Source organism: Glycine soja, chromosome 7 (assembly GCF_004193775.1).
Source record: "Glycine soja cultivar W05 chromosome 7, ASM419377v2, whole genome shotgun sequence".
Classification (NCBI taxonomy): Eukaryota; Viridiplantae; Streptophyta; class Magnoliopsida; order Fabales; family Fabaceae; genus Glycine; species Glycine soja.
This window is the reverse complement of record NC_041008.1, coordinates 1,119,604-1,177,185: the sequence shown is the minus strand read 5'-3', so window position 1 is coordinate 1,177,185 and position 57,582 is coordinate 1,119,604. Positions and strand designations below refer to the sequence as shown.

Below are 57,582 nucleotides of genomic sequence, written 5' to 3'. Positions count from 1 at the left end.
ATAATTAATTTTAGATGTGTGTCGTGTAGAGTTTAAGGCGTGGCCTTGAATCAATAGCAAAGATCTTTTGATAGAAAGAAAAAAAAACTCTAATTCAAGAAGGATAAGAGCATTTGAATTTCTCTTATTTTAGTGATCAGTAATGATATTTTTTAGCCATTGAGTGAAATAATAATTTTTTATTATTATTTAAAACTACAATGTGATTAGTTGATAACTTTAAACGTTGTATTTTTAAATATAAATATTTTTAAAAAAAATTATCCATTATTCTTTAGTGTTTACTGTAGAATTTTTTCTTTCCATTCTCAACTAAACTATATTTTCAAGAAATGAGACTTTCAGGGATTAAAAAAATTTACAAAATTTGTTTGATTACTTTTCAGCTTTTTTAAGAATAATACATTTACCATCAATTTTCATGAAAAAAATAGTAACTTTATACTCTTGTTTTTTACACAAGTAACTTTATACTTAATTCTATATGTTTTATTCTCACTTGTCTATAAATTATTCTCTTCTACCAAATATATAAAAATACATATTGCTATGTACTACTTCTTAAAAATGTTAAAATATTTCTTCGACTAAACTTCATCTTAGCTAAGCCAATAAATAGTTAATAATTTTTTTTAATTTCTAGAAAACATATCACAAAATTCATTATAATCTTCACTTTTTCCTCTTTTTATACCCCTCTAAGTATTTCTGCATACTTTTTCTCAACATCAATTGTTTTTTTTTCTTTACGGATCCGCGAAAGCATTTTAAAATTCTAATCCTTGGCTTACCAAGCCAGTTTTCGTCTATACTGTGCCATTATAACCCTTTACCCCCTTCCACGATACATAATTATGTATTAGATAAGATTATATATTTCGGTTATAGTAATCATAAGTTTTTTTTTTATCCGTTCATAAGTTTTTTTTAAATTCAGATACAATCATATCAACATTTTGAATAGCATTTTTGAAAATACAAGTTCATAAAGTAAAAATACAGTTTACGCAAACCCAATTTCCAATACCAATCAAACGAAATCATCCCTTCATTGTTAACTTCAAGAACTCATCCCATATATTGTATCTTTAGCAAGAAATAAATAAATAAGGGTAGACTTTTTTTTTTTGCTGGAATAAAGAAAAGGGATAGACTAAGCTAGCTCAAATCTAATTTATGTTTGAACAATGTTAGAAAATTATTAAAGGGGAAAAATAATGAAAAATGAAAAAAAAATTGACCACGTGGTCCCACGCGTTGAAGAAGTGCGTGTGGGGGTTGAATGGATATGGGGTCTAATCCGAAGGCACTGTTTGAATCTTAAATTTCATATGAGCAATGATTTAAGGTTTCATTTGACTGATGGGTTTTGAGAACATTTTTGTTGTTGAATTTCGAGTCGGGCTTTCTATTTCGTGCATCGCATCTTATGATGGCTCACGTGCTTCCGAGTGAAAAGTGAAAAAAAAACTGTTATTTAAGGGGTAATATAGGTAATCCACACTTTCTCCCAGAATAATTATGCCCTCATCCATACATCATCGTCAATATTTTCGTGCAGAGTGTCGATATGGACCTTCTCCCTTCATAGTTTACGATGCTCCTTCAACCTATTTAAATAATGATAAATAAATCATGCCTACATAAAATTTTTGAGCAGGCTAGCAAGTAGTCATACATTTTTTTTAATGAACTTTTTAAATATATTTTTTTATCAATTAATTTTATTAAAATTATAAAATTACAAGTAAAATATACTTATTAAATAAGAGTGGAACATTGATATTCACAATTGGCTTAAATATGTTTTTTCCATCAAATTTAAATTAATTTCTCAGTCCATCAATTAAAAAAATAATTTTTTGAGTTTTTCTTGACTAATTTTGGCACAAGTCATAACAGTATTTAATCACATGAAGAATTAAAAAATGAGAAGTTTTAAAATAAATTTAAATTAGGAAAAAAAATAAAATAAAAAATTAAATTTAAAGAACCAAAAACATATTTAATCCTTCACAAATTTATTATTTTTAATAATTTTTTATAAATAATAAAAAAGCACTATAAAAATATGTTAAAAAAGTGTATTGCTAATAATCTTGGCAATTTTGTCAAGAATACCCAATCTTTTACTTTAATACATTCCTAGATTCATCCTTGCTCTTATACTTCATTTTGCAGTGTAGGGAAAGAAGAAAAAAACAGACAAAAAGAAAAATAAAGAGAGAAAGGTAGAAAAGAAGATAGAGTAGAGGCAAAATAAAAGAGAAATTTATTGGATTTATATTTAAAATTTTCCCTGTTATAATTGGATGTGCAAAGATTAGTTTTAAAAAAAATGGATGGGCAAAACAATAGTTTTGTCTATTAAAAACATTAGCTAATGTAATTTTGATATTTTTATTTTCCTCTATTTATAATTTTGATTCATCTATTTTTAAAATTAAAATATTTGATCTCCTTATTTTTAAAAATTTATAATTTTGGTCATCCTATTTCAAAATATAAATATTTGGTTCCGATATGAAAAAATTTACAATTTTAATGTTCCTATTTTAAAAAATCTATAATTTTGGTGTAAACTTTAATTTTACTTATGTTTTTTTTCTTATTTTATAATTAATTAAATTATTTATTAATGATACCTTAAATGAATATATGTTAGATTTATTATTCAATTAGATTAAAGAAAAGAAATAAAATATAGAAAAAAATTAAGAATTTGATAAAAATTAAAATTTTTATAAAATAAGAGGACTAAATATTTTTATTTTAGAATGAGAGAAACAAAAACTGAGTATTTTTAAAAATAAAAATCAAATATTTTAAATATAAAATAGAGACAATAAAATTACACAGAATAAAATAAAAAAATCATTATTACATTTAAGCCAAAATATTATTAATACACCTCATTATAATTTTAAACACATCTCAAGCATGTTTTACTGGAAAAAATGTTATTATTTCTTTAATTAATGCTCTTATAACGCTGATTATAAAGAATCTTTGAAATAACTTCAACCTGTATTTTAATTGACTGCCCCTATTGTTTGAACAGACAGAAAAGAAAGAGACGTTGAGAAGTGGCCATTAGGGATTAAACTAATAAGTACATCCTTAATCAAACATTATATACCCGTTGTGAATTTGTGATTCCAACATTACAAAAGATTATTTTATACCGTAGTCTGCAACAACACATAGTTCAAGAAATTGGAGATTCAATTTGTTTGGTCGATGATCTTAATTATGTTGCGCTTTCGTCACTTGATGCTGACTATGGACATTGTTGCTCCATTTGTTTATACGCACACACAAATTCTATCCAGCTGTTTCATGTTTAGAGTTTAATAAGTATTTCAATTAAGTATGTATTTAATACATTTATGAAAGGTGTTTTATACTTTTAGTACGTATAACTACTTTTTAGTATTTGATTTAGCGTCTAATGGTGTCTTTTAATTATAGCTCGAGGAAACACGCCTCTCATGTTTATATTTTGGTCGGTTCATCTGAAAAAAAAATCTAATTAATCTAAAATTTAACCAAAACATAAGTAAAGTATGTTTAATGATTATTTTTACCAACCATTAAACTTGAAATATTATTCAAATGATTTAACCAAACTTAAACACATTAATCACTTTTGATAATAATTGATATTAATTGTTCTACTTTAATTTTAATCAATTTGAAACATCAACTTTTTAAAAAAATAATGATTTTTGTCTCTGGTCGCATACTATTTTAACTATTGGCAGGGACGAAAATCATTAATTTTTGTAAGGTTCAAATTCTTTAAAAAAAAAATATAAGTATTGAAAACATATTTTATTATATTATTTTTATCCAAATGGGCCTTTTGCTGGCCTTTTGTCCGTAGTGATGTGCTGTACATATCTCCCTGTCTCTGAATTGGATTTCTTCCACGATGACCCCATTTCCAGAAATTGGTTCGGACCCATAAAAAGGGTTTAATCCTTGCACCAAAGAATTTTACTTTAACTACTTCATTTGTATGCTTGGTGTGGACCCAGACAATTCGGGTTTGGACCAGCAATTGATGAGTTGTTTCTTAAATTATAGCTTGAAATTTGAGTTTAATTTTTATGCATCATAAAATTAAACACTTTTTTTATATAGTCACCCAATAAGAAATTATTATTTTTAAATAATTATTAGTAAAATTAATAAATTTATTATATGTAATTAGTGATTGAATGATAATGTAATGTCGTTGTTAAGAAAGCTTTTAATTTTTCCAGCACTTGGAAAATGGAGAATTCCGCAGTGTCTTTAACTTTAATGCCGATACATTCTGATGATTATCTATAACCATTTTTAAGATGAATCTAACCCACCATACGATATGAAAAGCAACAGACTATAGTTTTTAGCCACAAGTTATTAACAGTTAATCGGGTTAAACTAATCATATATATATAAGGAACGGCTGATAAGTGGAAAACTACAAAATTAGAAATGAGTTTTACTCAAGTTGAGTGTGAAGTGTGAACCCTGTGGCTCAGAAATGTAAATATGTGATGTACCTCAAAGTTGCTATCTCTTTGTACCACTACGTACTCGTACTCTATTTAGCATTTTGTGCTTGTAAGTTTCGAAAACAATTCGATGGTGTCGTTGTCTTTTGGAAACAAACAGCATGTTAGTGCAGTAATTTGTTAAAAACAAAGAAAAAAAAGATTCCATATATGCCATTTAGTGGAGTAATTAGTCCATGTTTGGCAGCTGGGAAACAAAAGAGATTTGTTCCGTCAGAAAATTATTCAACTCGAGGCAGCATGTATTGGCCAAAAAGTTTTGAAAATCATCTCTCTTCCCGCCATTTCACCGTGTAATCAACTTCATTTTTTTTTATAGGTACGTGAATTCGATTCCAATAAGTGGTGTACATTTCCAAAAAACTTCTTGTTATTAGATTTATATATAAATAAGTGTAGTAGTATATAAATCTCTCTCCATCTCTCTCTCTGTAATATTAAGTCATGTAATAATTAGGTTGATAAAAGTTAACAATTATTATTAAAAAATTACTAATGTGAGTTTATGAAGTGATGTTCTTGTTTCAAAAGATTAAAAGAAAAAGGTATCATATGTTAAACTTATCATTTTAAATTTTATGAAATCAACTATTAAACTTTTTGAATTAAGTAGATGTAGAATATATAATTTTGTATAATTTTTTTAAAGACTACATAATACTACAGCACATTTGTTTAAATAAAATATTAATTAAAAGGTAAGTATATGTACATTTACTCTTATATTTCATATTTATACATATTTTTCCTTTTTATCACAAATTCAAACATTAAATAATTTTTTTTGAAAGTATACTCTTTTATTAGTTTAAAAGATCTAGATCCATGGATTATAGTCCACTGGTAGTGGTAGCAACGTTATATAGCCCATACGTATCATACCATTATTTATATATATGGGCTTTCGTTATGCATTAGGTTGAACGCGAACACGGGCCTTTCCTTGTACACTTCAGTGGTGGGTTACTTTGGGCACCGTAGGTTTTGCTGGGACACACAGCAGCAGGTGAAAGGCCTAAAATGCCCTTCACCTTTTCTTTAAATACGGATTGACCAATCCATATGAGTTTTTTTATTATAGTTTTTAATTATTTTTTAAAAAAATAACTAAAATTTATTTTAAAAAAACTCGTACAGATTGATGATCCGTATTTTAAAAAAATAATTAAAAAAAAATTATAAAGATTAATGATCTATATGAGTCATATGGATTGATGATTTGTATAAATCATATGGATTGACAATCCATATGAATCATACGGATTAATAGTCCGTATGAGTTTTTTTTTTTAATTTTTAATTATTTCAAAAAACAATTAAAAAATTAAAATTAATTTTAAAAAAAAAACTCATACGAATCAACAATCCGTATGAGTTATATGGATTGACAATCCATATGATATATATGGATCATCAATCCGTATGAGTTTTATTTATTTATTTATTTGATTTTTAATTATTTAAAAAAAATTAAAAAATTAAAAATTAATTTTACAAAAAAAAATTCATACGAATCATCAATCCGTATGAATGATATGGAGTAAATAAAATAACACTTTTTGTCGAATAAAGAAGTTTAGAATTATTATAAAGGGAGTTAATTAAGTGGATTCCCTACACAAAACATTTTATAATTATAAAAAACAAAAAGAAACTCACTTGGTAATCAACTTTTCCCATGTGTGAAATCCAGCAGTCTTTAGGTTCTTAGCTGTTACATCCTGTTGAGCCAGTGGTCTTCCTGTTATGAATACAATCTTGATGCCAAGGAACACCGGTTTGTTCTAAATTTTAAGACTCTCCGGTAGTGCTGGTGCCTTGCCAAGGTAAACCCATTCACCAAACTTCGTCGCATTATATGGTTCCACCCTATCATATGTATGACAAATTAAAATTAAACCATGCATCATGTTAAGGAGTAGAAAGTAATTAAATGAAACATGAGTAAATCTTAACTAAATAGAAAATTAAACCGAAAAATTAAAGAGCATATACCCAAATCCAGTATCGGCATAATATTGGATATTAGACAGTGTAGTTTCGTCTATGTCAAAAATCCATGTCTTTGGCAGTGATATTGAGGGTTTTAGCATAAAAATAAGCTTGACGGCAAACAGTTTTGGAGTCAGATCTGTATTGGTCACCTAGCATGTAGTTCCCTCTGCAGGAATAGAGAACCACTCAATGATGTTATGTGCCTCCAACTTTGGCATGACACCTCAGGAATATAGTGGCCACCCTGGCCCGTGTTCATTCTCAGAGGGTCTGAGCCATGGCATTGCCATGCTACTAGAATTATAGCAACAAAGAAAACAAGGACCTTCATTCTCCTCACTGGCTCTGCCTATTACAACTAATTGTTGCAGCTTAATTCCGGGCATGCATGGGGTTTTCTTCTTTAAACAAAGGAAAAATGATTGATCTCTTTCCTATATCATTGACTAAATTTTACTTTTTACTCTTTACACTTAAAAATCATATCTCTTTTTAATTAGTCCTTTTACAACTACTTTCAAATCTTTTTTTAATCGTTATCATTCTTCAAACATGTTTGAATAGAAATTAAAAAATAATAATTTTTAAATGTAGAAATTGAAAGGTAAAATTTGTGTAATTATAAAAATAAAATAAGCTAAATTATAATAAGTATTATTGTAACAGTTATGTAAGCTGGCCTCTTGGCCAAAAGATTAGGTAATAAATCACTTTTTTTTAGTTAGTTTGATAAACACTGTATTATCAGTTAAAAATTATTAATTTTTTTAATTATAAAAATTTGTAAATTAAAAAATATTTAATAATACATGTAAAATAATATCTATAATATTAACTAAAAAAAGTATTTTAAGAGTTTATCAAAATTATTTATTTAAAAAATAAGAGAACTAAATATAAAAAAAAATCAAAACCATAAATTTAAAATTATAGTTTAGTCAATAAAATAAAAAGTTTTGCTCCATCGCTAGAGGATAAAATATCTGTGAACGGTTCAGTATTGAGGTACATACATTCATTGTGGAATCTCAAACAGAGATTGAACGAAAAGTAAATACGTGTAAAATTAAATATTAAACACATATTAAATAATTTATTTTAATTTATAAATTTTTATAATTAAAAAAATAATAATTATTAACTAATAATACATATAAAATAGTGTTTATAAAATAAAATAAATAAAACAAGTTTCATAAAAATTTATTAAAATTAATTATTCTAAGAAATAGAAGAAATAATTTTTTTGATTTGAAAATAAAATAATAAGTCTTGCTTCATCGCTAGAGGATAAAATATCTGTTAACAGTAGGCTGTACGTACACCTTTTTCCTTTGTAAATGAACAAGTGATATAATTTTGTGTTCAATAAAATAACATCATTTTATTTCCATAATCGATTATCTAAAATTGACTACTCAATACTCCATCGGCTCTCTTCCATTCAGCAGTCATTTTAGTTTGTGGTGCCTATCACTCGCTCTTGAAAACAATGCGCAATTAATTTCATCACATTTTATTCTTTTCCGCGGACAATGCTCATAACTACATTACAAAGTTCCGGAAATTAAACTAGGAAGCTATATTTTACATTTTTTTGAAATTTAATTTCTAGAACCGTGCATAGTATTGTTTTTCGAATTTAGTTTTTGAACCTATGTTAAGTATGATTTTAGAAAATAAATTTTTACATCATGTAAAAAATATTTTTTGGAATTCAAGTTTAATTTGAAAGGTAACATTTTTTATATATATTTTAAGAATTGAAGAGAAAAATAAAATAGATAGCAAAAAAAGGTGGTACAAAGAATAATCCCCTTCATGTTAAATTAATACCTCCAAGGTTTAACTTTTTATGCATCGTACATGTTTGGTAATGGATCATCAACGTGCTTCAGACTTTTCACTCTTCGGGTATTGTTAACGACACCTCCATTATGCTAAGTGCAACCCAATTTTAGAATAAAGTATAAATTTTGCTTCTTTTTTTTTTTCCCTCCCCACTATTACTCACACCCCATTTCCTCCCTTTAATTCCCTTGTTAGTGTCCCATGGAGTTTATTAAACAACCTTGTTTCACTTCGATTTTTTTGTTCTATCGTGCATGATGGATTGTAGTAAGAAAACATTTATTTGTTTTGGATATTTTTCTTAATGCATGCGGCTGATACATTTCATTCTTCGTTTGCTTTCAAGTTTTCGGGTTCATTATTTTCAAAGTTTAATACAAAAAATTATGACAATTAAAAATCACCACTTCGTTTAGATTAATTATTTTATCATGATAAGTAACTGAAATAATTAATTTTAACATAGTGATGATTAAAATACCACTATATTAGAATTAGCTATTTTAAAACACTAACATTGTTAATGCCAAACAATTGAAAAGATCGTATTGGCTCACATTTAAAACATAAGGACCACAATAAAAATTTAATAGATAAATAATTAATTAAAACATGACATACTATAAAAAATGGAGGACAAAAAAGTATTTTAGCCTAAGTTAAATTAATTTATATATAAATTAAATCAAGTTTTTGGTCAAAAATAAACAAGAGAAATTCTATAAAGTTGAAGTGCTTAAACTGATTTTAACTAATGATTTTTTAAAAATAATTTTATTTTCTTATTTTTAATTTTTTACAAGTGTTTTTTTTTTAAAGTTTACCTAAACAAGACATTAAAAATTGTTTTTGGTATAGTTAGTTAAATGGAAATAAAATGATGTACTTTCTTTTGTTTTGTTAAAGAAAATTTTACTTCTATAAACAAAACTCAATTTATTTCTTCCACCTTGTTTAATTCAAATGTGAAACTTTTTTTTCCTCTCCTCATTTCTGTCTATTGTTCCAAAACACATCATAAAGGAGAAACATGCCCTCTGCCATACCACACTCGTTGCCAGTTTTATAATGTTATACATGCAATTATATATTGGTGGTTCCACCGTATCCATGGATGGAGCTACTAGCTAGCTAGCATGTGTCTTCAGCAAATTCAAGACATCAGCAATTGGTGTGTTAATAATTTACAGAATTCTATTCATTATTTTTAAATTTTCTATAAGAAAATAAAACTAAAAGAATAGGGTGTGGTAAAATATACTGTGTATAAAATTATCAGTGATTTATGTATCACTATTCATTTGTTTTATAATATATTTTGGCTGATTTAAAAAAAGGAAGAAAGACGTAATTTATTAAGTGTATATTTTGATGAGCATTAAAAAATTAATTTTGATTAATATCAATTAAGTAATGTAATTTATATTTGAATATTTTAATTATAAAATCGAGTATAATTTAATATAAATTTCTTGATTTAACACAAAAACTACTTAAAATTAATTCTAGAACTAAAATTGATTATAGACTCAAAATCAATTCTGAAAATAAAAATCATACTAAAACCACGAAAGATAAAACAACGTTAAGTTGTGCTTGTGCAGTCTCACGTAACTACTGTCTCACACAAAGTCACATACATATGAAACATAGCAATAACGAGTGCCCCTAGGTTAAGTCTCTCCATTATTAATTACTACATATCTCATTTCATTCATAAGAGCCTAGAGACCTCAACTAATGTAGTACATGGGATCAGGCAACTTAAAGGTCCTATGGCCTGTGTTGGTTCCTAATATATCGCTCCATTGGTCTCCAATGTTTCCAATGATGTTGTATCCATTTTCCTCCAGCTTCTGCCTCTCAGTTGATTTGTATGTAACTGCTGTCTTACCATTGTATTTATCTGTATCCCTGCAACCAAAACCAATTATATTCCGTTTAGTGTATAATAATAGCTATAAAACAAGGAGTTTATACAAAATATATCGAAATTTCTTACCACAAAACCAATTCTAGTGAATTGTAAAGAACTAATTGCTTAGAATTTATAAAAATAAAATAAAATTATGTATCATTCCATTACAACAATTATGTATACTTGGTCATTAATTTGCTTACAACGGTTATCTTAAAAGTATACTAATGACAATGTTTGACTGATTGTGTACAATTGCTTTATACAGTTAGTCATTAAACTCTTAAAATTTATTTGTTGAATGAACATGCAAATTACTTCTTCTGTTCTTTTTTAATTATCGTATTTTGAGAGCATTTTTGTTTCTATTTATTTGTTATTTGTATAATTCAAATTTAAGAACACATTAATTACTCTTTTATTAATTATAACTTAATTTTTTGTTAATCTTTAATTAATTTACATATTTATTTATTGTGAAGTTAAAAGAAAATAAAATAAAATAGGAAAATTCACAATTTGTTTATTAAAACAAAAAATTATCATATTTTTTTTTATATAACAATCTTAAAAGACATATAAAAAGGAACGAAGATAGTATAATCCACTTCAATGTCAACAACATCACACTAAAAATCTAAAACCAAATACCTAAATTTATCCTTTAATGTATTAGACGTTGACAAGTTAGATTTTTGAAAGATAAAAAATTAAAATTTTTTATCTTTAAATTGGTAAGAAGTGTGATAATTAATTTTACCGTTAATTTTTTTGTTAACTCGAACAATTATAAATACATATTTTTAGTGCACGTGCTAGCTAATGATTATTATGTCTCATCCATATGATTCCTATGTGTAAAAAAATAATTTTTTAGTTTGGACTCAAAATTTAATATTGTACCATAATTCTACTTAATTATTTATTGATATTTTAGTCTCTATACTTAAATTAAAAATAATTTTCAAATATAGAAATTAAAGATATCATATTTTATATTTGAAATCACTATTAATTTATTTATTATATTTTATTAAGTTAAAAATCTAACAAATAATATTATAACAATGTCAAACAATAATATAACAGAATTGAAAATAAATAAACATGTGAATATTAATTAATTTTTCATAAGACTCAAATTAAAAATGTATATTTAAGAAAACGTATAGATACTAGCAAATAATTTATTTTTAAAAGCCACTACACTTATTTAATTAAGGAAGAAATTAAAAACAAAGAAATATAAAATTAATTATTTTATTTTATCAGAATTTAAGAGAAAATCAGTTATTTTTTGTATAAAATATACTTGTGTACAGATAACCAATAATTCGACTATTTTATTATGCATTTAAAATATATAATTATTAGCTTTTTATATCTTTAAATTAATAATTCATATCACATCAACCAAAGTTAATTTTATTGATAATTTATTCAATGTCATGAATTTGATGATACTATCGTAATAAAAAAAACAATTGAAACATATATGTTCTAAATTAACAAAACTATGACGTGAAGAAAACAAGAAACTAGCTGAATTGCTGATGTAAAAAAATAGATAGGTTAAATAAGTAAAAAAAAAAGTACTAATTGTAAGAAATATTATATATTGGTGTTGAATATTTGACAACGATTGAATTAATTTTTAATTAAAGTGGAACTTCTATAAAGAGCACTCAAACAACATGAAAATTATGTAATATTATCTTGATCATGATAATTAAATATATATGTCAAATTTTAGAGAAATCAAATATAAAGTATGTAATCTTAATTAGTTCAATATTTACTTATATTTTGAAAATATTTTATATATTAACTGGATTTCTATACAAAATATTTTGGAATTATAAAAAAATATAGAAAAAAAGAGACTTACTTGGTAATTAACTTTTCCCATTTGTAGTATCCAGCAAGCTTTAAGTTGGTAGCAGTTACAGCCTGTTGATACAGTGGTCTTCCTGTTATGAATACAATTTTGATGCCAAGAGACAACAGTTTATTGTACAGTTTGAGACTCTCTGGCAGTGCCGGTGCCTCGCCAAGGTCAACCCATTCATTAAACGCTGTTGCATTATATAGCTCCACCCTATGACCAGGAAATTGATTAATTATTGTTCAATAAAAAAATTCACTATAAATATATAATGAGATATGTGTATGCAAAGAAGAATGTTGAGCCAGATGCAAAATAAAATAAAATTTAACCGTATAATTAATTCGATCCCAAAATCAATGTAATAGTCAGATATGTAGATTGTTTAACACAAAGCACCCAAAAAAAAAATGGTATATGTAGAAATAGTCAGGTTTAAACCTGACTATCTAATCTCAGAATCGATGGAGCCTGCACTTAAGAAAATAAGGTTTATTATTATTTCTTTTAGTTTTAGCCAACACCTTGTTTTATCCAATGTATAGTATATGAAAATTCAACTTCACTTTTAAGTTCTTATTATTTATTCTGTTGTTATTTATTTTTAATTTACAAAATACATGATATGATTATTTTTATTGACTTAATTAGTTCTTGGGTCACACTGAAACTCAATATATACAAAAGTAGTTGAGAAAAAGATGGAAAAAAAAATATTCCTTCTTGTCCTAAGATTATTTTCAGAAATTTATTTGTCTTTTTTCATAAAATTATTTTCTATTTTTTTAGATATATTAATTATTTTTTCAAACATTAACGAAAAGTAATTAAATTGATAGAAAAAAAGATGATACCCAAATCCATGATCAGCAAAGTAAGGGAGATTAGAGAGCGTAGTCTCATCTACATCAAACACCCATGTGGTTTTGGCAGTGATGTTGATGGTTTTAGCATAAAAATAAGCTTCACGGCAAACTGTTTTGGAGTCTGATCTATATTGGTGGCCAAGCATGTAGTTTCCTATATATCCCTCGCAATCTTGAGGAATGGTTCTCCAGTCAATGACGTTGTGTGCTTCCACACCAAGCCTCCAACTTTTGCACGATACCTCCGGAATGTAGTGGCCACCGGGGCCGGTTTTCATTCGCAGAGGGAAAATTTGGTAGCTGTGGCCATGCTCATGCTCATGCTCATGCTCTGACCCATTGCATTGCCATTCTGCACCTAAAATTATTATAGCAACGAAGAAAACAATGACTTTCATTTTCTTCACTACTTCTAACTTTTCCAGCTTCCTGGTGTAGGCTTAATTTTCTTCTTTAAATAGACCATTCCTCTAGCTAGCTAGCTAGCTAGATACAGGAAATTAAGCGCGGCAACCTTTTTTTTTATGGTCCACGTGATATAATTGACTTTTTAAATTTGTAGATAATAACACTGAGCTTACGACTTGTAAGCTTACGTTAATGGTAATTTATTTGCTTGATTACATTAATTGGTGAGCTCATGAGGGTGTCCTTTGACCGGATAAGACCCATTTAAGAGTTTTATTTTTTCTACAAATACTTTTCATTTACACAAACATGAGTATCAACAACATATTTTAAATACAGGAATATATATGCTAATCATAACCAAACCATGTTGGTTGACAATGTTGTTAGGTAGTAATTCTTTACATTTGGTTTTTTTTCGTCAATGCACTTTCTCTTTCCACTTTTTTCCCAATCTACATCACTTTCTTCTTTTATTCATGTAGTGCACTATTTTTGGAATGCTTGTTGGAAGTTGGGTTTGATCATCCCGACTTCCATACTTTGGTATTTTTTTTATAGTTTAAAATATTATAAAATATAAATATTATATTATATAATTTTTTTAATTAGTTTTAAAATTATTTATTTATTAAATTAAATTTTTTAATTTTAATTTTTTAAAAGAAAAATAAAAATTTTAGATAAAATTAGAGTATAATTTTTTAGTTAGGTTGTATGTAATTTTATAGTTAAATTTATGTGTTGTTGATGTTTTTTTTTTTGTTATGCTCATTAATTAAAAAATAAGAAAATTAATTAGTAGTATTAAAATAAATTAAAAAATACAGTGAAAAAATAATTGATACATCTATCATATACAATAGATATAAAATTTTAAAGTGTAGTAACTGAGATGATAATCAACAATAATGAAACATATTAAAAAATATAATTACAACGTAAATATGACAAAACTAATGATGATCTGGAATATGTTGTGCATAATACATGTCTTCTTCTCTTTCGATGACTAGTTTATTAAAAATAACCAATTTCTATTGTGCATGATCAATGTGGGGATACATGTCTTCACTTTACAACACATTTGACACGTTTATGACAATCCTTTTGATTTACTCCCACACGAACCAACGTGGCAAAGATATGAAGGAGTTCAGTGGGGTTCTAATCCAAGGATGAAGAAGACTACAACGGGTCATCTTGTTTCAACTCGCATTCCCACTGAGATGGACGAAGAAGGAAAAGTAGAAAAAATATTTAATTTACCGACAACATGGTTATAACAGAAAGTCTTATCATTCTTAATTGTTTAAGTATTTTATTGATAATGCAGTATAAAGTTCTTTTATAAATAAATTGTTAAACAAATTTTTTTATCATTTTTAATTAAATTTAATGACATAAATAAACTAATTATATTTAGTAATATAATTATATTACAAAAATAATTATTTTTAATAATACAATTTTCTTATTAAAAAAATTAATTAAAAACAAAATTAAAAAATTTAATTTAATAAATAAGTAATTTTAAAACTAATTAAAATAAATTTTATATAATATAATGAAAAAAAATGAAGAGGGAAAAAAACCCACTCCTGAATCCAAGTATATATGTACCGTGTTGTTGCGTTTCCCTCGTGTTCCAGGCCGAGACAAGGACTTGACAATTTGTGTGCCATGCCCTCTGCAATTTGTGTGGCTGAAAGCAAGAGGCAGCAGCGATAACTCTTCCTTGGTAGTCGCGAAACACGAAATTTTTGTACAATTTGTTTTTTACATTTTTTTTTGTTTTGAACGTGAAATTGTTTTACTTTTACCTTTTACTTTCTAATCATGAAACTCGGCTTTGTTTACCACAAAGTGGTAATTAATTAATTTCAAAATTATTGAGATAGTGTAAAAGTTGAATAAATTCTTAACATAAGAACTCACATTCAGGACTTTTAAATGTAGAGTCATAGGTGTGAATAATAACGTACAACTTGTTATTTTAAGTATAAAAATAGTGTAAAAAAATTAAACAAAATAAAATAACTTTACTTTTATATTTTATTTTAAAGAATGAAATATCGTAATAGTTATCTACGATTTTAATTATTTGAAAAAAACTTTTTAAAATCAGCACATGTGATGTATAAATTATATTTTTTTATTAATATTATATCTAACCCGTAACTTTCATGACCACTTCTATTTTTTAATTAATATAAGTATGTTTAGATAAATATCTTCGAAAACACTTCTAGAATTAGAAAAAAATAAAAAAAATTCTTCATCAATTAGTTTATGCATAAATTAAAGATCTTCTATTAAAAAACTTATGTGATACAACTTCTAGAATTGGTCCATACAGAAATTAATTTTAAATTATAAAAAGTTGTTTTTTTATTTATCTTCCAGAAGCGTTTATGGAGAAATTGATCCAAACATACCTCAATATTATTAAAGTTTTGATTTTCAAATTTTGATTTACTTTTTATTAAATATAATATAAAATTGTAACTCATTTTACTATGAAGCTGGTGCGGTGCTGACCATCGTTATTAGGTTTGGATTGTTAGATTGGGGTGGGTACGTATGGGTCAAATGCATGTCTCCATCTTTTTAACGTTTTGTGTAGTTTGTAAGAAACATACTGGCCCTCAGATTCAATTCAATTGCCACATTATTGGTGAATATCCGCATGTTTTGGTTCTTGCTGTGCATTTTTTTTTTTTTTTTTACTTTTGGGTTCAATAGGGAAAGAGACTAATTCAAAGTTTAGACAATAAATAAATAAAAAATTACTTTTATTAAAAATAAAATTCAAATAATATTTAAACAATTCAATTTAACTTTAACATATTAATTATTTATATTCAGTAAATTATTTATGTGTTGTGTATGTCTTCTGCTGTACCTGACACTTATCCATGTGCAGATTCATTATTGTTGCAGACAGTCGCTTTTTGTGTTACCCCTACGGTACCATAGGAAACGCAACCCACAGTAAAACTAGCAGATTTTTTGGGTTATTTATGTGTTCTACTTCTACATTACATTTATTTGGGTCTTCTTTCTTTAAGACTTTAAATAATGATATATTTATTATTGTGGACAAATTTACTTAGATGGTTGGGGTTCTGGTCCTCTATTTTTTTAATTTTTAATTTTTTAATGTGTATAATATTTCATGATTTACTTTTAACTTAATAGTTCAGTATATGTTTCAAATCCATAGATATCTTTTGGGTCCACTCTAGCCACCTAACTTATAAAATAGATAGAGACTAAATAAATGCTCATGATCTCCAATAAAATAGATAGAGATTTTATATTTAAAAACGATTTAAATATGATTTTTTCTCTGTAAATTAGTGTATTTTTATTTTTGTATTCTCTAAATTTTTTAATTTTAATCGTTATAAGTTTATATTTTTTAATTTTAATATTTATAAAATATTTTGTTCATTTTTAGTTAATATAAATTTATGTTTTTCTAATTTTAGTCTCTATAAACATGAATTTAGGGTGACTATAAATAAAAAAGTTATAATATTATGGGATCAAAATTAAAAAAATATAAACATGCAAAAATTAAAAATAAATAAAATATCTTAAAAAATCAAAAATAAAAAGTCACAAATTACAAAAACTAAAATTAAAAAAATAAAATTACATAAAAAACATTAATTTACCTGGGACTAAAAATACAAGCCTTTAAAAAATCGACGGCATATCTCTATAGTTTATATTTTAAAAGTAAAGTATAGTTGGGTTGTTGTGGAGAATGCATGGTTGGGTTTAATATCAAAACAAAATGATTTTTTTATGTTATTTTATGACAAAAAAATGAAAGCAGAAAAAGATAATGTCTCTATTTTAATAATAATAGTAAAACATGAGATATATTGTAAATAATAATATTTTTATCTTTGTATAGAAAATACTCCTTTTCGTTCTAAATTAGACGATATATAAAGTTAATATGGAACCACACACTGATACTTTTATTCCTTTCTTTCTCAATATACTCCAAAGTCCAAACGGTACAGGGACAAAATATGAAGTTATTTTCCATCTCTCTAAATCATTCCGTGCATTGAAACAAACAAAGCATTAGAGATAATTTTTTCCACACCCAAAAGCAGAAAAAGTAATATAAAGTTAATATAAAATCATACACTCCAAAGTCCAAACAGTACACGGACTAAAGCATGAGAGATAATTTTTTCACCCAAAAGCATTATTTCGCTTCCAAAATGGATGAGTTTGACTCCAGAGTACAGACACAATGAGGGAGTGCGCGTGACTAATTGTCAGAAAGTCGCTAACAGTGCTAAAGTTGCAAGAGACTTTTGGTGTCTTGGATAAAGAGAAGAGATATAATATTAAAGGATAAATTTATATATTTTTGTGAGATTTATATTTTAATTCAAAAGCTTCTTAAGCGTCAAACATAGTCCAGCAAATGTTTGCTGCAATACTCTCGCCAACTAATTTATTTTTTTAGGTTAGAGGAAGGTTGTAGACAAACACCTTCAAGTTCTTCAGCAACCCCAAAATACCAAAAAAATAGCATCATCAATAAAAATATATAGTTAAATGAGTGTGATTGTATCTAGTATTTTTTAATAGATTTTTAAGATGTTTATATATAATAAAAGATAAACGTAATTAAATTTAGCATTAGTTACATGTATGTGATGACAACATTTTAATGGGTTAACAATGTTTTTACTTAAAAAGTTTCTAAACTTTGAATTTTGATTCTGAGTTCTGACTTTTAAAATGAATACTTTTCATGGTTGATTTTTTTTTATAAAAAATATCCAAACGTAATATATAAAACTAATGTTTTTCTATCTTATACAGGGACCAAATATGTATATTTCAAAAAATATAGAAATCAAAACTACTCGATTTTGGAATTTTAAAACTAAAATTTCTCTGTATTAGGAGTAATATTTTTAAAATTAGAAATTAAAGGGTATATTAAAAGAGTAATATTTATAAATTAGAAATTAAAACGAAATTTTATAAAATTTTGAAACTCAAAACACCATTCACTAATATTTTTATATGAAAAAAGGATTATACAAAGATAGTATACATTTTTTTATATAATCATTTAATTAATATTTATATTAAATATTTATTATGTATGATAAATTTATTGATTTTTAAAATAATTATTTTAAAATAATTTAAATAATTATTTTTAATTAAATGATAGTATAAAGTTATTATATTTCATATATATATATATATATATATATAGTGTAATTTTCAGGCTTTCTCATCATTTTTTTGTTTTTAGTGAACAGTATATTTGTCAGATAATTATTTCTCGGTCTACTCTATTGGGCCATTGTGTTAATACCAACTGTCGGTTCACAGTGTAATTATATGGTGTAATAGACGACGTCGATTTTGTGCACTTCTTTCACGACGTCGATTTTGTGCACTTCTTTCCCGATCTCGATTTTATAACATCTTTATCTTTTAGATATTTTTTTCCTGCAAATTTCTTTTTTATTTTATTTAAAATATATTCTTTTATTTTTCATCCTTAAAACACTTTATAATATTTTTTATTATTCAAAATAATGTAATGGATGAAAAAAAATACTAAATTATTAAATGGAAAAAATATATTTAATTCACATTTTATATTAGTTTGTAAAACCTAGCTAAGTTCCTCAGATTTTCTTAAGACTATTTTTTAAAGAATCTTTTTAATTAGTGTTTTTAAGACATTTGTTATAAAACTAAAAGACAAAAATATTAATTGTGTAAGTTATATGAAAATAAAAAAAAATTATAAATAACATAATTTTGTGTCTCTTAATAAAAATATTATTATTTTAAATTCTTTAACCAATTCTCTTAGGATATTGGTTAGTATTTTTCATTAGTTTGATAATAATGAATTACTTTGACTTAAAAAGAAAAAGAAAAGAAAAGAAAAGATCAAAGTATGGAACAAGGGCGCATAATTTATTAAAGCCACGAAAGAGAAAACAACATAGTGAAGTCTCTTACATGACTTGTTGACACACATCTGAAACAACATAAAGTGAAGCTAGAGCCCCTATTTGAACGCATCTTATTACATATAGATAGATAGGAGCAAGCTAGATTGTTGAGAGGTGAAGGAACTACTGAATGTAGTACAGGGGATTAGGAAGCTTAAAGGTCCTGCTTTCGCCTCTGTGGCCTCCGAGGAGATCGCTCCATTGGTCTCCAATGATCCCAACAATGTTGTATCCCTGCCTTATCAGTTTCTCTCTCGCTGCTGTTTTGTATGAAACTGCATTTGGAGTGGAAGGATCTTGTGGATCCCTGCACCAACCAAAAATAGATCCAATTAGCTACTAGTATTTCAAACTCATATCGCACCATGTACTTAAAATAATTATATAATTTCTGATTATCTATAAACTGTTCCTTCCTGGCAGATTTGGTGCAACGTTGAGAATTAATTGACTTGAGAATATAGTATAGAGAAAAAAGAAAACTGACTTGAGAATTAATTTTTCCCATGTGTGGTAGCCAGCCTTCTTTAAGTTTGCTTCTGTTACGGCCTGTTTGTCCAGTGTTCTTCCTGACAAGAATATAATCTTGAAGCCAAGAGACACCAGCTTGTTGTAATTCTTAAGAGTCTCGGGCAGTGCCGGTGCATTGCCCTTGTTAACCCATTCATCATACAAGGTCGAGTTAAATTTCTCCACCCTATCACATAAAATATTGCATTAAGAACAATGAACACGATCCTGAAAGCATGTATGTGCCTGTGTCTGTATATATATATATATTTATGCACTCACAATGAAACTTTTTCTTTATATTATATCTAATCATAAAATGTCATATATAATGAAGGTTTCAAATCTACATGCATGTGATGAGAAACCTTAATGTTGTTAGTCGGGCCAAACACCGAAACTCGATCAATACCAAAAATAGTTGAAAATAAATGATGCGCATATAAGGGAGTAACCTAGTAATAGCAAAAACGGAAAAAGAGAGTATTAGAAGAAAATTAACTAAGAGCATAATACCCATATCCATGTTTTTGGTAGTATGGAATATTAGAGAGTACGGTGCCATCTATACTGAACACAAATGTGTCCTTGGGATGGACTTCGAGGTCTCTGGCATAAAAGTAAGCTTGCTGGTTAACTGTTTTGGAGTCTGATCTATATTGTTCGCCATGGATGTATTCCTTTGTTGCTTCAACGCACTCTTCAGGAATGGTCTCAAAGCCAAAGATGTTGTGTGCTTCCACAGCAAGCCTCCAACTTGCGCATCTCACCTCCGGAGTACGGGCACCATAGCCAGTGTTCATTCGGAGAGGGAACATATCGTACGCATGGCATTGCCATGCTACCAAAATTGTAGCAACGAAGAAAACAAGGACCTTCATTTTCATCACACTGTTTCTAGTTATCTCGATCAACAAACTCACTTGTGCACTTTCCTCATCGAGGATTTGCTTCTTTAAATAGACAATACCTCTGCCTACTGCATAGAGGATAAAATATTTCTGAACTGTAATAAGCTAATTTTTACGGTCCAATAATTCATTTTACTAGTCCAGAATGTTATTTTCTTTTATGTTTTTTGTCTACTTTTTTTTTAATCTTCAATAGAATTTGGTTGAACATATTTTTTTTTTTAAAAAACAATCAGGTAGGTTAATTTTTTAGAATTTAATAATCAAAACGCATTTTGTACAAATTAAAGTCTGTTGGATGCAACTTTTTTTTTTTTTTTTAACGTGAGAAACTCATTTTGAAAGATAAAGTATTGGGTGTAATGTAAAGGACGTACATAACAAATTCTGAATGTGTCAGAACATTAAATGTTAACTTTTCTAGCGGTAAGGAACTGAGATTACTTACAGTTAATTAGTTGTTAAATTATCTAACAGCAGGCAAATTCAAGTTATATATATCATTTATTTGATCATAGATGGTTCTTTATTATAAAATAATTTATTTTTATAATAATTACTTTAAAATATATATTTAAGATAAATGTATATATATATATATATATATATATATATATGCATGTATATTCTTAAGTTTTTTTTTTTTTTCTGAAACGGCAAAGAGAGAATAATATTCATATGAGGCATAAGAAATACCCCTCAGATTACAAAGAAAAAGCCTGCATGTTCATATACCAGGAAGCTGTTTGATGATAGTTAATTATATTGAATCTCTTAAGTAAAGTCACATTCAAATTTTATGAATGGAAAAAAAATTGTGTTGATAAAGATAATCATACAAATTTTTATTTTTAGTAAATATTTATCATCAAATATGTTAAATATTTTATACCAATATTACATCATACAATATGTATAAATTAAATTATACTTTTAATAAAAGAAAATTGAGCATTATTCGTTCATTTGATCGATGCTCTTGCGCTTTTTTTCTTCTTCTTAATATATATATATATATATATATATATATATATATATATATATATATAAAATTTATTATAGCATAGTATTGTTTATATATATAAAAAAACAGTTTCTTTTCGGGGTCCACTCTTATCACTTAAATCTGAATATATAGAGACTTATTAGAACACGTGATACATGAGTTCACCTATAACACTGAAAAGTTGTATGGATTTTATATTTGCACATAGATATTATGTATCTAATAAATTATTCAGAATAGTGTAAAATTTTCAATTAAGAAATGTACCAAAAAATTGTTTAGGCAACATATGTCTTGTTTGAAAGATGTAATACTAAATTGGTTTTTTTTTGTCTTTTTTTTAGCTGATTCGATGTTATCTATTTAGTTTGTGTTAATATTTAATTTTATTAATATTTAATTTTATGATTTAATTTAAAATTGTGTGATTTTCAAGAAACAGCATGGGGACAACTGAGATAGGAACAACAAAAAACTCAGGTCCGATGTAATACATGTTAATATGATCTTCAATTCATATTAACATTAAATGCTCATTGTTAGGTTTGGACGACCATTTATACCTATTTTGATGTTTAACAAAAAATACAAATTTTTGATATATTAATAAGTTTATGACAAGTGGACGTGAGCAAAGTTATTAAAGGACTTAAGTGTTATTCACATATATCATCCACACTCAAAAAAGAAAATATTTTGTTAATTATTAATCAGCATCACACACGCTATAAGACCAAAAGTGTCTACCCCTTTATATTATCAGTGTTATACACTAAGAATGTTCAACACTCACAAGATGGTATAAGTCTCACACACAATTGGTGTCCAACTTAGTATGAAAAAGTCATGTCAACCAAAAATAAAATTAATACACGTATTCTCTTTTATGAAATTTTAGTTTCTCTCTTTATTTGAATTGTTAACATTTGAATTTTAAAAAATGAAAAAATAAAAGATAATAGAAAGTCTACACAAAATATTCCTCTAGGAGCACATGCAGTATTATGTATTTTTATTCTTTGCCTTTCAAATCAAAGCATGTCACATAATCTTATCTCCAATGTGAGACAACAATCATTTCAAAGACTTAACATTAATACCATAATGAATCCTTCATTGAAATCTATTAAAAGGAAGACTCTACCCAAAAGCACGACTTCAAAAAATTACGAGAAAACGTGAATAACTCTGAAGCAAAACTCTGCAGAAATCACTAGACAATTTATTAGCTCTTATTGTTTATCCTTTGCTAAACAAAGTTATCTTTTATTTTTGCTTTATTACTTATCCAACTCATTGAGTGCTATTGAATACTTGTATTTATTCAAACTACTACTTGTGAAAGCCTAGACTGACTTAATGTTAAACCATTCTTAGGTTTTTCTTAAGTTTAGGGGGAGTCTAAGATAGTGTAGAAGTGACTAGAATAATACTTGTATAGCCAGCAAGACATAATATTTGCTTTGTAATCAAGTTTTGATTAGTGAAACCCTTTACGATTGTGTAAAGAAGAACTAGATATAACTCTATTTGAGTGAATGAGTAAAAATTAAGTGTTTCTACATCTCTTAACGGTTTTATTAAGCATTCTCTTAGTATTTTTTGTCATCCTTTTCAAACCAAGTGTTTGCTTGAAAAATTTCTTTAGACCCTTATTTTAGTGTGTGTGTGTGTGTTACATCATCTATTAGGTGAAATTCAATTTCTATTTCTATTTTGGACAAATCCAGTTACTCTTGTTCATTTGGAAATAAAAAGTTAGTCTCTCATGTAATTCAAGTGATGTTGGTTATGTGTCTTTAATTGATATTAAGTGCTCCTATAAAGAAATGTTACAAAGGATTCACATGGTATGAAACATAAATTAAATGAGAATTTTGTCACTTTATAGCATGGGCGCTTAGGCCACATCTCTATATAGAGAATTCAAAAAGCTTGTGTCGGAGGAAATTCTTGGGCCTTTTTATTTGTCAAACGTTTAAGTCTGTATTGAGTGCACAAAGGAAGAACAAACAAATAAAAGGAATTTAAGTGTTGAAAGATTTAAGAATGTCTTAGAACTAATACTTACAAATATTCGTGGTATCTTTCTTATGGATTCATGGAATAGACAAATGTATTTTATTATGTTCATAGATGACTACTCTTTCTTTAATTGATGAGATGCCTCAGTCTCTATACATTTTCAAATCTTTAAAAGTTAAACTTGAACTTCAATTACAAAAGAAAATTAAGATTATCAAATCTAACTACAATGGTGAATACCACACTAGATATGATAAATAAAGTGTGCAACATCTAAAACCATTCACGTTTTGTTTTATTTTCTTCAATAAGTGTTAAATTGTTCTACAACATATAATGTTATACATATCTAACATGAACAGAGTTGCGAAATGACAAAATTACATAATATTGTAAGATCATTATATTAACTATTTATCATTATTGAGTATATTTTAGGTTGTTAAGTTAGGTGAGTCTGTTAGACAACTAAATAAAATGATATGAACTTAAATGATCAGATGTCAATATTGTCACATTATGAGGTTATGGTTTTCAATATACCGAATCGTCATACAATTTTTTTTCTCCCCATCCAAATAGTCACAAAGGTCTTATTGAAGAACAAAAAAATTCCAGTCGACAAAAATCATAATGTCATTATTCGTATTGGTAATGAATAGCCGTAAAGATCTTACAATAATTGTTGAAGAATACTTAAATAAAAAATCAATTAATGATTGAGTTATTTTATTCTATCTTTAATAATCAAATCTCAATTTAATAAATTGTCTTAGATTATAGACTTATGAATTTTTTTAGATTCGGTATAAAGAATAAAGATTAAAGATAAAAGATATTTCAACATAATAATTATATATATAAATGCTAAAATATACTTTTTATTTTTTTTGTTTTAAATTATATTCAAATTGTAATTACTTTTGTTTATACATTTTATATTTTATCGGTAAGTGCCCGTGCCAAGTGGTGACATACAGACGCTAAAAAAAGACGGAGCATTGCAATAATTGCAGATTGTACGGTTAATTTTGGACCACAAAGTCACAAAGGCATAAGAAGCACGTTTCAACTACCCTGCGGCAATTTTTGATAGGTGTTGGGCCTTTATCTCATCCTTATCATTAAGAGTTATTTGTAATAAGATAATTTTTAATAAATTATTGATTAACATTTATTAAAATTATAAAATCAACAGAAAAACTCGTTAAATAGAAAATAAATTTACTAATTTTTTTTTATAAATTCTATGTTATACAGCATTACAATATATTTTAAAAGCTACACTAGAGACAAACATCTTAATTTATTTTTTTAGTTTCTCAATTTTATTTTTTTTAGTTTTTCTTGTAATAAAAAAATGCCACAAACTATACATCTTTACGGGAAAAAAATCAATCACAAGAAACTCAAAAGATAACTTATAGACTTGAGAAAAAAAAAACAAATTTAAATTTCGGGGATCTAAAATAGTATTGACACAAATTTGAGGATAAAAATATTATTAAATGTTCTTTTTGTTAAATTTTTCATTACATAAAGTTTATTTATCATGTTCTTTAATTTTACTTCTTTTTTTTTTTTTTCTAATCTTGCTCCTCCTTCTACGTCAATTCACCCAAAATGAGGTGGACACTTAGATTTTTTTTTCCCCTAAAAATCGTGCATATCTAATTGGTTGATGCTGGTGGGTCTAGAGCATTATGATAAATGCCGGTGACTCACCACCCTATGTCACCATCTCTTTTCTGTAGGTTGCAATGCTGCTTTTTTTTTTGGTAGATCATTTGTCACCATCTCTGAACGTGCATTATTCAGAGCGCATGTGTTGTCCATTGATTTTTTTTCTCCTTTTAATTTTATCTTAAATAAAAAATTAAAAAACTATCAAGAACAAAAGAAAAATAAATATAAAAAATTAAAAGCTAGAAGTTTTTCTCTTTCTGATATTTTAAAATCTCATTTTTAAGTTTTTTTTTCTCTTTTTTTTGATGAATTTTTGTTTTCTCTTTTTAAGGATGTGTTGCTTGAGATCAAATTAAGATTATCTCTCATAGAGCGCATGTGTTAGTCCATTGAATTACATTTATTTTGATTTAAAGAGAAAGTAAAAGATTTTTTTTTCTTTTTTTAGTTTCTCTCCTACTAAATAAAAATGTTATTGTAATATATTTATATTTTTCTCACCCGACCAAATAATTCGTGGGTGCCCTATGGTTTGACCTTTAAAGTTTTTCTTAAATATATTTTTTGACCTTTAAATATGATTTTCTTTTAATCTCCTTAAATTTAAAAATAATTTTTTAATCTCTCTAATTTAAAATAACTCATTTTAATCTCAATGTTGACACTATATCACAATATTATTACCACTTGTCCATGTAGTTTGCTGGATGTTATTTTCAATACCATTTCTAACCAAAATAACATTATTCCCTTCCCCAAAAAAGGTGAAAATTTGCGCACATGCACAAATATAAGAAGAGTAATTCACAAAATATGATAAGCGATAAGTAATTTGAGTCCTTTAATTATATGTTATATGTAAATAGAACGACATATATATAACTTTTTTTTCATATTCTACTTTCTTTAAAAATTAATGTCATAACTTACTATGAGTTTACTTTATTGTCAGAAAAGAAAGAATAATCTATTATTTTGATTATTGAAACTGTGATGTGCAGTTACAATAATTTCTGAAATTAAAAAATTGTCAATAAATGTTTAAAATTTAAATTCGTTAGTCATGTTAGTCCCATGTATGCTGTCAATTCTGTTATCGACTATAATGACAATAAGGTGTAAAATAGGGATTATAATAATAATAAGAATAATAATAATAATAATTTTTTTATACATATTAGGGGTTGAAATTATATTAATTTTAATTTCAGAGATTATTAATATTTTTTATTTTATGAGAATATTATGAAAACACTCTACAATTTCAATAACTAAAATGGTCATTTACTCTATATAAGAATAATCAAGTTATTATAGGAATAGTTTTAGGAAAAATTATTTTCTTCAATGATTTGTTTTGTACATTAAAATCTATTAATTTAACTTTAAGTAAGTTGATATCGACTCGATGATCATTCACAACATATTCTTAAAATAATTATACATTTGTACTTACGTAATCTTATACTTGGACATTTGCTCATATTTTAAAAAAGTATTATACAAATTAAATTGAACTTATTCAATGAAGTATCAAATAGTTTTAAAATTTTATGAATATTTTTTAAATTTTATGTATTCAATAAAAAATTTAATTCAATAATTGGATTATTAAAATTTAATATATACAGAGAGTTATTAAATAAAATAATTCACAAAAATTACTCTTACACTAACTTCATCTCTCCATGTATACATACACAAGGAATGCTAGCAATATCTCTTCTAGTAAACTATTATTAGTTATTAATAAAAATTTATTCAAAATTACAAATAAATAAAAGATACTCATTAAGTTATGCTACTTCTAATAAATTTTGACAAATGATAAATAACATTTAAGAGAATGTGTTGCTAACACACACACACACACACATATATATATATATATATATATATATATATATATATATATATATATATATAAGTAATTAATTATAGAATTATCAATTAATCCTTTATTATTTTGGTTACTAGTTACCTTTTAGGGTGCGTTTGATTTATTAAAAAAATAGAACGGACAAAACAACACTAAATAATTAATTGGGTTATAAGAAAACTTTTTGTATTGTACATTGTTTGGTAATCGAATTGAGAGGATGATGACGTTGGAGGGGAGTACAGGTGTGGGGGAGCGAATCGAGATGACGACAGATTTGAAGGAGTGTGGTGATGAGCTTGCAAGAGGGAGAGGGGGGGGGGGGAGGAGGTCGAACCAAGAGAGGAACTAGAAGAGGATGTGATAGTGAAGGACATTGACAAGGACAGTCGATGAGAGGTGATGGCGGGAGAAGTGGTCGTCGCCGACAAGGTAAGCGTTGGGGACGACGAGAATGAAGAGGGTGGAGCAGTCTGAGAGATCTGCGACAAGGGGCGTGGCAGAGGCGAGGAGGGAGGTAAATAGGGATAGTATTGTATTTTTACTTTTGTCAGACACTGAACAAAAAGTTGTATCGGAGTTTAGTGAGTTACAAATTTTGGGTATTTGTCCAGTTCCTTATTCTTTATTTTATACTATCTTTTGGTCATTTTTTAAATTAAACATTAGACAAATATTTTTATATCATCCAATTCTTTATTTTTTAGCAAATCAAACACACCCTTAATCTTGATTATTCACATATATTATTAGCTCCTGTATGTATACACATAGTGTACTCTACACTCTCCCAGGGCTTTCACTCCAATCCTCCAACTTGTAGGAAGGGGAGGGGGCGGAGGTCGGACCAAGAGAGGAACTGGAAGAGGACGTGATAGTGAAGGATGTCGACAAGGGTAGCCAGGGAGAGGTGGTAGCGGGAGAAGTGATCATCAGAGACAAGATAAGTGTTGGGGAAGACGAGAATGAAGAGGATGGAGTGGTCTGAAAGATTTATGACGAGGGACGTGAGAAAGGCGAGGAGGGAGGTAAATAGGAACAATATTGTATTTTTATTTTTGTTAGACACTAAATAAAAAGTTGTATCGGAATTTAGTAAGTTACAATTTTTAAATATTTGTCTAATTTATTATTCTTTATTTTGTATTATCTTTTAGTCATTTTTTAAATTAAACGTTAGACAAAATATTTTTATATTATCGAATTCTTTATTTTTTAGCAAATCAAACAGGTTTTAATCTTAATTATTCACATATATTATTAGTTCATGTATGGTTAGACACTCTCCACTCTCCCACTGCTTCCACTCCAAGCCTCCAACTTGCACGTGATATCTCCGTAGTGTATTGTGCCATTTTCATTTGGAGAGGGAACATTTTGTACCCATGGCATTGCGATGCTACCAAAATTGTAGCAACAAACAAAACAAGTAGTACCTTCATTTTCATGTCACTGCTTTTTCAGGCTATCATAATTCACTTCAAATACTTGTGCAGCATACATATTAGATGGTGTAGGGTTTTGCTCTTTAAATAGACAATACGAGCTAGTTTCTAGAGTTTAGAGAACAAAAGTTTGTGAACTATACACTACTATTTTTTAGTTCTACTAATTTTATTTTATTAGGCTTAATTAACCTTTTAGTAGCTGTATTTGCGCATACTTTTATTTTAGCCTCTACGCATAAAATTCTAAAGTTTGTTAGATTCGGCTTCTTTTGAACTAATGAGTAACCTACTTTAGAAGATAAAATATTTAGTAACTCAATTATTTATGGAAAAATCAAAAGTTAAAATTTATTTGTATATTCGTAGCAAATTATTTATGCGCTAGAATATTAATGATTAATTTTCCCGTTTATTTTTTGAACGAGATTAATTTTCTCATCAACATTACGTTTTTTTTTTGTACTCTTAGTTACTTTAGATGAGTCAAATCTATATTTTTTGTACATTGTCATCTAAATTTAATAATAAATTCATTGATTAAATAGTTAATTTTTAAATAATTACTTTAAAAGTTAACATTTAAAACGATTTCCAATTTTTTTATAATGCAAAAATCTTTATACCAATAATATATGAAAATTAAACTCACACTTTTATAATAGAAATTAAAAAGTACGTAACAGAACTTAGAGAAAAAACGTTAACTTTAATTCTCTTCTTTCTTCATCCTTTCTTGATCTCTCTCTCATCCTCTCCCTTTTCCCTCGTTCTTTCTTCACACTCTTTTTGCTTTCTTTCTTCTTACTCTCTTCTGGCTCTCCCTCTTCGTTGGTAGTGCTTCCCGCTCTCTCTATATATGTATTTTTTTTTGTCATTTTTAAATCTTCTCTTTTAATTGAAACGAAATAAAAATTAACAAACAATTTTATTTTATTTTATTTTTAAAAGTCCTATTGTAAATTGTAACTTTAAAATAAAAAAATATGTTCTTACTTAAAAACTACTTTTAAATTAAAGTTATGGTCTGTGTTATTTCTTCTCGTAATTTGCGTTGTAGTACGTCTTTATTCTTTCTATCCTCGATTTCAATTGTTTTTATTCTGTAAAATTTTAAAATATTCACTATATAAGATACTCAAGCCAGAAAAATAAAGAAACTCATAATATCAACTCAACTTCTCCAGTAACAAAAAAAATAAAAAAAATGTTTTTATCCTAAAAAACTCATCAAACATCCTCACTTGGAGATAACTTAAATGAATCTTATACCGATCAAGAGATATCCACCGTTTGTCACTAAAAAAGAAAATCCAAAAAGCTCATTAATGTACATGTAATCAAGCAAAAAAATTATCATTAACGTAAACTTACAAATGAAATCCTTATTCACTAATAAATTAGTTTTTATTAGACAAACATTAAGTTGTTAAGTTAATGAGGATAAATTTAATAACTAATAGTTATATTATATCACGTGGACCATAAAAAGAGGTTGCCGCGCTTACCGTTCACAAATATTTTAATTTCTTGTATCTAGCTAGCTAAAGGAATATTGTCTATTTAAAGAAGAAAATTAAGCCTACACCAGGAAGCTGCAAAAGTTAGTAGTAGTGAAGAAAATCATGAATAAAAAATATTAAAAACAATGAAAAGATTATGAATAAAAAATATTAAAAATAATGAAAAGATCAATTCTATAAGTAAAATTTAAAATTATTTTTTCCTTTAATTGTTTATGGTAGGTTAAATTTAAAGATTTGTATCTACAATTTTTGGTACAGGTATATCTCGATAAAACATAAAAAGATTTTTGCTTACAACTATTTGATGTAAGTAAAATCCTATAAAAACTTATATCCACAGTTAATTGTTATAGATAAAAAAAAAAAAGATTTCTACTTACAAATGGCCACTGTAGGTAAAATTTTAAAACAAAAACTTATGTCTACAACTAATTGATATAGGCAGAATTAATTAAAGATACTAATACATGACATAATAAAGAAGGAAATCCATTAAAGACAACCATAAATATAAATTTTAAGAAAGTTTTGTAAAATTTATGATAAATATCTTAAAATTGATTAACTGTATTTATAATATTTATCTTTCTATAAAATATTAATCATATTCTTTATAGTTAGGCAGATTTTCATGTTATAACAACAATTAAGTATATTTTAAATCAACATTAAATATATTCTGGTAAGTATTTTTAAGAAATAATGTCCTCAGCTTCAATACTTTTGCTTCCCATCTATAAATTCAATAATTAATTATATTTTTTGATATAAAAATCTAAAGAAGGATAATGTCAATTATTATAATATAAATTCTCCTGACAAATATTTTTAAAATTATATATTTGTGTTAATATTCTAATTTCTCATTACATAAATCACTAATTTACTAAATGTATGTGACTAGGTACCGATTTATCAGCACAAATGTATATGCAACAAATTATAAATTTGATAAACTTTCACATATAAATTGATATAAAAAACGTGTAATGACCGGCATAGTTATACATACGCGCGGATACTAATTTACATTCAAAAGAATACTAAGTGGCTGGGCGGCAAATTTCCTGCATGGGGTTACTTTTAGAAACATTTTCCCGAAATGGGTCTGTTTCTAAAGTAATCCCTGCATGGTGTTCTTTTTTACGTAGAGACCATGCAAATCGCAAGGAGGAATGGCGATTTCGTCGTCGACGCAACAGCTGGCACCGGTGTCGCCATCTTCAATGGCGTGTTGCACCAAGCTTGGACTCGCCAGTTTGACTGGCGAGTTGAGGGTAGGGGTTTGCAGTTCTCAGGCTACGTGCAGCAGCTTTGCAGGAGGAGGGACAGCTTTTTGGTGGAAAACGCCAGTGCTACTGGCGATTTGTGCTGCAGGTAGGAGTAGCCAGTAGCACTGGCGATTTGAGCATGAAGTAGCCATTCCCGATGGCGATTTCAGCTCCTTTATAAACCAAAGCTCCGCCCATTTGATGTGCGTTTCTTGTGCGTTTCTTGAAATCATCTGAGAGTTGATATTTTATGTGCCTTTTCTAAAAAATAGTGAGTTTCAAATTGTTTATCCTATTTTGTGTTGAATCCTAAAAACATTGTTGAAGGCAGGTTCAAGGTACAGCTTTAAGGTATAAAAGTTCAAATGTGTATAGTTATTTTTAAATTATATTAAGTTGGTGTTGGTGTAAAAAAAATTGTATTGAATATGAATTTTATAGTTATTTTATAATTATATTAAGTTGGTGTTTATGTTTTATTAGTGTCTTAAAAATTTATGAGTGTTCTTTGAAATGTGTTTATGTTGGTGTTTTTTTAAGATGAAGTTATAATATTTTTTAAATTAAATTAGATTAAGTTCATTTGCTAGTGTGTTAAAAATTTATATGCGTTGAAGTTGAAAGTGTTATTTATTTTAATATATTTGTAGTAATAATTTTGTAATTACCTATTTTTATTATTGTGAAGATTAACTATTTATATGCCCGCCTAATTGAGATATTGTACAAATGATTGATGTTATTGATATTTAGACACTTACAAATTACAGACACCATAATAATACGTTTAAATTTTTGTTATATTTTTTTCCGTCAAATCATTTAACGAAATACACCATAAAAATTTATTTGACGATGCTTTGTTGTTTCTCGTAGCATATTTATTTGAATATATTTGTAGTAATTTTGTAATTACCGTATTTCATTTTGAAGTTATTATTGTTAAGATTAATTATTTATATTATTAATTTCGTTCATGAATTTTTTTATTTTGTCTTTAAAATTTATTAGTTTGAAATTATTCATTTTTTTTAAGTGTGTCCCATGAAATTTATTTCAAGTTAATTAAATTATTTTAAAAGACAAATTGAATGTGAAATTCCAATAAAAGGACCTTTTGTGATTATATTTTATTAGTTTGAAATTATTCATTTTTTTAAGTGTGTCCCATGAAATTTATTTCAAGTTAATTAAATTATTTTAAAAGACAAATTGAATGTGAAATTCCAATAAAGGGACCTTTTGTGATTAGATTTTATTAGTTTGAAATTATTCATTTTTTTTAAGTGTGTCCCATGAAATTTATTTCAAGTTAATTAAATTATTTTAAAAGACAAATTGAATGTGAAATTCCAATAAAAGGACCTTTTGTGATTAGATTTTATTAGTTTGAAATTATTCATTTTTTTAAGTGTGTCCCATGAAATTTATTTCAAGTTAATTAAATTATTTTAAAAGACAAATTGAATGTGAAATTCCAATAAAGGGACCTTTTGTGATTAGATTTTATTAGTTTGAAATTATTCATTTGATTTAAGTGTGTCTCATTTTATAATTTATTTGACGTGTTAAAATATTGTTTTTGTAGGTACACGATGAATTCGATTATAACAGTGTTGTATTTCAATGGAAGGGTATATGAAGATAATGATGGTGTAATATTTGAAGGCAGTAAAAAAGCGATTCAGATTAAACGTGGAATTAGTTTCAATGCTTTGAAGAAAAAAATTGGAGATAAGGTAAAGTTACAAAATAATGAAATTATTTCTGCTATCAGCGGTAGATTTTTAGTGTCAGGAAAATATATTGCCTTGCAAATTTGTGATGACGAAGACGTTGAGACGATGCTGGAAAGTTTTAAACAACAACAAGAAATGTCAGTTCTAGAATTGTACATAGAAAAGGATGTGACTGGTGGTTCAATGTTTCATTCTGCAAATTCCCTTACTCATGTGGAAATTATGTATCTAACGATGACACACAACCGCCAACAAATATGAGCAATTTAAATCTTGACGAAGATGATGATGATGATGATGATTATCTTGTGTCTAACTCATACGTTGAAGAGTCTTAAGATAAATTATCAAATTAAAACTAACTTAAGATAAAAAAGCTAATAACACATATTCATAAAATTATAATTATAAATTCTAACTAAAACTAACTTAAGATAAAAAAAACTAATAACACATATTCACATAAAATTATAATTATCAATTCTAACTAAAACTAACTTAAGATAAAAAAAAAACTATTAACACATATTCACATAAAATTATAATTATCAATTCTAACTAAAACTAACTTAAGATAAAAAAAAAACTAATAACACATATTCACATAAAATTATAATTATCAATTCTAACTAAAACTAACTTAAGATAAAAAAAAACTATTAACACATATTCACATAAAATTATAATTATCAATTCTAACTAAAACTAACTTAAGATAAAAAAAAAACTAATAACACATATTCACATAAAATTATAATTATCAATTCTAACTAAAACTAACTTAAGATAAAAAAAAAACTAATAACACATATTAAATTATCAAATTAAATTAAATTTATCATTTCTAACTAAAACTAACTTAACATAAAAAAGCTAATAACACATATTCATAAAATTATAATTATAAATTCTAACTAAAACTAACTTAAGATAAAAAAAACTAATAACACATATTAAATTATCAAATTAAATTAAAGTTATCATTTCTAACAAAAACTAACTTAACATAAAAAAACTAATAACACATATTAATAAAATTATAATTATAAATTCTAACTAAAACTAACTTAAGATAAAAAAGCTAATAACATATATTAAATTATCAAATTAAATTAAATTTATCATTTCTAACTAAAACTAACTTAAGATAAAAAACCTAATAACACATATTCATAAAATTTTAATTATAAATTCTAACTAAAACTAACTTAAGATAAAAAAAACAAATAACACATATTAAATTAAATTTATCATATCTAACTATAACTAATTTAACATAAAAAAAACTAATAACACATATTCATAAAATTATAATTATCAATTCTAACTAAAACTAACTTAAGATAAAAAAAAACTAATAACACATATTAAATTATCAAATTAAATTAAAGTTATCCTTTCTAACTAAAACTAACTTAACATAAAAAACTAATAACACATATTAATAAAATTATAATTATAAATTCTAACTAAAACTAACTTAAGATAAAAATACTAATAACAAATATTAATAAAACTATAATTATCATCAGCATACAAATAAAATTAAAAAATAATTAAATAAACTCACTGAAAAAAGAAATTTGTTCAAACACAAACAGCACAACAGCAAGGCAAATCCTTCTTCAGCACCAGCAAAAATCCCACCACCAAGCTTCTCTCTTCTCTATCTTTTTCAGGCGTCAATGGTCTATAGGGGAGGGGGGATTTAAAAACCCCAAGCAAGGCAAATCGCTGCTCGTGCTGGCGATTTTGGCCAACCAAAACGCCATTGGAGCTGGCGACACCCTGCACCTAGGAACTGCCCATTGCAGGTTGCAGACTGCAGCGTCGGAAATAGCTGCACCTAGGAACTGCAAACCCCTACCCTCAACTCGCCAGTCAAACTGGCGAGTCCAAGCTTGGTGCAACACGCCATTGAAGATGGCGACACCGGTGCCAGCTGTCGCGTCGACGACGAAATCGCCATTCCTTCTTGCAATTTGCATGGTCTCTACGTAAAAAAGAGCACCATGCAGGGATTACTTTAGAAACATACCCATTTCGAGAAAATGTTTCTAAAAGTAACCCCATGCAGGAAATTTGCCTGGCTGGGCCGTGGATGAGTAAAACCATATCACTATTTTGAATTCTTTTTAGGGTAGGTTTCCTGCTCAGTCACATCAACTTTGTAATCATTTTGCACATAATTTCGAAGGACACTATCCTCTGTCAACACTCTATTGCCACGTGACTATCTCCTGCTCATTATTTTCAAATTTCTTAGACTACTTTATCCAATATCTGACATTATTGTACATTTTCGCTGTAAAAGGTAATATATTTATGATTAAAGTATATTTAATTCAAGACTTAAAGTATACAATAGATTTGGTAAATTGTTTGTTAACTTATTATTTATTTGATTATAGTATAAAATCATATTTAATGCAATAATTTAATTTGGATTTTAAACTATATTTTAGAATTGTTTGTTTTAGGACACAAAATAAAAGTAGAAAAAGTAGAAGAAAAAAAAAAGAATTATGTTTGGAACAGCTATGATAGCAACTTTCAACTTATTTATTAGAAAAATAAAGTTGTTAGCAAAATAAAAAGGCAAAAGAAAAGAAAGAAAATAAGGCATGTTTGGAACGATTATAATATCAAATTTCAGCTTATTTATTTGAAAATAAAGTTGTTTCCAGTTGGATGTTTAGAATCTTAACTTCGATTTAGAAAAAAACTTTATTTTTAAGAAATAAGTTGTTTATATGAACTAAAAATTTATAACTTATGATTATTTTTTGTCAGTTTTCCCCCGGCTGTTTTCATACTCTTTCTATGTGAAAGTGTAAAAGCTAATTTTTTGTTATATCCAAACGAAATTATTTGGGATCACTTTTTTTAATAAATTTATCTAAATAAAAATTGATTCTGATTATAATCAATTTCAATCAATTATTGAAATAATTTAATTTTCTTCGATGTCTCAAACACATCCTTGAAGGAAAAAGATTATTCAATGATTTTTAAGGTGTTTGGTAAAAGAGAAAATAAAATATAAGATATTTTTTTCTTATTTGCTATACATAAAGTAGAAGAAAAGAAATTATATACATACAATGGCATAAATATTTATAATAAAAATTAAAAATGTATAAATAAGAATAATTTGATATTTTAATTTTATAAAATCATCTTTTTCTTTCCACCCAAATTGGGTAGATTGCAAAAATGAATTCAACTTACTTTTATAAGATTTTTTCCTTCATAACGTGTTGTCAAAGTCAAATCGGGAAACCAGCAAATCATTGGTTGATATGAGTGGTCATAAGTTTAATTTCCTTAAATAAAATTTTAGGTTTAAGTTTTATGGATAAAAAAATATAATTGAGATGAAAATCTCACTAAAGATTATCCAACATAAATTAATAAATGGATGGATATTCTACATGGTGATAAAAAATGTCAAATCAAGAAAGAAATGTTTTTTTTTTTTAATTTCCTTTTGTTATGGTCTCCTTCCAAACAATGCATTTAGATAAGGGTTTTGAATGTATTTTTAGTATTGAACATATTTTTAAGGAAATATATTCCACATTTTTTTGTTTTGAAACTTTTTTTTAAAAAAATGTAGCTAAGGCAAATCGTATAAAAAAATGTACTTTAATCAAATATATTCCACATATATATACTCTAATTTTGTTTGACAAAATATATTTAATAAATAAGCTTGTTTCACTAGTTTATAGCATAAATACTTTAATAAAACTACTCATTTATTACCTCATTTTAATATTACACAATTTGTTTTACTTATTGTACTATTTATTTTATTTTTTAGAAAATACTTTTTTATTAACTAAATATATGTAATACTTATCAGTAAGTTAATCAACTAATTTTATTAAATATTTCAAATGAATTTTTCATAGTACGATTGCCTTTATTATACTCTCTGCAGAACCAAGAAAAATAATCTTCATTGTGGATCCCTTTTTTTTAGTAGAAAACCTTTATTATAGTTTTGATATTACATGTTTTAAACTTCTAAACAAAAATCTTGAAATATTTTGACTATGAATTATTATTTAAAACATTAAAAAATAGGTCAAACATTTGTTCATTTTTTAAAAATTTAACAATTGATATAATAGGGCCAACAAAATGATACAAGACCTGCCACTTATTTAATGGATTATATTTAATATTTAATAAACCCTAAATAAATATATCCAAGAGAAACTGTAGAACATGTTAGAAAATTATTACTTGCATTTTTCTTGATCTATTCATGCGTGGCTTGGCTTTCGTGCTCTCTTGAGAATTAGTTCATAAAATAAAAAATTAAGGTGCACATTAGCCATAAGACCGATGCACCTAATACAGTAAGGCAAATCGTTATAAAAAAAAAAAACAAACATGGAACAAGAACAATGGTTCCTCAGATCCGCACAAAAAAATTCTCTGGGATTTATTTTCAGCATTGCTGATTCGGTGTATATTGCTCTTGAAAATTGGAAGTAGGCATGCTTGTGATCCAGAAAATATGATGAGCCGAAGGTGGATCACATGCAATTTCATTTTGCATGGAACTTGCTGTTAACAGATTCATAACTTGGCACATTCATGACTGCCACAAAAGAAAGAAATCATGTTTCTCAGTCAAGTCTAGAGTTATCAATTAGTAAAGAAATTCTTGAAAGGAAAAACTTAATACCATCCCCATATGATGCCATCGTCAAAGGTGAGGAAATAATCTTCTGAGCAATTTTAGTGATATCATTCAACGTGATTTCATCTACGACCTTCAAGAACTGTTCCACAGGCTTCCTGAAAAGGGTAACAATACACTTCCATTCAAGAATTATAGCTTGTGAATAGAGTATATTCGTAAAATGAGAAAAGGTGCCAGCAACATATAAACGAAAAGAATTTTTTTAAGGTCTTTTGAGATTGATTGTTTACCTTTCTCCATAAGTCAAAATCTGCCTTCCTATATCTTCTGATGCAATCATCTGCAAAAAAATGATTATTTTAAGAATGAGATCCAAATGAAATCTAACCAGACAGAGTTCAGCAGAGAAGTGCTGGCAACACACTCCTCCTAACACTCTATCATTGGTTAGAATTTATTAAAAATTACAAAATCAGAAAAGAGTCATTAAATAACAAGTGGGACCTATAAAAAATTGTGACTTCTAATAAATTTCAACCAATTATAAAGAGTGTGTTAGGAGGAACGTGTTGAGAGTGCGTTGCTAGCATTTCTCAAAAAAGAATCACAAGGCATAAGCATGCAATGATTCTAAATCGGCATACTTTTTTAAGAGCTTTCATAGTTTCAGGAGGGAAGGAGACCCTGGCTAAGCTAGGCATGAAAATTGTGTTTGAGGTGGACATGTTCAAAGGAAAACACAAAAAAAAAGGTGATAAAACCGTGGTAATGAGACATACATGAGGATGTGTATAAAGGGAACTGTGAACCCAAGGGGTTGGTCAAGTGGGGTCTCGCATGCTGTAGGTTTTAGGCCCCACACATCTCTTTGGGATGAGGTAAATGTAAGCTTTTCACTAAGTACTGAGTCTAATAACATCAGTTCCTAACATTATTGAAGACTAATAGATAAATAGAAATTGAAAAAATTGATGCCCCTGGAATGATGCATAAACAAAGGAGTCTAAATAGAAGAGAAGCTTTCAAAGGATTTAACACATTACAGTTTATGTATTAAAGAAGGCAAGAGCATACTCTAGATTCCAGATTCATTAGAACTGCAGACTTTGTGGATTTTTTGGCTCGGTCAAGCTGTACCTGTGTAACTGTCATCGAAAGAAATGCTAGTTTAATTTCACACAAATAAAGATTCTAACTAAAATACTGCAGAAACAGGAGAGAAGTAAAACCTTGTCCAGGGGAAGCAATTGCTATTAGTTCTTTGGCTGCTATATCAACAGTTTTTGGCACAAAATCAGGGCTCTACATGCACAAATTTGAATGTGTCAACCTCAGCATAACATATTAAGCAGTAACTATTAACTTATGGTTTAGCTTATTTTGAAGAAGTAATTACTTATTTTTGGCAGTTTCATAAGAAAGATTTAAAAAAAAAAGCAATTATTCCCTCTAAAAAATGTTCTCACAAGAGTAGTTAGTTAAAACAGTAGTATTGGGGCAGTTCAAGAGGTAGGGAATAAGCTTAAATAGGAGAATAGATTAGAAGGGATAGATTGCGATTTGTTGTCATTTGGGAATTGAACATTAGTTAGTTCAGTTGTATAAAGGGGAAACACTTTGTGAAGGGGAAACCCTTGTAAGGAGAATTCTCTCCTTGGTCATTTTTTGTAATTAAATTAACACTATGTAAGGTGGTGCTTGGTTTGAGTGTTTATTTTTTATTTTCATTTTCAAATTTTCAAGATTTAGAAAACATGTATTGAGAAGAAAGTACTCTAGGTGCCACCATGTTTTCACTTCTTCAGAAAAGACTGAAAATGTCGATTTGTTGTTTTCAGTTTTGGACCTGTTTTTGAAAATATTTTCAGAGAAAATGTTTTCTAAATTTTAAACAAACATATTTTCACTCTTATTTTTTGTTTTCTTCAAAAATGGAAACAGAAAACACTAAAACCAAGTGCCACCTAATATTCCTATTTTTGTTTCTCTGTTTTATCATCATTCTCTCCAAAAACTCAGAACTAAACATAGTTAGAAATTCCCCTATACAAAAAGAGCATATATCCTTTACAAAGGTTAAGAAAAGCAACACATCTCCAATCCCTATATTTCTTGTCCAATCCCATGATAATATTAAAAATTAATCAAAAGGGAAAAGGAAAAGAAAGTAGAATAACTAGTTTGTTTAATTATGGCAATCATAATTCATGAGTAACAATTCAAAGGTCATCAACAAGCCATGTATAATCCTCAAACTAGCCATACACTTTGATCAATGTTCATCAAGACAACTTTGTCTTCAACTAATAAGCACATTTTGAGTCTAGGCTGTCTAGCTTCTAACAACATTGCATAATATAAGGCAACTTGTTCCCCTAGACATAATAACCCAGCCTTTCAAAGGGGGAAAAAGAAGGAAATACATATCTATATTCAAAAATATATTTTTTGAGTAAAGGAATGTCTAGAAATAGTGACAAGTGTTTGCTTACAGTGCTTGCATAGATGCCAAACAGTCCTGTATTATTGAAGATACTGTTGAATGCAGAAAAAGATTGAATCTGTTGATATTCATTCAGCACATTAAGATCTGGATTCAGTTGTACATGCAAAACAAGTTAAAATATTAGAGTTGGGTATGCATGAAACTAAAATGATGAAGGAAGGTGAAGTGCACATTAGACAGATAAATGGAGAGTTTAATTTAAGATAATGACAATGTTAAAGCACGTAGCTGACCAAACTAAACAGCGGACAAGAAAGTACAGGTAAAACTTACATAGCCTTGAGTGCATCCCTTTTCCAGGCCCCCCTGCTGAGAATGATCCACCTCCTCCCATAAGCATCTGCACAATTCAAGAATTATTACTTCCATTCAATCATTTCATTTGTCCTTTATTGTGCAACAAAAGTAAGGACCAAAAAACAAAATACAGTAATTCTATCAGACTCAAACACAAAATGGAGTACCTGTAAAACAGTTAAAGCTATAGCATCTTTCTCTTTTTGCCAGCCACCAGGCACTTCAAAAGCAATAGCAACATGTGTACCCTGCCCTTGCAACATATCTTTGCAGGTAAATAACAATATTTCTTTGAAGGGGATAAATGAAAAGAATGAGATACAAGAAAAATGTAAATATGTATAAAAACCTATACACACCCCTTCACCATGACGGCGAAAATCACCCCCAACATAGATAGACTTTGGTTCTTCAGGACGGGGAACCTTTGGTAGATCAGAGAGAAGTGGCTCAGCAATAGATAGAAGCTCTTCGTGCTCAACCCCAGATGCTGCAAGTACCATTCTAGGTGCTGTGTAATTCTCCTGATTTTTTTACATCCAGCAACAATTAGATTCTCAAATAGATACCAAGGGGGAATAACAAAAAGAAAATGGTAAAAACTACAAGTGTTGCATAAACTAATACCAGTAGGATTCATGCAGTATCAGAAAGGATAACAGATCTTACAACAACAAATTCCTCTAAATTGGGGCCGTCCAATCTGTTCAGTGCTGCTTCAGGAGCCAAAAGAGGAAAAGCCAATGCACCAGAATAACCAGCAGAGTGAATTGCTTCCAAAAGCAAGCCTTGGGGATTGTTAGAGAGTTCTCCAAGCTCTGCTTTCACCTTCCGAAGCTATTTCAATAGATGGTTCAACAACAGGTTAAGAAGGAATGCAATATCAGCTATCAACAAAGAATACTATACAAACAAAATGGGGATGGCAACTTTTAGCAAGACTCCTTTGAGTCTGTTAGGATCAAATTGCAAGGCTTGTAACTTGATTACAATGCTGAAAAAGTATGGGATTCCATCATGGGTTTTATATGTCGTTGGGTTGTCCCACCATAATGGCTGTGAGTTTTCATGGTGTGGTTTTGGTTCTCTCAAGGTTCATATCAATTGGAAACAAAGCCTTCCAATCATATGCATGGGTGTCAGGGCTGCAGAACAAGGTGGAATGCTAGGATTTAATTGCAAGCTATGGGAATAAGTTCCACTTTGGGAGAATGAGATATTAATGTGTGGTTTATATGGCCTTGCCAGTTGTCACCTTAATGGTTTGGCTAGATTTTCTGCTATTGCAGTGTGGCTCTCCCAAGGCTTGTATAAGCTTCTCAGTCCACAAAGGGGAAATGAAAATGGAAAAAAAATACTTTAAAGACAGGGCAAAAAAATAAATAATTTTGCGCTCAGCATAAGTTAGTACTTAGTACAGTTGAAACTTAAAAGGGCAGAATATGTAAATGTAAAAAAAGAAAAATACTGAATAAGTTTGTCTACTTTTCATATACTTTGTAGGAGGAGATTAAAGAGTAGCTATACTTGTAAGAAAGGAATATCCTATATAATACTATAAAGAGACACTAAAGGTGTTTTACTTTCCCATGTTTTTTTTCAACAACCAAGCATTACCCCACTAGACAGGGGTCATATTTTTTTTCTATGAAAAGAATGTGTAATTGTTTATCCATCATATTGTAGATCATAAAACAGACAGAGAAAAGCCTGCCCATTAGCTGAAGAAAATGATGAATGAGCTTGCTGACCTAAGAATTACAAGATCAGTCCCTGAGAAAAGAGAAACTTGAAAAAATAAATACCTCTTCATTGACTTCCCAATCCAAGAAGGCTGGGTTCCTTACACAGTCAACCAGTAATTCAACCATTTGTGGAGCATAGGTCTTTAATGCATCAAATGTATAACCCATTTGCTCCCGAGAGGCTGAGGCTCCTATATTTCCACCAATTGCTTCTACTTCCCTTACAATACGAAAGTGACTACGGTTTGTTGTGCTTTTGAAAGCCATTCTCTCTAGCAAGTGTGAAACCCCGCTTGACAATGGCGTTTCATAGATGGAACCACAGTCAAGATATAACCCAATTGAAGCTGCAGGGTTCTAATTAACAACAAAATAGGGGGAATCAATATACTAGCCAAAAATCCCAAATGCACACCATTAAATCTTACAGTAACATTGCCATTGAACATATCAAGACACCTTAAAATTACAAGCATGCACAATCGCACATACAGCTATATCTTATAATAACGTTGTCATTTTTGAACATATAAGATGCCAAAAAACAGAAACATGCACACACAGTTATGTCTTACATTAACACTGTCATTGAACACATCAAGACGCCTAATAACTAGAAACATGCACATACAGTAACATTCTCATTGAAAACATCAAGAAGCCAAAAAAAACTAGAAGAATTGACAGAGTTAAATTAAATCTTATAGTAACATTCTCATTGAAACATATCAAGAGACCAAACAACTAGAAACATGCACATACAGGAGAGGTCTCTGACGCAATTTTGAGTCCATTGGGGAGTGTTGTGATCTTGGTCTTGCTTTGTTCGACGTAATCTGGAAGTGAATCGGGGAGAGCAACACCACCAAGGGGCATGTCCAGAGGAGGAAGAGCACTAGAACGCTCTCCAGTAAGCCAGCTAAACAAACCACCTGATGAAGTCCTTGCAGCTACCGCGGCTGAAGTTGAAAACCTAGTGGATCCCAAGTTACCTCCATGGCCCTAATCGCATGGTTTCATCACACAAAAAGAGCAGCATTCAACACAATAAAAAATATTCCATTACACCAATGAATGCTACCAAATTTTTTTTATGGGAATAACAAAACAATCAATTGTAACATGAAAAAACAATCTAGGAATTAGCAAAACCGTTGAGTGGATTTAATTTCATATAATGAATCATAAAGGGGTTCCAATTCTCCTAGAAAATCAATAAAAAAAACATTTTTTACCTATCAAAATAAAATTTTGTTATCAGGGTAAGATCCAAAACATTAATAATACAGTTGGGATGAAACATAAAAAGGGATGATACGAATACGATGGTGTTAGTAGTGACCTTGAGATGCCTTCTGAATGATGATGCTGCAACTCTGTACATGACGATCAGTGACAAGGAAGAGAATGAAAATGAAGGACTTCGATTCGATGAGCTTTGTTTTCTTACGAGTTATGACACCGCCAACAAGCCCTATGAAGCTGAAGCAGGGCAACGCACAATAGAGAATCAGATTAATTTGGAATGGTCAATATTTTTTATTTTAATCAAAATTAAAATAATTATCAAGACCAATAAGTACTGGACTGGAGCTACCCAGGCTTTTAGAATCTGGCCCAGTAAAGTTCGGCCTCACAACCACCACATTTTAAACGGGACAGTTTTAGCTGTGGGGAATTTCTATTCCTATTCCCTTAATTCTATTTTCACTCCCACGTGTTCCAAAATTTGTTTGAATCAAAATTGTACTTCTGTTACTTAATTTTTTTCATCCCATTAATCACAACAAAAATATGGGTTCGTTTAATAGAATGCAAAAAAGTCATATTTTCGTTGTGATATCTGATTAAATAGGGTAACTTTTTGTTGATTTGGTAATCGTTAATTTGATTATAATTAATTTAATTACAATTAAAAAGGATAACTTGTGTAATCATTAATTCATATTTATGATGTGCATGGTAAGGGTATTTTTTTTAATTAAATCAATTTTTATGCTTGTTACTTAGTATAGTTGATAAATAAACTTTTTCTTTATTTTAGTAAAATTAATTTTGAGTATGATACTTTTAAATCTTCCTTATGTGCCTAAGATATTCTTTATGAAAAGTTAATAATTAATCTTTCAAGATATGAAAATATATGGCTAAATTGTAATTTTGGTCCCCTTATTTCTAAATCAAGGTATTTAATTTTCTTATTTTTGATTAATAAACAATTTCGATTCTTGTATTTGTTGATCATTCAAAAGTTAAACATTAATTTTGATGTGACACTACTCATGTAACACTTAAGTAAGCTATAGACATAATACTTATGTGATAGTTGGTTAAATAAACTAAAAATAAAAATTATCTTAATAAAAGTTAAACTCATGATCTTTTATTTAAGATAAGATAATAAATTACTAAGATACTTGTTTTATTTATTTAACTTTTATAAACATTATTTTGTATGTATCAATAATTAAGAATTATTATTTTTTGAATTAGTAAAATTTTTAAATTAAAAAAATATTTAATATTTTTTTGACATATTTCACTTTATATCATTTTATAGATTTTTATTTTGAGTAGTTTACATATTTTTTTATTTTTATTTTACTAATTTATAATTAAATTTTATAAATTATTTTATAAATTTATTTTAAGATACACTCTAATTATTTAAATAAATATAGTTACATTAATTAATATATAAATTATACAGATTATGTAAATTTATTTTCATATATAAATTATTTTTATTCTAATTATATAAATTGATAAAAATTTTAATAATTTAATTTTTTAGGAAACCAACATGTTATAAAAAATTGTTTAGTAAATAAGTTTTTAATACCAATTATATAAATCAAGAAAATAGCATAAAGCAATATATAAATTATTTAAAAAAATTATGTAAATTTATTTTTATGTATAAATAATATAAATTTTTATTTTAATTATAAAATGTAATTAATTTTTAATTTTTTAGATTGTTTAAATATTATTTTAAATTTACATAATTTTTATAAAATATATAAAATATTTTTTAAAAAATAATGTATATATTAGTTTATGTAATTTTTTTAAAATTATAATAAAATAAGAACCAATTTTTTTATATATAATGATTTATTAATTTATATTAAAATAAAAATACATGTAAAATTAAATATTAAATGTTTTATTTTAATTTATAAATTTTTATTCTAAAAAATTAATATCTATAATACATGTAAAATAGTGTTTATAATGTAAACTAAACAAAATAAAAAATTAATTCGTGTTTGTCTATTTCTAGCGTTCTCTTGTCTTCTGTGTTCGACTTCGACCGACGAACGTTGGACTAGCTAGTACACGTAAGTTAACTTAAGGTGAATCAACCCACGCGTGTCTCTGGCCGTTGGATTCATCATCAACGGCCATAAACAAACACATCATCCACTCTATGGAACTTTTCCATTTCATCTTCTGTTTCAACCAAATTGATTCCTTTGCTTTGCTCTGAGTTGTCTCCTACACACAACAAATTCTACTTTTTTTGACAAAGCTTCTCTCCAAAAACTCAAGTGGTGATTCCATTTCCACCATGTCCAATTCTGAACACAACATCATCACTGGACATGCTGGCTATGTCCTTGAAGATGTCCCTCATCTATCTGACTACATCCCTCACCTCACTGTAACCTCTTCTTCTCCAAATGCTTCTCTTTTATTTGCTAAAAACACATTGAGGACAAAGAAAGACACTACTTTGTGTTGCTTCTTGTATGAGTTTGTATATATTTATATGTATATCTTCCATTGATTACAAACATGTTCTGACCTCTGATTCTTTTTTGTTGTTGTTGATCATGCAGACATATCCTAATCCGTTGCAAGATAATCCTTCGTATTCAGTTGTTAAGTAGGTTACTTACTATCTATCAACATTGAAGTTTGAATTAATTCTTCCTGGTGCTGTTTGCACATTGCTGTGGTGATTCAATCTGATGTTAATTTTTATTGGTTTATGCATCACCAGGGAGCATTCTGTTGATGTGGATGATACTATTGCTCAAAAGGCAAGTTGTTGTTCTCTCTTTCATTACAGTGTTCCTGAATTGTTGATTCAATTTTCTGTTTCTCTGTCTAGGTAGTTGTACATAAGAATAGCCCAAGAGAGACTCATTTTCGCCGTGCTGGGCCGCGTCAGAAGGTCTGTTTGTTTGTTTTGTTTGGCTGCCACCAATGTGTGTGTGATTTATGGGGTGACAGACAACAATGATTGAATGTTTCCCAGGTATATTTTGAGTCCGAGGATGTGTATGCTTGTATTGTCACATGTGGAGGTCTTTGTCCTGGTGTAAATACAGTGATCAGGGAAATAGTTTGTGGGTTATACCATATGTATGGGGTGCACAAAGTACTGGGAATAGAGGTACCAATCACTCTAAGTGCCTTCGTTATTTCTAACCGAGACAGATTGGCAGTTTCATTTGAAATTTTTCATGAGCATTTTCATTGTGTAATATAGTGTTCTCTCTTTTCCTCCACTTCAATTCAATTGTATGCAGGGAGGGTATAGAGGTTTTTATTCTTGCAATACTATTCCATTGACGCCAAAGGTTGTGAATGACATCCACAAACGTGGTGGAACCATCCTTGGTACCTCTCAAGGAGAAGGAGGCAATGATACGTTAAAGATTGTTGATAGCATCCAGGATCGGGGAATTAATCAGGTTTACATACTTGGAGGAGATGGAACTCAGAGAGGGGCTTCTGTGATTTTTGAGGTAATTGTTAAAATGCTGGTATGCAGAAAGTTGATTTTTTTAGGCAATTAAGGTTTTGTTATTTGCACACAGGAAATTAGAAGACGTGGCTTGAAAGTTTCAGTGGTTGGAATTCCAGAATCGGTTGATAATGACATCCCGGTGAGCATGCTTGAATTGGACATCTGAAGCCTTACAATAGAAGCTACTTTGCTGAAAATATAAAAAGGATTTACTTTTAAACTGTCACCTAATTAACCATGTTGTACCTGAATCAGGTTATTGATAAGTCATTTGGTTTTGACACTGCTGTTGAAGAGGCACAACGAGCCATAAATGCTGCTCATGTGGAAGCAGAAAGCACTGAGAATGGTATTGGTGTTGTCAAGTTAATGGGTCGTCACAGTGGTAAGTATCATTTATATTTCGTAATTTACAATACAAGCTTAGCCTGATGGAAGTTATATAGAGTAGAAGATCTGAAAGATGACCTGTAAGCTGCTGTGATGCTTGATTATCTTAACAGAAAACTCTTTTCATAATTCTTCCCCATTTTCTTGTTTTTCTAGCTATTCTATTGTCATTTTTGATCATTTTCATGCCTAATGACTTCTTTGGTGACTGAAAGATCTGGTTTTAGTCCTTTCAGAGCCATCCATTTTGGCAAACACTTATCCTTTAGTGATCTTGCAAGATTGTACCTCCATTGTTTTTCAACTGTTTCAGACGTTTCTCATTTTTGCAATTTGCAACATCTTCATTCTAGAATATCAGTGTTTTTTCTATTTTGGTCCATGTAAGTAACATTTAGATCTTTGGGCTACATGATAGTTGGTCTTGTATTTTCTAGCAATACCATCTTCCACGATAAGAACAATATAAAAAAAATTCCCCCAAAGTGAGTTTGTCTCTAATGTGAGTAAGGTGTATCCAAACTTAAATCTCAAGGTTTAAGACCACAATAGTTTTTTAATTCAATCAAGGGTGGATACACCCCTTCTTGCGTACTTTAAAGAAAAATTCAATTTAGAGGAGCCTTATCTAAATAATATTCAATTCCAATACCTTCCAACAACACCTTGGGACTATCCTATCCTTTAGAATCAGCTAGAAGCTGCACCTTTACCACTGAATAATCTGTTAATTTTAGCATTTTCTTCTTTTGTAGTATTAGCTGTTATGGTTATTTGACATTACCTAATCATGCAGGGTTTATATCTATGTATGCAACTCTCGCCAGCCGAGATGTGGATTGTTGCTTAATTCCAGAGTCACCTTTTTACCTCGAGGGTCCAGGTGGACTCTTTGAGTTCATTAGGAAAAGACTCGCAGAAAACGGGCACATGGTTATAGTAATTTCTGAAGGTGCAGGTCATGAGCTTATTTCAGAAAGCCTATCTGCTACAAATAAGCAGGAAGCTTCTGGCAACAAGTTACTTCAAGATGTTGGTCTGTGGTTATCCCAGAAGATTAAGGTAAAACATCAGGAATAATGCTCCTTAAGTATGTATTTTTTATTAAACATTTTGTTTTCTTGCACTATGGTTAACAATTTTGAAGTACGTTACTTCCAAGAATCTGAAGAAAAAAAACACATGTAACTAGATCAAATTTAGAATTCATTGTTAATATTAGCTACATTGATATGTAAAAAAATTTCAACTGCTGTGTTGGATATCTTTATTTCACAACTTCGTTAGCCATCTTGCTTTGACAACATCTGCTCTCAAACTACATTCAAGCAATTGACCTATTATACTAACCACGAGATTCTCATTATGCAGATTTTTTCTTTTTCAGTTTTCGTAGTAATAAATTTATACGTTTATTTATTTATTTCTGTTTTAGGATCACTTCACAAAAAGTCAAAAGATGGATATAACTCTGAAGTACATTGGTGAGCTCTCTTCTTTCTACTGGTGCAAATGGTAGTGTGTTACCTATATAAAGTAAATGTTCTAACCAATTGAAATTTTTTCTGTCCGGTAGATCCCACCTACATGATCCGTGCTGTTCCAAGTATTGCATCTGATAATGTACATTGCACTCTCCTTGCTCAAAGTGCTGTTCATGGTGCAATGGCTGGATACACAGGCTTCGCAGTTGGCACGGTCAATGGCAAACATGCTTATATTCCATTTTATGTAAGTCATTTTCTAGTCTAGTAAATCTGTTTGCTATAGTGTTACTAGTGTTTGGTTGAATTTCAATTAACACTGTAAAAGGAAGTAAAAACACAAATAGAGTTATGCTTGTAATTTATTTGTTTGTCCTTTTATTAGGGGCCAAACTTTCAGGATAATTAGGCATAAACATCAAATTGGTATATAGGGGTACAAATGAGAGCAAAATAATTTTATAAATATGGTCCAGCATTTTTAGAAAAATTGTAATGAAAACTGGTCCATGAAATTTTTACTTCCGTTTTTTTTTATCCCCATAACAAACTGGTACTGAGAATTAAAGAGACAAAGTGGTTATTAACAATTAAGCACACCAAGTAATTATTTGATTTACACTATCAACTAATTAAAAATCTTGTAGATATGATTTTTAAAATAATTATTACGAAATTGACTGTGTAAAAAAACTTTTAGACTGATATTGCATTCTAATTAAATTCACTCAGATTGGTCCTGTCGGATTTGCCTATTTAATTTGTGGTTGATCATGATGTTATTGTAATATTTTATTAATGTTATACATTGAAATTGAAAACTTGGTAATCTTGTGCAGTACAGTTTTTAGTTCATTGTAAATTGAACTTGGTTTGTATTGTGCAGCGGATAAATGAAATTGAGAAGAAGGTTGTTATAACTGACCGCATGTGGGCAAGGTTACTGTCTTCAACCAATCAACCTAGCTTCTTGAATCCTAAAGATATCACTACACATCAAACGGGAAATTAAACCTGGCCAATAGACCAGCTGCTAGTTAGTGTTTTCTTTTTACATGCACTTGTTTAGTGTTAACTCATGAGTCAATATTCGTTCCTCTGCGACGTTAATCGGTAAGTGTACCAAGTCGCTCGCACAAGTAATATAAAATGGTAAGAACCGAGTATCGAATCCAGAGGGAACTTGTTTCACTCCCATTAAAAGCAAAGTAAATGTCAAGTTGGATTTTTGTGTGAAAATCTAGTTAAATACAAATTAAAATATTTAGAGATTGAGAAGTAAAAAAAGTCAAATAAAAAGCGTTGGGTCGTTCTACTGAATCTAGTTTGATGTTGCTATATATTTTTCTCTATTTAACGTTATCTTGGTGTTCTTATTCTGAAAAATTACCCAAACCAAGATCTCTCGAGTGAATGAGCATAACTCTATTTAAACCTCGTCCTTGATCCCTCAACAACTCTATTTAAACCTCGTCCTTGATCCCTCAACAAACTTGGTTTAAACGAGTTGCATTAAAATTACACTATAATAAGGACTAAATCACTGCACTCCATTTCTAGACATATAGTTTTCTAGCTTACTCTATTAAGTTCTAAGGTTTTAAAGCAATTCCCAGTACTAAAAATCCTAACTATACATATAAATGAGTGATCAAGTTTCAATCATGCAAAAATAAGCATAGATAAAAGCAATAAACACAAAAACAACATTAAATAGATAGTATAAGAATTTTACATCAAAGGTTCAACAGAACTTCCCAACAAGAGTTTTAGCCTTTCATTACAAGTAATGAACTTTCAGCACAAAGGACAAATTTTGAGGGAAGAAAATGACTAAAAATGGTTGAGGATGTCTCCTCCAAACTCTAGAATCCTAATCTCACTTCGTTAACCTAAACTCTCTTGGAGGCTTGTTTTTCGACTCCTCTCTTTAGTTTATGCTAACTTCATTGTTTTAAAGACTCCTTGATATTTCAGATTCTGAAGGCTCGCTTAGCGAGATTGTCTCGTTAAGCGCAAGTTAGTGAAATTTGGCTTAGCGAGTTGGGCGCGCTGAGCGCGAGAAGAGACAAATAACTCATTGGGCGAGCTTGTGGCGCGCTGGGCGAACACATCTCTGACTAATCATCTTCTAGGACTTTCCATCACGCTAAACGAGCTATGTGCCTCGCTTAGCAGATGTCACTCGCTAAGCGCATATGCCTCGCTTAGCGAAACACCAGCTGCAAGAACCTTATCTTCTTTTGGCCTGAAACTAAAGTGGTTCCAACATTAATTCACAAAATGAGAGTATCTATTTTATAAAATCAAACTAGACATGAAAATATATACAATTCCTGTAAAAAGAACCATAAATTAAGGGAAAAAAGACTAATTTCATGTAACTATTCAATGCAAAAGTTAATAGTCAAGTCAAGAGCATCATTGCTTGGTTATTAAATGAGTTGCTTATTTTACAATGCCACTTCAATTCTCTTTTCTTTTTCTGCTGATTCTTGGCCTAGAAAGTACCTTTTTCATTGATAAAATTAAACAATGTTGTGCTTGTATAAGAAATGCCATGTCAAATGCTCCAACATGTCTTATTTTTAGGCAACTCACATAAACAACTCCATTGTAGATCCTCTAATGGTATGTTTGATATTTTGTAAGTAATTCAAAAGTTTTAAAGGGAATTGGATTCAATGATGACGATTTAAAGCTGAAAGCCCGAAACAGTCATTTATTAAACCAATGTTTGGGTCAGGATGTTGTCCCATTGTGTCAAGCACACTACGTCGAGAATTCAATATTGGTAAACTTTACCTCAATTTCACCGCAATATTGATTAACCTCTTTTGAAAGTAAAAATTCTCAATAATTACACCACTTTATCGCTTGAACAAAATATAGCCTGGATAAAAGTATGAAAACTTGGGTCTTAATTCTATTCTAGTTATAAAATTCAAGTTCGGAAAATTTAATGACTGGTAAGCTAAATATATGAATTATGAAAACAAATATATTGTCTGTGACCAATCACTGGCTTCTTCTCATTAGATTGGGAAATACAGTATTAATAATGTCTTTCAGATTCCTGCAACCAACAACTTCCATCTTTTCAAAACCTTCAGTTCCCAAAGCTTTTTCAGCCACCTTGGGTACTATACACATTCTGAAACCCAATTTCGTGACGGTATATACCCTTTTCTCCATTCTAGGAACCTGTATCATCACATAAATAATACAAGTTCAATACCACAAGATCTTTACAGCATTATCAGTATTTAGAAATCTTAAGGTAACACAGAAGACACCAGGTACGAGATCTAACGGGCAAATGACTATTCCCACAAAGAAAAAACTTTTACGATCTATATGGGTACATGACGCAAAATTTTATCAGAGTTTAACATGTTATTCAACAGGTCATGCTACTGAAGGCTCTAAATTGACCTTAAAATACCGTAAAAGCAACGTTAACATGACAAAGAACATGCTCACCATGCGAAGCTCACCACCAAGGTCAATTTCACCAATGAATGCAATGTCATTTAGAATAGGGATTTCCAAGCAACTGAAAAAGGGGAAAAGAAGACAAACGTAATAAATTAAACTAATTAAGATTAAAATCTATAATCTATAATAGTATATTGGAACGTATGATTGTATGGTCCCCCTAAATTTTTATGTACCAAAAAAAATGACCGAATAGGAGAAAACGAAATGCACATGTGCAACAATCATGTTTAGCTTATTATAAATTGGCTGCAAAAGCAAAATTCACTTGTCCAAACAAGGTGCATGAAATGGTCAACAATACCCTCCCCAATCCTCAGAAGACAATGATCATTGTCAGATAAAGATTAACAAAATTTACATCATTTAGGAAAAAAAACCAAAACAAAAACCAGCTGCAAATTGCTGCAGCTATAGCAAGATCTCCTGCAGTTTCAGCCAGTGCCAATCCACTAACAAAATTAAAAAATACAGCCTGTTGTATAAAGGCAGGACAAGGAAATAAAATACAATCAATACGAATATAAAAACAAAAACATATCTGAACTGGTGATATTATAAGCACCAAACAGGCAATTGACTTCGTAAATGGTTACATATTTAAGTGATGTGATGGACGAGTATGATTATGAATGATAAGTTAACTTACAAAAAGTTTTGCAGAAAAACTCCAGATGATCAAGCAAAAATCAGATAGAGAAGCCAGATGTGAATATTTTTGTTTGTTTTCAATGTAATTCATTGAAATTCTAAATTCTCAAAAAGAAAGATGCAGAGCACACTCCCAGCGAAGTAGTAGGCACTATTTTTCGATATTCCCGCTATTTTTTTATTTGTTTATTCAGAGGATTTAATTCTGTGAAAATTTCAATATTGACATGATATCATATTCATAAATCGGCTTACATGTTCTTGGAGAGGAAGACCTGCTTGCTTTATAAGAACCTGAAGTTCAAGGGAAAGACAGATGGTCAAGAACAACTTTACAGCATTCATTTCAATACAGCAGCTTATGCTTTGAATGAGGAAAACAAAACCTATCAATACCTTTGTTATTCACTTTCCATTAAGAATAGAGAATATTAAAAATGAGCATATGATATAAAAACAGTAATAAAAATACTAACAAAAGAGAGACATTAACTCACAGATATGATCATATCAGCTCTTTTTAGTTGGATCCCATGAACTTGCCTTGAACCTGTTGAACCAGAAAGACAAAGTGCCTGCAAAATACCACTGGAATTAGCGTAATAATTCTTTTGAAGGATGTCAGAGTAGAAAAAAAAGATTCAAAAGATGCTGATAATATTATAATAGTGTGTTCCTAGTAGCTTTGTTCGCTGACATGAAGAAAGCATAAACACCACAAACTGAAAGCCATAGCAAGTAGATCAGAAGATTTCAGTAACAACTTGCCTGGATTTACTACAAATTACACATTGTATTTTAAACATTAATAACTTTGATTTCTTTTAAGAAAGCAGAGCATTCACTCATTGCTTCATTTGACTACGAAAGAAATAATAAAGAGAAATAAAATGACTACAGGACAATGACAATTAAGAAGTATAACTAGAGATATACAACATGTCTACATAAGCATATTGTGATTAGCACTTAGGGTTCAACCCAATATGAGTTCCAACAGACGGTACTGAGGTGCAAATACTGCATAACCTCAACACCATGTATTATATTTGAACCAAAATTCCAAGAATGCAAATACTGCATTGCTGGCACATACTGAACCCAGTGTTCTGTAAGTATTATCATTTCCTAGAATGGCTTGCAATTTGCAAAATTGCGATATATTACAATTGACGACAAGGGTGATGGTGGTGATGTTTCTCAAAAGTCAAAACAGAACTGCCAAATATAGTTGGAAGTTCATAATGTGATTTCCAACTTAAAATATTTAATATAATCAAAGCACAAAAGAAAATACCTGAATTTCAATAAGGAATGTCTGGGACCCATCCATGATTATAGCAATAGCTAGTCCAGCTAAAATTTCTGAATCTAGGTGCTTCTCACAGAGGGGTGGGAGAAAACTACACTACTTGGTTTCGAGGACCAAGGCCTCCTATGAAAGCTAAGTATCGAATATTCTTCTCTGTCTTATTCATTGATTCATAGAGCTTTTATACACAATTGCATGTCTACAACTGAATGATAACTGCTACAACAAAATGATAACTACTTCTAGAATGATAACTACCCCTATGGCAGGTTTCCATAGCAGAGCATCTTCTTCCTAACATGATGACTGAGCTTGAGACTGCAAAAACAAAAGTTTAGTGTCTGAAGAAGAAACTTAAGTATGAAGCTGAACAAAATAGGGAGCATATCATGAATCTTAAACAAAAAGTTGCCAAGTTGCAAGATCACGAATACAAAGCTTCTGCTAACGACCAAGAGATTCAGATAAGGCTGAAAAGGCTAAAGGATCTTGAGTGTGAGTCAGAACAGTTGAGGAAATCTAATTTGAGACTGCAGATGGACAATTCTGACTTAGCTCGAAGATTGGATTCTACTCAGATCCTTGCAAATGCTGTTCTAGAAGACCCTGAGGTAATAAGATTACTTATACACTTTAACTTATGGAGAGTCAAATGAAAAAAGCTTCTATAAAAGTTAAATGCATAAGTTGATTCTAACTTAGGCAACAAGATCAATTCATTTTACCTTCTTATTTTCTTCTCTTATAAGTACTTATAGTAAAGTTTATCCAAACGGGGTCCTATAAACAATCCATTGTTCTTTAAACTTCAACACAATTTCACCTTATGTTTTTGGATGCAGGCACATGCTCTGAAGGAAGAAGGGTAGCATCTTAGAAAAGAGAATTAAGGGTTGACGAAAGAACTTTAGCAACTACATGCTGATAGAGTTTAGATCCTGAAGAGTTAGTTTATTTGCGGTGGATAAATGCTTGCTTGAGACATGAACTACGAAGTGTTGGTTAATTTTGAAAATCGAGATAATCCTGGATAAATCTGAAGTCGTGTATAAACACTTTCAGATTGAATCAAATTTCGGGGTTCAACCAAAATTGTTCAATCGGATAAAATCAGAAGATTATAATTCAAGAGTTTTGTTTTGGTCTTGTGAGTTTTTCACATGTTATGCTTTCTGAACCAGGATGATTATTTATAATCAAAGAACAGGTGGTTTTTGACGGTTGATGGAAGTTATTTATTTTTAAAAAATTGCCGTTAATGGAAGTTTTAGTAACTTCCATGTAACTTCCAACCGTTGATGGAAGTTAGTAACTTCCATGTAACTTCCAACCTTTGCCTAAACCGAACATTTCGTTGTTACATTAAAACAAGCGTGCACTCTTATTTTAACATAATAAAGAGATCAATTACACTAAAATGTCCAACAAACCTCCCCCATTTTAGTGTAATTACCGATTAAATCACCAAAGTCATAACATACCACAAACTACTGCATAGATGAAATATCGTGACGATTGAATTTCATCTTAGCAAATTACACGTTTCAAATATTCGAATATCAGGGTGTCACTAAGGATTGAACCCTTTCTATTCATAATGAATACATGAAGATAATCTGCACAATAGTTTATAACATTACTCTTGCTCGACACTAGTTTTACTAGCCTGTGTCCCTATCCTTCATAAGCATATCAAAGCCAAGTCCCAGCTTCTTGAAGCGGCTAAACTTCATGCTTATATAGGTAGTCCTTTTCTTTCTTGCACCTGCAAATGCAATTTTTCAAAAGAACCATTGAGAAGTTATACTTCAACCTCCTTAACTTACAGAACCGAACACATTCCTTTTGGGATACTTTCGATGATGTGTTCCAATCTCTACATGTTAAGCTTTCCACATTGAATTCATCACCTAATGTCATATTAGATGGGAATTGGGTATCTTAACATAAGAGATTTCAGATGGACTTTAATCCTAATCCCACAGCCGACCTTTTTACGAGATCTCTACTTAACCCTTTGGTTAAATGATCGGCCAAATTATGCTGAGTTCTCACAAACTCCACTGATATCACACCATGCATGATTAACTCCCGAACCATGTTGTGTCTAACACCCAAGTGTCTAGACTTCCCATTATACACTTGACTATATGCCTTAGCCAAAGTTGCCTGACTATCACACCTGATAGACATGGGAGGTATAGGTTTGGGCCACAATGGAATCTCATAGATTAGATTTCTTAGCCACTCAGCTTCTTTACCAGCTGCTGCTAAAGCTACAAATTCAGATTCCATTGTTGAATTTGTAATGCAGGTCTGTTTCTTGGATGCCCAAGAGATAGCACCTCCTCCAAGGAGGAATACCCAACCACTTGTGGATGAATAATCCTCCATATTGGTTATCCAACTTGCATCAGAGTAACCTTCAATAACCGAAGGAAATCCAGTATATGTCAAACCATAGTCAATGGTTCCCTTTAAGTACTTGAATACTCTATTCATAGCTTGCCAATGATGAGAACTAGGATTACTTGTAAACCTACTGAGTTTAGCAACAGCATAAGCTATATCAGGCCTAGTACTAATCGTTGCATACATGAGTGATCCTATCGCCCTTGAGTATTCAAGTTGAGACACTGCTACACCTTTATTAGGTAATAGCTTCAGGTTAGGATCAATGGGAGTACTTACCGAAGAACAATCTTTAAAATTAAATTTCTCCAATATCTTCTCAATATAATGTGATTGAGAGATGGAAATACCATTGT

The 57,582-nt window shown here is 29.0% G+C and overlaps 4 protein-coding genes, 1 long non-coding RNA gene and 1 pseudogene across 8 annotated transcripts; 1 reads left to right on the top strand and 5 right to left on the bottom strand.

The window, feature by feature from the left end:
- Window positions 1-6,142: 6,142 nt before the first annotated feature.
- Window positions 6,143-6,900, bottom strand: LOC114417798 (annotated as a pseudogene).
- Window positions 6,901-9,948: 3,048 nt separating this feature from the next.
- On the bottom strand, window positions 9,949-13,531 carry LOC114417977 (stem 28 kDa glycoprotein-like). The gene is made up of 3 exons (XM_028383083.1): window positions 13,069-13,531; window positions 12,218-12,427; window positions 9,949-10,325 (listed from the first exon to the last, which is right to left on the bottom strand). Exons 1-3 carry the CDS (start codon window positions 13,476-13,478, stop codon window positions 10,145-10,147), a joined length of 801 nt encoding a protein of 266 aa, XP_028238884.1. The 5' UTR covers window positions 13,479-13,531; the 3' UTR covers window positions 9,949-10,144.
- A 5,921-nt stretch (window positions 13,532-19,452) lies between these two features.
- On the bottom strand, window positions 19,453-20,966 carry LOC114417976 (stem 28 kDa glycoprotein). Its single transcript, XM_028383081.1, has 3 exons — window positions 20,538-20,966; window positions 19,999-20,208; window positions 19,453-19,818 (listed from the first exon to the last, which is right to left on the bottom strand). The coding sequence occupies exons 1-3, from the start codon at window positions 20,906-20,908 to the stop codon at window positions 19,635-19,637; spliced, it is 765 nt and encodes a 254-aa protein (XP_028238882.1). The 5' UTR covers window positions 20,909-20,966; the 3' UTR covers window positions 19,453-19,634.
- A 16,773-nt stretch (window positions 20,967-37,739) lies between these two features.
- LOC114417975 (mitochondrial-processing peptidase subunit alpha-like) lies at window positions 37,740-44,237 on the bottom strand. Its single transcript, XM_028383080.1, has 13 exons — window positions 44,060-44,237; window positions 43,480-43,719; window positions 42,778-43,074; window positions 41,642-41,809; window positions 41,332-41,496; window positions 41,140-41,220; window positions 40,949-41,015; window positions 40,662-40,759; window positions 39,399-39,471; window positions 39,244-39,314; window positions 38,460-38,509; window positions 38,212-38,324; window positions 37,740-38,124 (listed from the first exon to the last, which is right to left on the bottom strand). Exons 1-13 carry the CDS (start codon window positions 44,099-44,101, stop codon window positions 38,072-38,074), a joined length of 1,518 nt encoding a protein of 505 aa, XP_028238881.1. The 5' UTR covers window positions 44,102-44,237; the 3' UTR covers window positions 37,740-38,071.
- A 1,923-nt stretch (window positions 44,238-46,160) lies between these two features.
- On the top strand, window positions 46,161-50,592 carry LOC114417974 (ATP-dependent 6-phosphofructokinase 3-like). Its single transcript, XM_028383079.1, has 12 exons — window positions 46,161-46,384; window positions 46,563-46,609; window positions 46,727-46,766; window positions 46,838-46,900; window positions 46,985-47,122; window positions 47,259-47,477; window positions 47,550-47,618; window positions 47,735-47,864; window positions 48,666-48,931; window positions 49,305-49,353; window positions 49,446-49,600; window positions 50,240-50,592. The coding sequence occupies exons 1-12, from the start codon at window positions 46,292-46,294 to the stop codon at window positions 50,363-50,365; spliced, it is 1,395 nt and encodes a 464-aa protein (XP_028238880.1). The 5' UTR covers window positions 46,161-46,291; the 3' UTR covers window positions 50,366-50,592.
- A 1,765-nt stretch (window positions 50,593-52,357) lies between these two features.
- On the bottom strand, window positions 52,358-55,805 carry LOC114419208. Of its 4 annotated transcripts, none has more exons than XR_003668202.1 (6): window positions 55,540-55,805; window positions 54,800-55,420; window positions 54,000-54,077; window positions 53,758-53,796; window positions 52,837-52,909; window positions 52,358-52,557 (listed from the first exon to the last, which is right to left on the bottom strand). It is a non-coding gene; the product is annotated as an uncharacterized LOC114419208 (long non-coding RNA). The 4 variants fall into 4 exon arrangements; XR_003668203.1 differs by having other exon boundaries at window positions 55,638-55,805; XR_003668204.1 differs by having other exon boundaries at window positions 54,800-55,132; window positions 55,638-55,805.
- Between the last annotated feature and the right edge of the window lie 1,777 nt (window positions 55,806-57,582).

Bases quoted from the DNA above. Each gene is read 5' to 3' on its own strand.
- LOC114417974 (XM_028383079.1), top strand. From the start codon at position 46,292: ATGTCCAATTCTGAACACAACATCATCACTGGACATGCTGGCTATGTC. The intron at 46,901-46,984 runs GTCTGTTTGTTT...AATGTTTCCCAG, and splicing joins GTGCTGGGCCGCGTCAGAAG to GTATATTTTGAGTCCGAGGA. The intron at 49,354-49,445 runs GTGAGCTCTCTT...TCTGTCCGGTAG, and splicing joins TATAACTCTGAAGTACATTG to ATCCCACCTACATGATCCGT.
- LOC114417976 (XM_028383081.1), bottom strand. From the start codon at position 20,908: ATGAAAATGAAGGTCCTTGTTTTCTTCGTTGCTACAATTTTGGTAGCA. The intron at 20,209-20,537 runs GTATTATGCTCT...TTTATGTGATAG, and splicing joins TACCAAAAACATGGATATGG to GGTGGAGAAATTTAACTCGA. The intron at 19,819-19,998 runs GTCAGTTTTCTT...TGGTTGGTGCAG, and splicing joins TGGGAAAAATTAATTCTCAA to GGATCCACAAGATCCTTCCA.
- LOC114417975 (XM_028383080.1), bottom strand. From the start codon at position 44,101: ATGTACAGAGTTGCAGCATCATCATTCAGAAGGCATCTCAAG. The intron at 43,720-44,059 runs GTCACTACTAAC...CCATGCGATTAG, and splicing joins CATTCAGAAGGCATCTCAAG to GGCCATGGAGGTAACTTGGG. The intron at 41,221-41,331 runs GTGTGTATAGGT...TTGCAAGGGCAG, and splicing joins TTCGCCGTCATGGTGAAGGG to GGTACACATGTTGCTATTGC.
- LOC114417977 (XM_028383083.1), bottom strand. From the start codon at position 13,478: ATGAAAGTCATTGTTTTCTTCGTTGCTATAATAATTTTAGGTGCAGAA. The intron at 12,428-13,068 runs GTATCATCTTTT...TCCTGGTCATAG, and splicing joins TTTGCTGATCATGGATTTGG to GGTGGAGCTATATAATGCAA. The intron at 10,326-12,217 runs GTAAGTCTCTTT...TTTTGGTTGCAG, and splicing joins TGGGAAAAGTTAATTACCAA to GGATACAGATAAATACAATG.